Raw genomic sequence first — 67,715 nt, forward strand, 5'->3', positions numbered from 1 at the left:
TTCTGTCTCCATCTCCAACCTTTTTACACAAACAAAAAGGAAATAATCTCAGACTATTTAAACGTTATTTAACAGTTCTCCACAACCATTACGCAAAGAACACACGAACGAAATAATACTCTCCATCTCCATCCCCACCACCTTACAAAAATACTATAGTGTACTACTTACAATTGCTTCGCTAGTCAAAGCTGATCCCACACTTGTTGCCAAAAAAATAAATGTTACAATCGCGGCAGCACAATGCTCTTACCTGAGCTACATGCAGGCGGGGTGCCCTGGTTACAGGTGTCCAAATGTCGAGGTGCGCTGTATTATATAAAGATGGATGTATTCTGCATGGAACGAGCGGGAAACCTCGTTACTCGGCGACCAAACCTGCCTGCCTGACGTTGACAACGTAACTTCCGAACCTGTGTTGATTAGGCCTCAAAATATGAAATTAAAATCCAAAATATATACGTAATATCCTATGTGTGTCAAAATCATTTTCTAAAATATTCATAAGGAATTTATAAATTGTGCAAAATATTTTAATAGGCCTACATTTTTTTATCTCCCTCTCGTCACTAGGGGGTGCTGCAGCACCCCCAGCACCCCCACTTCCCGCGGCCATGAAGGGAAGTGTTACACACATGGCATTTTGAATACACAGCATCACACACTCACCCCCCCCCCCCCCCCCACACACACACACACTGATGCCTTGATGCTGCACACAACCATATATTCCTCATAACAATCAGCAACTACACATTCACATACACACAAATATATTTATACATATAGTCAGATTCACCACCAACAAACAAACCTTTTTTTCCCCCACAGTTTTATTTTATTGTTATTTTCAAAATCTTAAACATAGTTCAACTATAGTGCACAGGCTGGATACAATATAGTGGACATGAAAATAAATCTAATAAAAATGTGAGTCGATACACATCTTGAGTTTTAGACTCAGTTCTATATTGGAGAAGAGCAAATATCAAGTGGATAAAAAAAATTATGATGTGAAAAAGTCCAGATCTGAAGGGTTTAAAGTTGTGAAGAAAACAATAGGAATGCGTAACTCATGAATATTAATCAGGTCGCGTTGGTATTAGTTGGAATCCTTCCAATTCTCTTCACCGGTTGGCTCGTGCTGGTTAGGCCCCGCCCATCGGCGCTGCAGTAACAGTGCAGTGCGCCTGCCACACACACCTGAGAGACACACACCTGAGTGACACACACCTGAGATCAGAATGAGAACGACGGAGAGTTTGCAGCGATGGAGCCAGTTTTAGTGATCGCACTCTGTTTGCTCTGGACAAGAACATCAGGTCAGTAGAAAAATCTTTCTTTTCTCTCTCAACAGGAGTCGGTGATTTAGTTTTTTTTTTTTTATAATTTAACTCTCCTGTTCGCTATGTCTAACCTCTAAGTCTTTCCCCAGCCATGATATTTATATGACATTGATATGATATATGACATTAAATTTCTTATTTAAATTATAATTTCATGTGTGATTGCTTAATAAGGATATACATTAGAACCATTAGAAATCAGTTTATCTGTCATTTTCAAGACTATCTGGAGCTATTTCAAGAAAGCTGTTCATTTCCTGTTTGATGACAGTCAAAGCTTATCTTTCCCACAAAGCCTCTTTTATGGATGTATTACAGAGCATAATAAAACCGCATCCACAAACATGTGTTTTCACATTGAAGCGTGTGCTCTTATAATGACAGCAGCACTTTTAAGAAAGCATCCTGCTATTTGATTTATTATTATTATTGCTATTGGTGCTATTATTGCTATTGTGGTTTTATGAAATCTGATTTATTTTAACAAGGCCTGAAGCTTCACTGCCATGAAGCTCTGAAAACTGGTAGAGTTCAATCAGATGAGACGAACTTCAAACGCTTAGCACGGTTTTGACGAGCAGCTGTTGTTGTGTTGTGTTGCAGCGTCATCGGTCGAGCGACCGCCTGAGCCTCGTCATGTCCACTTCTACTCAGAGAACCTGAGGAACACTGTGAGGTGGACGCCAGGAGCAGGACATCCCCGGGACACCGTCTACACTGTGGAGTACGCCATGTGAGTGACCACAGAGAACCACACACTCTCAGCCTGAAACATTAGAACATATATCTTATAATACGCTCTTGTTTACATCATATATGTGTGTACTGTGGATATTCATTATGTATATATAAATACACACATACAACATATGTTTAGAAAATATTTACATGTATTTATATTCATATAGTTGATATCATACATAAATATTTAATATATAAACAAGATATTTTCTTATATATATATATATTTATATAAAATATACACAGTACACACATAGGCTATATTATGTAAAAAATAAAAACGTATTATTTTGGATGCGATTTATCATTATTAATCATTTGACAGCACTAATTTCAGATAATGTATATTATATTTTAAGCAACAAAATGTTGTTTTTTTATGTTTTTAGTATTAGTTAGCTATAACAACCCTGCTTAAATAGATGCATCTCATTATGAACGCTGCATCCTCTGTAGGTGACATGTCCCAGATTAAAAAATATAGTAATTTATATTAAATACTATAGTGTTTTAGAACCATACTACAGTAAAGAACTTGAATTACTGTGTTGTGGTTCTTCTATAGTGGCTGTGGTAAAATAACAACTATAGTAATATATGCAAATTACTTTACTCAAAACTGTACTAAGTTTTATACAATTAAAGGGAATATTTTATGACAGTCCACTACAGTTATTACAGTATTTATTACAGTTTATCATTAGTTAATACTGCAGTATGATGTAGCATTCAGTAACAAAGTGTTGTGAATACTATAATACACTGATATATATATATAGCAGATAGGCCTATGTCATCCGCTGATTCAAAGACACTTAAAACATGATGAAGAACAGAGACGTTAGTGGAGAAGGAAGATATCTCACACAATGTTGTCGAGGAGCTGTTGATGTGACGTGAGGTCTGGTGTTGTCCTGCAGATACGGTGATGAGGAGGAGAGCGGCTCTGAGCGGGTGAGGTGGAGGCGTGTGGAGCACTGCTCCTCCGTCACACACAACGAGTGTGACGTGTCTCAGGAGACCTTTAACCTGGAGGAGGAATACTATGCCAGAGTCAGGGCTGTCAGTGCAGACACACAGTCTGTGTGGACCGAGAGCACGAGCCGCTTCAGCCCTGCGCTCCACAGTGAGTGTCCTGTCTTCTGATGAGCACAAACACCTTCACTGAACCTTCATACAGCTACAGCAGCTCCTCACACACACCCCACTGTACCTTCTTACGCCTGACTGGTGCATAGTCATACATGACCAAACCAGTCATAAGAGTCAAGAGAATAAATCATCTCTCCAGTGATGTGTGGTTTGTTCGGAGGACAATATCTGTCTGAGACACAACTATTATAAATCTGGAATCTGAGGGAGCAAACACATCTAAATATTGAGAAAATCATCTTTAAAGTTGTTCAGATGAAGTTCTTAGCAATGCATATTACTAATCAAACATTACGTTTTTATATATTTATGGAAGGAAATTTACTAAATATCTTCATGGAACATGATCTTTACTTAATATCCTAATGATTTTTGGCATAAAAGAGAAATCTATAATTTTGTATTGACACATACACTGTATTGTTGTCTATAGCTACAAATATACATCTGTGATAGTGATGACTGCTTCTGTGCTGCAGGGACACATGTGTACTCTTATGGCACTATTATACACTCTCTAAGGGTCAAAAGGTAAGGGTGTCTCTATTAGGGCTCTGTCCCAGGGACAAGCTGTTGTAGCCCTAAAGGTACAGTTGGTGCTCATTTTTTCTGAGATTGTGGATGGATGTTTTTGTAGTTTGTTCACCATTGTTTATTTAAGCCTAGATAAATAGAGAATAGCAGTATGAAGATGAATAATGATCAGCTTGACACTGTATGTATGTGAATGTTCAGACTATTTCAGTCCATCTCATAGTAAAGATAGTTCCTGCCAAAATAGCATAGTTAATGCCATCATTGTTAGTTAAATTTCTATAAAACATGCCCCTTCAGACTGTGTAAAAGCCTCACTAATGTAAGAAGTAACAAGAGTAAGAAGAGCTCTAGTGATTATGGTGGATATAATTACTGTACATACAGGTTCTGCTTCCTCAGATTTGGAAAGGACTCGTTTGTATTCCTAATTGATGCCAGTAATAACACTGTGAAACATGAAACAATAATGACACAACGAACAGGTGCCGTATTCAGATATTTCTGACTATTGTCCACTGTTCATGGCAAATCATTAAACTCCGCCCCTAGAGCCACGCCCACATCTCAGCATCCAATCAACAGCTGATGCACAGAACGAAGTCCCTGCCTTTTCCGAAAATCACTGCAACACATTTTATCAAGAATTGACGTCCACATATTTATTAATTTGCTAAGTAACAGTGTTATTAGCAGATAATACACCGTCAGCCGGTCATTACTGCGAAATAATCCGGTCGATCAGTTCAGCTTTGCCTTTCCTCTGGTGTCATAAAAGTGTAATACAGTTGAACTGAAATCAATCTTTTCATGTAATAATAATTGAGATAATGGACAACCATAGGTTATTGTCTGTGAGTAAACCTTGAGTTCAGATCACCCCGTCAGTTTATTTTGTGATTATGACCAGCTGACTGCACGTTGTGCCGGATGTCAAATATGTGTTGCTAAGACGTTTCAGTCACAACAGTCAACAGAGAGAAATCTGAGCTCCCAGAACATCTTCCAACAAAGACCTGAGCTTGTTTTACAAGCCGTACACTCGTCCCGCCTCCTGCAGCAATGGGGTGTTTATTAGGAAAGTAAATGTGTTAAAACCACATACATGACATTCATTCAGAGTGAGCTGTATAGAGATAACACCCCTTCACCTGTCAGCATGGTTTTCTGAAGTGTTGTGACTCATGATTTATCAGATACTTCAGCTGTGTCATGAACTCATCGTGTCAGGTGTTCATATCGAGCTGATTCTCACAGACGTCTCTGTTATAAACAGAGCTCCTCTTGATCAGGCATCGCTGAACTCTGACCCTCATAAAAGCCAATGATTAGCTTCTAATGGACCTGTCTCGCAGCGATCCTCGGCGCGCCGCTGCTGGAGCTGAGCGTGCTGCAGAACTACATAAACGTCACCATCAAGGGGCCCTTCAGATGGAGAACCAGGAGGACCAGGAAAGAGAAGTCACTGTGGAAGATCTTCCCACACATGATCTATAACGTCTCTGTGTTCAACGGCAGGAGCGGTGACACAGTGAGTCCAGTCACCTTCATCTATACAGTGCTTTTAACAATACAGATTGTGTCAGTATCTAATAGGAAAATACTGTATTGCCAAAAGAGTGTGCAGAAGAACACTAACATGCTCTTTTGTGGCTCTGCCAGGCCTACATGGTTCTTAAAACTGGGAAGGTGACGCTGGGCCCTCTGGACTCCTCCAGCCAGATCTGTGTGAGGGTGCAGGCGCAGTCGGAGTCTCTGCCCCTGGCCTTCAAACCCAGCGAGCGGCAGTGCGTCGAGACGCCCAGAGGTAACCCAGCTGGACCTCCCCATGCGTGAGTCTGCAGACGCTGTGAGTGCGTAACCCGCTGGTGTTTCTCTCCCGCTGTAGACCCGTTCAGAGACCAGCTGCTGTCTTCTCTGCTGGGCGGCGTGCTGCCGTCTGCTCTCTGTCTGTGTGTCCTCGCTGTGCTCGGGGGACTCGTCCACTGCTACATCACTGACCACAGACAGACACTGCCCAAGAGCACGGTATTACAACAGACACAATCTCACAGAGAACTGAGGATGGGCTTGTTTGACTAGATAACATAGATTCAGACGGGCTGGGACAGAATGATGTTGTGAATGCTTCTACTGTCACTTCTCAATAACCTAATGCATCCCTACTGAACAAAAGAATAATGTGCAGCTAATGCAACTGATGTCTGGTAGACAATACTATTCAAAGGTTTGGGGTCAGTACAACCTTTTATTCATCATGGATGCATTAAATTGATCAAAAGTGTTATACGAAATATTTCTGTCTCAAACAAAAGTTGTTCTCTTAAACCTTTAATTCATCTGTGAATCCTGAAAAATAAACTGTATCTCTGCTTCCCCAAAAATATTGACAGCACAACTGTGTTCAACACTCATAATAATCAGAAATGTGTCTTGAGCAGTAAATCATCATATTATTCTGATTTCTGAAGATCATGTGACACTGAAGACTGGAGGAATGATGCTGAAAATACAGAAATACATTACACTTTAACACAGATTCACAGAAAACAGCTGTTTTACATTAGAATAATATTCAACAATTTTACTGTATTTTTACTTAAATAAATGCAGCCTTGGTGAGCATAGAACACTTTTTGTTACAAACCCCATACTTTCGAATAGATGCCTATGATTACAGTATTATCACAGAAGGGCTTCAGAATAGATCTTTATGTGAGGATGGGAGTCATATCATCAGTAGTTTTGATCACACATTGTACTCCTGTCGTTTCAGCAGGTGGTTGATATGAGCCAAAGGCTTCACACTCTCCAGCCAGAAAAGCCTCCAACCATCATTGTTAACATAGTCAAAATGGGAGAGGGGTGGGCTGTGCCTCAGCTGGTGTGTGGTGAGGACTGGTCAGCGGCGGATGCTCCAGGGCCGGTGGGTTACGCTCAGCAGCTCGCTCTGTTACCGGACGAGGAGGAGTCTGTGAGCGTGGACCCTGAGCCGCAGGAGCAGCACAGCGAGGCCATAGAGTACGGCATCGTCCAAGCCCACAGCAGCCCATACCGGACACAACAGCACACAGTGAACCCCTGTGAGGACCAAGACCAAGCACAGATATTCCTGGACTGGAGCCCAGAGACCCGAGAGCTGAAGATCCCTCTGAAGGGTCTGTTAGGACTGGAGGACGAAGCTCAGATCCAGACTGAAGCAGTCACGCTGCTGCCTAACCTCATCCTGAGACAGAGCTCGGGGGAACACAGCGAGCCGGAGCCGGAGCCGGAGCCGGAGCCGGACGGCTTCATCAAGATGGAGCGAGACTGGGGTCTGGTCATCCACTCCGGCCCAGACTGACAGAGCAATGATACTGCTGCTTCAGACTCCACACAAGATGAAGATCGCTTCACCAGGTTTAAGGTTTACACACCAGACAATATTAGGGCAGCAAAACGATTAATCGATTCAAAACCAAAGTTTATGTTTACATAATACTGTATATGTGTGTGTGTAGTGTGTATATTTATTATGTATACACAAATACACACATATGTATATATGAAGAGTTAATTTGCAAAAACAGATTACAGATAATCATGTTTTGATTAACTGCAGTTGTGTTGTTTCAATTAAATAATAATAAACACAATAATGAAACACAACAAAAACATGATTCAAGAAAATAAAAAAATGAAGTTCTGTTTTTGCAAATAATTTTTCTATATATTTTAAAATGATCTGTATGTAAATACTTTATATTATATACTGTATTAATATAGATATTTAACATATAAACCAAACATATTTTTCCTCAAAATATACTGTACATGTATGTGCATTAATAAATAAACACAGTACACACACATATAGAATATAAACATAAACATTTATTTTTAATCGATTAATCATGACTAATCGTTATGCAGCCCTAGAGGACACAATAAAGGATTTCCAGATTCACGGAGAACATTACATTTAATCATGGCCAACACTTTTCCCCAAAAGCCCCAGAGGTGCACAGACAGGAAACTGCTCAGGGGAAATAAACTCAGTGCTGGAGGCCATGTTTGAGCCACGCATCAGAAAACATCCCGTACTCAGCTATTCAACAGTCTCTTTCACAGCAAAGCCCCTGTAACACATCTACTGTAATACAGTCAAATACCTGCAGACATTTCTTCTTGTGCATTAGCCAGATTTCATTTGAAGGGAATGGACACAAGGCAAGAGTTTGAACGTCAATGACTTTCTGATAATGCATTGGTTTGTGAACTTTAGAAACTGATCAACAATGATGAAGGAAAAGGGAATTATATTGAAGGAATTCACATTTTATATAATACTGTAAATATCTATTTAAATTGTACATAAACCAAATTATAATTTTTTATTGAAATATTAATAATTGTAGTTAGAAAAACATTTATTTATTGTAAAATGTGATGAACATCCAGATGAATAAAAGGACTATAAATAATGCAGATTATAAACGTTTCTTTTATTTATGCAAATGAGAGAGCTGCACTGAAAGGGAGCTTCATCTTGTTATATAATCATTAATTCAGCACCATTAATTATTAAAAGATCAGATTTCGGTTCAGGCCCTCTTCTTTTGGGTTGATTTGATTATATAAAATACATATGAACCTGAGAAATGTGTTCAGTTGAAGCTTTTCTTCCCATCATCACTAATAAAAACAGCTTTATGATGCGATTTATTAATGTTCAGTTACACAGTGATTTATAACCAGTGACTTTAACAGTTAAAGTTTAAGAGCAATGTAAATGTCAGCGGTGTGTCACTATATGAACATGCGCTCAGCCTCAGACAGTAAAAGTATCTCTTCCGTGGAGTTCGTTACAGTGTTACAGTCCGTCTCCATGACAGCCACAACACAACACAACAGTCCGCCGCGACGGGCTCGAGACAAAGCTGTGCACCGGTACCGTTACCGTTAACTGTCGTGGTGTAAAGATGTCGAGCTCTCAGGCTGCAGGCGTTATCAGAAACATCATCCGAGAGATCGCGCAGACGTGTTTGAGCAGAGGACACACTCTGTCCGAGACGCTCATCGCCTTCATGGTGAGGGACTGGGACTCGGGGAACGGTACTTTAATCAACACATCAGCTGCTGAATGTTTACATGTGTGTCCAGGTCAAAGCTGTTGTTCTGGACCCCAGGAATCATTTTAACGTGGACAGGACTCTGACGAAGCAAGATGTGCAGAAACTCATAGAGGTAACTGCTCTGTTCGGTTTTCAGTAGTTCAGTTAGGACATTCAAGTAATTTATATGAACTTGCCTTAGAAACAAACATCACTGTGTCCATCTTGAGACAAAACAAAGGCACTGATATATTTTAAGATCAATCAGTGCAAGTTTTTATTCCATTGAAAGCTCAGACTTACATTTTAGTCTGGGAACAGGTTTAACCCTTGTGCGTTGTTTGGGACGTTTTCGTCCACTAGGGGGTAAAGTGGAGTCTTAATTTGGCCACAACAGCAAATGGAATGATTTTTGGTGACAAATCTTATTTTGACACAGATTTGGGGAAAAATGCTTTGAAAATAAAGTAAAAAAGTAAATAAAAAAATAACTAAATAAAAAACCTCCTGTAAAAACTTTTTTTTTTCATAAATCTATTAATCAAAATCAATCCTGAACAAATGTTGAAAAAAATCCAACATTTTAACTTTAATTACCAAGTTCATACATTATGTCACTGATTTTGAGAAAAAAATACTTATTTTCAATATAAAAACAGGGTTCCTACAGGTTTCTTCAAGTTAAATTCAAGTCTTTTTAAGACCTTTTTAAGTCCATTTATATAAAAAATTAATACCTATTACACGTCCCTACCAGCAAAGAAAAACAAAATCCTTGAACTTGTTTTCATTTATTTTTCAAATGTGGAATGGGTAAAAGATAAGCCAAGCAGGTGTGAAAAATAAAAACATTTCAGTAGGCCACAAGACAGTTTGCCGAACAATGTTAAGTTGTTTTTTAATATTAGCTAGCTACTTATTCCATGCTGGGAATATGGGGAACTGAGAGACCCCTGAACAATAAACATCGAAAATTAGAACTCAACAATACATTAAATTAAGAAACACAGTCAACTCCTTAGCTCTTCACTCAGGGCAGCAATCTCTTTATCAAGGACAGCCAGTTCCGTCAACTTCTCCTTTATCGTGACCGCAAGTAAACATTTTAGCTATTTCGGAGTCAGGGAACATGCATTTGAAAAGCTCTGAGATACCCTCATTTCCATTGTAGGACTGATGTTTAGCGATTGTGTTAAGAGTCCACAACACCTTGGCTTTCATTGTTGGTGTGGCCCCAAAAGCTGTGTGCAGATCCACTCTAGTTGCGGTCATAGCGGAAGGGTCTGCAGTGCTAGCAGCAAGCTGGCTATAAGGGGCCGTTCACATATCGCGTCTTTTGCGCGCAGTATGCGCGTTCATAATCGAAGCGACGCGGTCGCGACGCCCACGCACCGCATCGAGTTAAAAAATCTCAACTTTTCAGAGAGCCGCAAGCGCACCGCAGGTCATGTGACAAGAACTAACCAATCAGCTTCATTCTTTCCCGTAACAATGTTGAAAGCTCAGCCAAGATAAAGGAACAGCTGATCATAGCTGTATATGGATTGCCATTTTAAAAATAAATTTAGTAGCAGAGCTACTGCGTGCGATTTTTAGTGCTGCAAATCCATTTATCCTTTGCTGAAATTTCTGCGTCTTCATGGAGAGTGCGCGTCATTGTTGCCTCAGGTTCGCTTCTGCCCGAGCCCTTTGGAAAGAAGGAGAAAGCGGTGCGCCTAGTGTTTTCCACGCGTTTTTAGGCGTGATATGTGAACGGCCCCTATTATTAGATCCTGCTGCCGCTTCAGGAACATTAGCAGCTAGCTGGCACTTGTTGGTTGAAACCATACAGTATATGGTTGAAACACGTAGGTGATGGAATTTGTTTTTATAAATTGAGAGCATTCATGTGCTTGGATTAGGGCTGGGATAAACGATTATTTTTTTAACGATTAATCTAGTGATAATTTTTTTGATGCATCGATTAATCTAACTATTAATTTTTTCCAGATCAATTCAATTTCAAATATCTCCCCATTAATTGACAACTAACAATTTATACATGTTGATTTACATATCTTAATGAAAAAAACATGAATTCCTTAACATTGCAATATATATTTATTGCTCTTAAAATTACAAAATAAAAGACTGACTAAGAATGCATTACTTTGCACTTTATATATAAGAGATAGCATTCAATAAAACCTTGAAGCCTTGAAAACACATAGCTTACTGAAACAAGCTTACTGAACACATAGGGCCTAGCTTACTGAAAAAAAGTTCTTCTTTCAGCTGAAAATAACAACTTGATGTCTAGCGTTCCGCCCTTTTTCTAATTTCTATCGTGTCTATGGATTTTGGTTAATATGCATGAGGGAGAGAGAGAGAGAGCAAGACAGCGCTCGTGTAGTTTGAAGACTGTGAGTGCGCGAGCGCGCATGAAACTTTGGTGTTTCGCCCTTTTTCTATCGTGTTTAATTATTTTGATTAATATGCACGAGGGAGAGAGAGAGCAAGAAGCGCTCGTGTTGTTTGAAGACTGTGAGTGTGCGCGCACAGCCGGGGCTCTCTCTCGTACGCGCCCTGTCAGCAGTCATTCTATTCTACATCACTCACTGATCAAATAAGACTTTGACAGCCGCCAAAAAAAGATCAATGCAGAAAACCCCCTGGATTGGTTATATAACGTAGAATGTTGATCCGGCCATCGCGTATATTCAGCGCACATAAGGTAAACGTTTTGCAAACGTTTTTTAGAGAAATAAAAACAGGTCGACGAATCGATGCGTTGCGTTCTCAATTACTGGTTCCGCCACTCTTTATTTATACTACGTCATTTAATCAAAATAATCGTGGTTGACAAATGAAACTTTTGAGGAAAATTACAATACATAGAAGTTACATACGGCACAATTTTTAAGACCCAGACATCAAAATTCAAGACTTTTTAAAGTCTTTTTAAGGTATTATTTCCAAATTAATAAATTCAATGCTTTTAAGGCTTTTTAAGACCCCGCGGGAACCCTGTAAAAAGTGATTGTGGACTGGATATTTTTTTTACCTTTTATCACAGTTTTGGGCATGTCAAAGATTAGTAGCAACATTGGCTTTGATGCATTGTTAGTTTTTGTGCAGCATTAGATTACAAAAATGTCTCCCTCATTTACTGTTCGTGGCTGTTTTTGCCCCATTGACTTCTATTGTAAAGAATCTTTTTGATTGCAAAGCCATGACACCATATAATCATGCATTCTTGATTTTTGGTGGTTTTCCCTGTTGGGAAGAGGTAAATGTTGTTATATGGGACCATGAACCCTTTATATAGGCCTGTGCAAAAAAAAAGCCATTTAAACATGTTTTAACAATGTATTCATGACTAACGTAGGCTATAGGCTACATGGAAGTCAGAGCAAAGAAATAAGTCCTCTGTAATATCGTAACAGCTCAGCACTCTAAATAGGCCTAGGCTCATTTAGCCTATAAATAGACCAATGCACCAATAAAAATTATTATTTCTATACAAATTAAATTAAGATAAATACTAAATTAAGATGGGTATTTGGAAATAATGAAATTAAGATAGAGGCTCTGCCGGATTTGCTTTGCCACTAGCAGCTGAAATTTAATAAAATAAATAAATAGGCTACTCTGTCTACATTATGCATTTAAGACTCAATTAATATTTAGTTATTGATATTAGTTATTAATATTAGTTATTTAATTCTTGGTCATCGCCATGGAGTGTTGGGAAGAACACGGAGACAGGAATTCCAGTTTGGTTACTTGAATATCCATCAAGTTTGCTGGTTACATTGGTATGTTGGCATTGGTCTATACAAACTTGTGCATGGTCATATGGATATAGGCATGAGTGTGTGTTTGTGGTCTAAACAAAGGAAAGGAGAAATAAAATTACATAAATTAAGTTATTTAGAACAAACAGGATAACATTATCAAATGTAAATAATCAGTTTAGCATATAAACTTATAGAATGTAAACCTTAGAAACTAAGCAGCATATGTAAACATAGGTAGATATACATTAAATGTAAATTTGAAACATTAACCACACTTCTGAACTAATTAGCATTTGAATTAGGTGGAAATATTGCACAATCACAATAATAAGTTGAATATGATGATTCTACGTATACATATTTGGTCTACAGTGCTTATGTTTACATAAACAATCGATTGTGCAGGGCCACGGGTCTTCCGCGCAGTCGTCTAATCTTATACATAAACATCTCAACAATTGATCTTAATCAGCGTTAACAACACTATCCAAGATAAACAAACACTTACTTTTGGTCATTAACGCACACAACTTTGACAGGAATCAGGAGAAAACAACACGAACCATCTCTTTCTGACCAAGCAAAACAAAGCTTAAAGGTTCTATTTTAACAGTCATCTGACAACACAGTGATTAGATTGGCTGTCCTGTCCATAGACAGTAAAAGAAATGGACACAGCGACCCCATTGGAACTAAATTGAGACAAGTGAAGCCCATTTTTAGCGTTTTTTAGCGACTCAAACTAAGCTTGATGATGTCAGCAACCTGTCTGCCAGATGTAAATCTTCTAGTAGCTGTGCGTGCAAACTGCCATCGTTAATCTTGCAGAGACGGCGAGCTTGAGCGGGGAGTTCTTTGGCGTGAGTGAGCAGGAGTAAGTATTCGGATTAATTATTTTGTATAGTATTTTAAAATGTAACGCCAGTACGCCATATTAAGTTAATTGCCTGTGAGCTTCTCCTCCTGTCTGTACGGTAATGCGACAGAGAGACGAATGATTTTGACGCAATCGTTAGCCTATTTTTTACAAAAACTGTTTGTACGGGGCCATAATGTAACATAGAAGGTAATGGAGCCCTTTATACATTGTCGTGTATCTTTAGAAATAAATAATGGACAAACAGAGTCTTTAAACACCTCAGATGTAAAGTTATTCGCTGTCAAAGTGACGCAAAAATGAATGGGAGTCAATGGGAATGCTAACGCAAGTGAAGTTCTGCTACAAGATGGCGGCACGCGGCCGACTTCAACTTCCGGTCGACTTCCTTGCCGCCTGGTCCCGTCGCGTGATCAGTGCATGATAACTACGGTGGACTGGATGCTTGTTAACCTGGATACCCAAGAGTGTCCAGCAGATGGTGCAGTTGACTTTCCTTTTCTACAGTTATAATTTGAAAAACCTTTACCCACAGAGATTAGGCTAGGCCTGCATGTTTTTGTGGAGGAAAAAGATTGAATCCACTGTAGATGGCTTCAGCGCGTTCCTGCGCTCACTGATGTTGCATTCAGCGATATAACCCACTGGCTCATTATACTCATTATAAACATGGTCAAAGCTTTTCCACACCTCAGACTTTGCTTTAGTTGGTAGTGCAACCAAAACGTAATTGCCACTTTTCACCTACTCAGCATCCATTTTTGCATCTTTCTCGCGCTAATCGAAACACATCACATGACCGCTCATTTACCTTGCAGACCGGAGAACAAGCCAGAGCCCGTGTAAAATTATATAAATTAAACCCGAACCCGACTGAACTCATCGGGTCCTATCGTATCCCCTCGGGTTCGGGCAAAGATCTTCAGCTCTAGTGTGTTTGTGTGTGTGTGTGTGTGTGTGAGAGAGAGAGAGAGAGAGAGAGAGTGAGAGAGACCTTTGTGCACTTACATTGATGTGTCTGAGAAAATCAAAATATGCACCTCAGCTCTCAGAACTACATGGAGTAAACAAAAACAAAATAAGTGTGTTTATGCACCTGGTGCCTTTTGATGGTGAGAAGTATAGACTAAACAAGAACAACTGGATTTAAACACTTGCATGCCATCCTGCTGGTCATTTGATGACCATCATGAGAAAGGGCTTGAAATGTTTGAGCAGCTTGAATCCTCCAGCGAGCTGCAGGATGTATTGTCTTTTCCCTCTGACACCACAGACTCAGGAGTCAGATCCTGTTTTTGTTTTGGCACCCTCATCATCCTCCCCAGCTTCCACTGAAGGTGAGGAGGATTCAGAAGATCCTGTATCAGGGTGGATTGGGAGAAACGTTAAAGTGTTGTTTTCCACCAACGTGGAGACAACTCACTTCCTTCAGCCTGCCAGATGTGTGACTCCAGGGACGACATGTTATGCCATCGCAAGGGTCCAGAAGTGTGTGTGTGTGTGTGTATGTATATATATATATATATATATATATATATATATATATATATGTATGTATGTATGTGTGTGTGAGAGTGAAAGAGAGACCTTTGTGCACTTACCTTGATGCGTCTGAGAAAATCAAAATATGCACCTCAGCTCTCAGAACTACATGGAATAAACAAAAACAAAGTAAGTGTACTTATGCACCTGCTGCCTTTTGATGGTGAAAAGTACAGATGGCAATTGTGTAAAATGCTTGTCTTTTCTTGATGGTAAAGCCAGTTTAAAACTTTCAGATTTTTTCTGTATAAAAATCTCCTTTGCATCAGATTAATGAACATTATTTATTTTGAACCAAAATGCAACAACAACTTCAAATAAACTGCAGCTCGCTGGAGGGGTCAGGCTTTCACAGTGTCTGGTTCGTGTATCCCTGGGTGTCCACTAGAGGTCTCACTTCCCCATATCGTCAACCCACTTCAGGAACTGCATTTCGCACAAGCCTTTGTCTGGACTTTGTCACTGTTCATTTTACACAGCGGTTCTCACTTACATTGTTTGCATCTGCCTATCAATACCCTGGTTGTTTCTGTCTTTGTTATGGAGTCTTTGTTTAATATCACCCTGTTATTGTGTGTTCCCTGGCTTATGTTCGTGTTTCTTGTTTTGGACTGCTTACCTGGATTTTGACCTTTGCCTTGCTGGATTTATGATTCTGGATTACCCTATTAAACACTGCGTTTGGATCTACCTGTTTGTGTGCGTTCCGTGACAGAAGGACTCCATCATGCCTAGATCCAGCGGTGTGGGATTTAGAATCCGTTCCCCAGCCACCAAGGAGGAGCGGAGGGGGAAACACCTGAATTTAACGACCCTTCGTCAAAGGTAGTGTGAGGTGGGTTGTCTGGTTCAATGGTTTTTGACCATGGCAGTAGGGCTGGAGTATAACGATGCAGCATTGAAGGACTTGTTTAACCACCGCCTTGATGACCCTTTGCCTCAATGGAAGATGACGGGGCTTGAAATCCTGGACTTTTGGGGCTTCACCAGATACCTACACCATCGTAGTCAACAAAATACACCAGCCACACCTGTGTCTCCAGACAAGATGGCCACCAGCCCAGCGCCACTGTAAAAGAGATTGCCGTCAGCCCAGCTCCACTGCACAATATGGCTGCCAGCCTAGCTCCACTGCACAAGATGGCCACCAGCCCAGCTCCACTGCACAAGATGGCCGCCAGCCCAGCGCCATTGCACAAGATGGCCACCAACCCAGAGCCACTGTACAAGATGGCAGCCACAGTTGATCTTCCAGAGTCAAGTCAGGTCCTCGTTGATCTTCCAGAGTCAAGTCAGGTCCCCATCGATCATTCAGAGTCAAGTCAGGTCCCTGTTGACTTTCCAGAGTCAAGTCAGGTCCCTGTTGATCTCCATGTAAAAAGGCAAGTCACAGTTGATCTTTATGAGCCCAGTCAAATCACTACCATTCTTCCAGAACTTCATCATGTCTCAGTAGATTTTCCAGAGCTTTGTCATACCACAACAGATCATCCAGAGCCTTGTCACGTCTCAGCTAAACTTCCAGAGCCTCGTCGCATCCTGTCTGTTACACCCAGCAATGTTCTTCTCTCTTGTATTGCTGTCAAGGAGACTGTTACTGCTGTGGAACCTCCAGAGGTGGTGGCAACTGCTGCAGTACCTTCGGAGGTGTCAGTAGTATCCATCCATGAACTTTCATTGTGTCCTGTCACTGCTATGGATGTCCACTAGAGGTCTCACTTCCCCATATCGTCACCCCACTTCAGGAGCTGCATTTCGCACAAGCCTTTGTCTGGACTCATCACTGTTAATTGCACACAGCGGTTCCCACTTACATTGTTTGCACCTGCCTATTTATACTCTGGTTGTTTCTGTCTTTGTTATGGAATCCTTGTTTAATATCACCCTGTTATTGTGTGTTCCCTGGCTTATGTTCATGTTTCTTGCTTTGGACTGCTTACCTGGATTTTGACCTTTTATGATTCTGGATTACCCTATTAAACACTGTGTTTGGATCTACCTGTTTGTGTGCGTTCCGTGACACAGGCTGCATATTCATTTCTAAAGTCATGTTCAATTCAATTCAATTCAAGTTTATTTGTATAGCGCTTTTTACAATACAAATAGTTACAAAGCAACTTTACAGAAAATTATGTTTCTACAATATTTAGTAATAGCTTATAAGTGATGAATGTCAGTTTGTGCACGTTTAACAGGATTTGTAGAAAAATTTATACAAGTTGTAGTCAGCCAGACGATGAACATTATTAATATTATGAATTAATAATTGTTATATGATGCAGTCACACATGTAGCAATATTTGTTAGTTCTGTTGTTGATTCAGGGTTAGCATCATCTGAGGTCCTCTGAGGGTCAGCATCATCTCTTCTCAGGTGTTCTGGATCCAGACTGGAGCTTGTGTAAATCCTAGTTACCACGGGATGAAGATCCAGCAGAAACAGAGAAACACATAGAGACATCATTAGCATAGCTGCTGATCCAACAAAGTAGAATGAATTTAACCCAAGCTAAAGAATAAGAATGCACATTTGATCAGATGAAACTACACTCACAATTTAAGAGATACATTATTCGAATGCTTGGCGAAAGAGATGTGTTTTTAATCTAGATTTAAACAGAGAGAGTGTGTTTGAACCCCGAACATTATCAGGAAGACAATTCCAGAGTTTGGGAGCCAAATGTTAAAAAGCTCTACCTCCTTTAGTGGACTTTGCTATCCTAGCAAACGTTGCTTGCTGCTCTTCTCACCTTCAAATGACCAGCAGGATGGCATGCAAGTGTTACTATCCACATACCTTGTTCTTGTTTAGTCTGTACTTCTCACCATTAAAAGGCACCAGGTGCATAAACACACTTACTTTGTTTTTGTTTACTCCATGTAGTTCTGAGAGCTGAGGTGTATATTTTGATTTTCTCAGATACATCAACGTCTCTCTCACACACACTCTCTCTCTCTCTCTCTCTCTCTCTCACACACACACACACACACACAAACACTATAATTTGCTGTTATACTCCATATAACTCCATATACAAGCCAGAAACTAAGCTTTTTCTTAGCACAGGCCTGTCTAAAGGGTTAATGGTCCCACCTAGTGATCAACCATAAAAATTACAAATTTTACCTCTTCCCAACAAGGAAAACCACCAACCATCAGGAATGCATGATTATATAGTGTCATGTTTTTGCAATCATAAAATGTTGTTATAAAAGAAGTCAATTGGGCAAAAACAGCCACGAACAGTAAATTATAAAAATAATAATAATCTAATGCTACACAAAAACTAACAATGCATCAAAGCCAATGTTGTTACTAATCTTTGACACACACACATATATACACACACATATATATATATATATATATATATATATATATATATATATATATATATATATATATATATATATATATATACTCAAACATAACATTTTGTTAAATTTAGTGACATCTGATAGTATAAAAATATAACAGAAATCAATAGCCACTATATGGCTGTAGTACTCAATGGCTGCAGATACAGTAGACTGAAATATTGTAACCTATTTAACCTCTTAAGTTTTAGATTTCATCACTAGTTCAAATTGTAGAATTTAAAAATATACAAAAAATCCACAAATAAACTAGTAGATGACAGAGTATTTTTCAAATGTCAATAACTCTTAAAAAGGAAAAATGTATTTACAGTAAGCCTAAAAAATGACATGTTTAGTTTGGAAGCAGCAACAAATCGTGCAGCAGGACTTTGATCTGACTTTGAAGAATGTTTGTGTGGACTGTGGCTGACTGGCAAAAAACAAAAAAACAAAAAAAAAAACTCATTCATTGGCTAATTAAATTCTTTGGTTTTGTATGTGTGAGTGACTGTTTTTTTCCCACAAAATTAAAAATAATAAACCAGCTGGGTGTTATAGGCTCATAAAAAAACAAACAAAAAATGATTTTGCCCAAATTTGTCCAGAAGGACACTTGAAGGATTAAAAGTTTCAAAGTCTTGCCAGAGCTCTGTAAAAGATGACTGTGTGTCTTCAGCTGTGTGTGGACAGACTGATGGACCAGACCAGTCCCACTCTGAACACCATTAAGATGCAGGTTTACTTCGACATGAACTACACATCTCGACGTAAGTGTAAGAACAAACAGATGATCTGGATCTCCTCCAGCAATCCTTGAGTGTGTGTGACTGGCTGTCTGTGTGTCAGGTGAGTTTCTGGAGGTTCAGCAGAAGGTCCTGCGTTCCCGTTTGCTGTCGCTGAGCAGAGAGATCACAGACTCTCGAGCAAAGACCAGAGAGGACCTCAAGAACCTGTACGGCAAAATAGTCAGCTATGTTATCCAGCGCTCCAACCTGGGCTCGGCCACAGACATCAGCACCGTGAGAGAAACCACAGGTACTGCACTGATTCACTGACTCTGGAGACTCCTGAATATACACATGCAGTACTGTTCAAACACTGGAGGGCAGATTCAGAAAAGAAATCATTTTTTATTCTGCATGGGTTAATTAAAATGATTAAAAACTGACATTTATAATGTTGAAAAGAAAACTGTGTTCAACACTGATAATAATCAGAAATGTTTCTTGAGCAGTAAATCATCATATTTTCATGATTTCTGAAGATCATGTGACACTGAAGACTGGAGTAATGATGCTGAAAATACAGCTGCACATCACAGCAGTAAGAAGAGTCAGAAGTAGGGCTGTGCGATTTTCCGGAGCCCTGACCTCCCGCAGTATGTTATCTGAACCAATCAGGATGCAGCGCACCTCAGTGGAGCGCGAGAACAGAGCAGACTGGGCATATGCCTAACTCCAGGTTCACACGCTCTGTCTGTGATGCGCAGCCTTTTTTTTCGAGCCATGTTAACGGATCAGAACGTTCACACTGCACGCGGTAAAAAGATGAGAAAAGAAAAGGTTATAAATAGAAAGGTGTGAAAAGATTTAATATCTTGCGCGTGAGCACAGAGAGAGTTGTGAGTGCACAGGACACAGGTTGAATGAGAGGAGACACGTTGTAAGGCAGCGTGTATCTGAGCCTTATACAGTCTATGATCTGAGCACGTGCATCTGGTTTTGTTAACAGAGCAAATGAAATCTGCGTGCATCTGCGTCTCGTTGCTGCTTCTGAACCGCATGGCAAAAAATAAAAAAAATCCCTGAACGTGATAGGTCTTTTTTTGTCCATATCGCACAGCCCTCAGAAGTGATAATTTCTCATGCAGAATAACACATTATTATTCATTCATTATAGTGCTTGGTGCTTGGATTGAACAAGCTCTTTCTCATTAATAAATGCAGAGAAACTGATGATGTACACGCATACTCTCCAGTCATGGGAGCCAATCACCACAAAACATATGTCATATTTCATGATGCTTATTTCAAAAACATATAAAAATCTGCCAACAATTTATTTAAAGCCTTTATGCACCATAAAATGAGAAATTATAATGCATTTAATAACCATTCATAATGATTTTACATAAGGGCTATAAGTGTTACCCTAAATATTTAATGAAAATTTTGACCAGTAGTATATATGTACATACTGTATATCTAAATCTGGTTGCACTTTATTTTACAGTCCTGTTCCTCATGTACATACTATGTACTTATTATAGTAATTACAATAACTAATCAGATTTAATGCATAATACTTGCTCAGCTGACTCATAAATGCATTATCCATTGCCAAGTGAGCAGTGAATACTCAGTAATTGATCTTGTGTGATGAGGCTGTGTTCATGGCACCAGGTGTCAGTACAGGATGACTGCATGTTGTGTGTTGCAGCGGCTCTGCAGAGCGTCTTTCCTCAGGCTCAGCTGGCGAGCTTCATGTCTCTGCTGAAACAAGACAAAGAGCAGCAGCTGAGCGAGCTCACTCTGATCGTCAGTGGCATACGTCTCTTTAATAAGGACAGCAGGAAAGGAGGAGAGGGCATCCAGAACCGTACGTGAGTCTCGCTGATTTCACTTCTCCTGACCTCACACTGTCAGTACTCACTTCTCCATGCGTCTCCTGCAGTGCCAGTCATTCTGAATGAGATGCTGCCAGCCGCGGCCGCAGATATAGAGAGTGAACTGGTGGGATGTGAGCGCTTGGCCTGGCAGTACACGGCCCTGCTGGAGAGGATCTGTGAGCGCCCCGAGTGTCCCGTCCACCCAGACCTGCTCAAACAGGCTCTATACAACACACGCCAGCACGAGGCCTTCCTCAGACTCATACTGGTGGGTTTCACTGTTAGAGACAGTCTCATCAATCTCTGCTAGCTGACAGACAGACAGGGCATTAGCTCTTAACCACACTGTCTGCTGTCTGTCTGAAAGGGCTCATATGATGTCATTTCAAGTGTGTCTTTGGACTGTTAGCAGCTGTTTGTGAATATATAAGATCCATAAAGTTGCAAAGACTAAAGTCTCAAACCCAAAGAGAGATTCTTTATAAAAGTCAAGTCCACATTTGCATAAAATTGCCCAAATGTTAATGCAGAGAAAGAAGATGTAACTTGTGTGTTTCCAAATAAGGTGAGGGTGTTATGTTTCCATCACACGCTTGTGGTATTCAGCCAATCACAATGCACTGGATAGCTGTCCAATCACAGCACACCTCGCTTTTCAGAACGATGAGCTTAAAAAATCTACACGTTTCAGAAAGACAGGGCATAGAGGAAAAACAATACATTATGTTATTTTATATAAACTGCATAAACACTTAAATTAGTCTAATATAAGCTATCATACAATTTGATAATCAGCAGATCTACATCCTGAGGGAAACATCAGTTCTTAGTTCAAACACACATTTGTAAAAGGTGCATATGATGCTTAATGTATCAATTAATAAGACTAAGTTTGATACTGTACATCTCTCCTGTTTAAAAAAGAGTCCTGATGCACTCTGGGACTGAAGTGAGTTGATGAGAAAGAGCAGTTTGAGTCAGATGATCTTGATGAATGAATAGTGAATAGTGAAGGCTGAAGCCTGGTGCAAGGTTAGGGTGGTTTTTAAGACTCTTAGCTCAGCATCTTCTCCTGGGATTCCTGAATCTAGAAGAAGCGCCTGATCTGGTGATCAGTGATGTATGCAGGGGGATGATGTCACACCCTCAGGATCTGAGTCAGCCAATGAGGAACGGTGCCTTTTGGAGGGAAGTTTTACAATCTTTTGTGACTAGTGTGGTGTCTTACGTATGAAATTAGATTGGGGGCTTAAAGAGAAGAAGCTTTAAGATTCTTATAAAACTAATATATACATGTTGTCTTTTTTCAAAAAAGTTACAGCGCATTAGGCTTGTTAGGGAAAGGAGGATAGATTCTAATACTGTAGAATGCAATGCTCTTAAAATCATCAAAATGTGCGTTATACAGAAATATAGTGTAAAATAGTCCATTTGTGATTGAACTGAATGTAAATATAAGTATATTCATATTCAACATTTCTCTCAACTTGGCTGATTGTTACAGAAGTATTTGGGCTGTAGCTACAGTATACGTACCTAAGGAAGTACTGCATGATACGAGGTAACTACATGGGTTAGGTTCGGGGTTAGTATCTAGTTATTACCTTATTGTAATTCATATAATTAGTACATAGTATGCACATGCCGGACAGTACTGTAAAATTCAGTGATTACCAATATTTCAAGAATATATAGCCTTTGATTCAGTATTGCAATGCCTCAGAATGCTGCATTGGCACAGGCACAGCTGTAATATCTGATGGTAGCTGGTTTACATGGTTTGTAGCTGGTGGAAACTTGTGGAAACTAACCCATCAAGTTGGTTAGGGCTGGTTAAAGCAGCCAGATTTCATAAACCTGATTGTGGAAAATGTGATTGTGATTGCGTCATGCTCTAACCCCTCTGACCTGCTTTTCTCCAGTGTTTCCAGCACTTTTTCATGTGGGAGATGGTGAAAATTACGGGAATATGAAGTTGATGTATGATGAATATATGACATATATGATGCTGATGTGATTTGGCGTTCATGTTTCATCAGGCGGACATTATCCAGAGTGCAAAGGAAGTGATGCGGTTACAGTCTGATCTAAAGACTCAAATGACGCTCCTGAAGGACACCGTGCACACCAAGACCACAGTGCCCACATCACAAGTGTTTGTGAGTGATTTCTGTAATGCTGTTGTCCATCTGTTTGTCCTGAGTGTTTATTGATAGATCACCATTTTAATTCATTTTTACTGTGAATTTCAAAGCATCTTTACAAAGAACAAGATAAAGATATTAAAATAAAAGTGAAGACTCATTCATATGAGGGAGAAATAGTGTAGCAATGGGGTTGAATGTTCATTGTATAATTGATCTGTAAACTATGGAAACTTGTTCCTGGCATGGAAAAAAAAAGTTTTTCTTTAAGTTAACTGTGACTTTTTATCTAAAAATTCTGAGTTCTGAGACCATTCTCTTTTTTTTCTCGGAATAGCGAGATATAAATAAACTCTGAATTGGAACGTAAAATCGCATAACGTAGAAAAATTCCAACAGTCTACTAAATCCATAAATCCAACATGAATACACTGGAGATCAAAAGCTTAAACGCAACACAACCTTAAAGAGAGACTCCACCCTAAAGTCATTTTCTTTTTTTTTCATTAATCAATTCCCCCCATGTCGTTCCAAACCCGTAAAAGCTCTGTTCGTCTTCGGAACACAATTTAAGATACAGTATTTTGGATGAAAACCTGGAGGCTTGTGTCTGTCCCATAGACTGCCGAGTAAATAACAGTGTCTAGATCCAGAAAAGGTTTGAAAAGTCATCATCAGAATACTCCATCTGCCATCAGATGTGCAATCTGGGTTATATGAAGCGACGGGAACACTCATTGTAAGCGAAGAAAACCATAATAATGACTTTATTCAATAATTCCTTTGTCAACGGTCTCCTTGTCAGGACAGATAAGGACCCAAGAGCGGATGAGGCTGATAAAGGTAGTTTTATTAACAGAAGGAAAGCGAAGGCCTAAAAAATTTGATTGGCTTCGACCAATCAAATGTCTTGATTCGCATCACAGCCCCGCCCCCGGCTCTGCTCTCTCACATCTGCATATACAAGTGCACAAGTGAGTTTTGCAACTTCCAATTCAAAACAAGGGTGTTTAGATCATTGTCTGGGTGTGTAAGTTTCAACTCACAAAAACAAATATTAATATAACAAATTCTCACATTCAGATTTTCAACCTCTGGAGTTTAGCTCCAGAGGTTGCTTACAAATAATAAATTGTCATAGCAATTAAAGATCTACCAGGAACAGAGAACAGAAGAAACAAAGGTTACAAACTAAAAGTCTTTGAAAATTCCACAGTGAACAGATATTTAGTGTCCTCTAAGCTTTTCCAGTTATTTTACATGGAGCAAATCATTGAATTCTAAAAATATTGTAACTGAAAGTTGGATAAGAAAAATAATTTAAAGTGAATTTGTTTTGTGAAATATGCTTGATAATAGTGCTTGTGCATTTAATGAAAGCCATTCAGAACTTTCTATAAGTGAAGTGAAGTGACATTCAGCCAAGTATAGTGACCCATACTCAGAATTTGTGCTCTGCATTTAACCCATCCGAAATGCACACACACAGAGCAGTGAACACACACACACACACACACACCCGGAGCAGTGGGCAGCCATTTATGCTGCGGCGCCCGGGGAGCAGTTGGGGGTTCGATGCCTTGCTCAAGGGCACCTAAGTCATGGTATTGAAGGTGGAGAGAGAGCTGTTCATGCACTCCCCCCACCCACAATTCCGTCCGGCCCGAGACTAGAACTCACAACCCTTCGATTGGGAGTCCAGCCCTCTAACCATTAGGCCACGACTTCCCCTATACACTATATATTAATATAATATTCCACTGCTGTGTGGTCGGGTGTCTATATATTGGTTCTTTTGCAACCACTTTGAGCACATTAGCATATAATTTGTGCAAATTAGAGTCAGAACAGTCCGTTTGAATGAGCAGTAATCCTGGTCCGTCACAGAAAGTGTCAGTTTTTACAGCAGTGTCACTCTTGTGATCGCATGTAGATTTAAAAGCGTCGCTCTTCTTGTCAGCCTCATTTCACAGCAGTGGCTTCGCTCTGGACGGGACTGGAAGACGAGATGCTGCTACTGAGCATGCTCACTAATGTGGCGTCCGGTCTGAGAGCGTTCCTATCAGCACAGTCTCTTCTGAGCACAGATCAGCTGGAGCTGCTGATGCATGGACTGCAGGTGCAAACAGATGCGGACAGATGCTCTGTGACAGCAGGTGCGACACGAAACCAGACAGAAACACCTGTTCAGCATTCACTACAGATCACACAAGTGCAAACCGCCTACTGGTATTAAAAAGTGTAAAATTAGTGATGAAAAGGCATGGACAAAGCTATTTTTGCATAATTTCTTATTGCATATGCAGTTGTATTTAATAAAGAGTATATGAATGAATCACAAATTCACGAACTGCATTAGTTATTATGGAAATGAGCTGCACCTGTGTTCTTTGATCTGCTCATTTCCAGTCCCATCAGCACATTAATGGGATTTCAGCCTCACGTTAATTTGTGCTGTTCAGTAAATCTTCAGTGTTTCAGTGTCAGATGAAATAATGTGTGTTTGTTTCAGAAGAGCGTGTTGTTGAGTCAGATATGAGTTGGTGTGAATGGTGTTTTCCTGAGAGCACAGCTCACTTTGAGGACGTGGCGCTGCAGTATAAGGGCTTCTGTGGCTTCACCCTTGTGAAGAACAATGGTCTTTTACTGCCAGGTACAAACTGTGAAACTGTGTGCATTGCATTTGATATTTGTTTTCTTGATAAGACATATTAGTGTCTCTTCTCAGGCAATCCAAAGATCGGCGTCCTAAAGCACAAGGAGAAACACTACGCTTTCAGCTCCAGGAGTGCTGCGTACGAGTTTGCCTCTAAAGCAGATGAGTTTATTGCTGCTGTGGTGGAGATGGCGAAGAGACAGCCGGAGCTCATCCAGCTGCTGCAGCTGCATCAGGAGTTCGCCAGCGTGACGCCCTACTCGGAGGTAGAATCGGCCGCAGGGCAATGAAAGAGCCTGTCTCCAACAAAAAACAACCATATAGATCGTTTCTGCAAGCACCTTATTACAACCTATATTTATGTTAAGTTAAACGCCCTCTAGTGGGTGTAAAAATAATGACAGTATCGTGTTGCGTCTGTCGTCATGAAATAACATATAACGCCATTACCAATCAAAATGTGCGTTTATTTAAATGTAATGTGTGGACTGAGATGTGTGCAAAATTGTGATTTATAGATCATATACATTTTATGAGAACACGCGTTCTCTGGCATCAAACCCATTATCACATGATTGCATACCGTCGTATAACGCATTTTCAAAGCATATTCTGTCATGACAACTCTCGGAGTGACTGGCATGGTAATGTACATGACTATGTTAATTAGGGGAGTAACAGTACACAGACACCATATGTCCCTTGGCTTTGACGTCTTGGTTTGGTATGATTTCAGTACAGCAGGAGGAAAAAAATTAACATAAATTGGTTCACTGAACAAATTGCTCTATCTTTAAATAAATTAAATTACAATAAAATGTTCTTAGGGATACAGTCTCCTCTGTGCTTCTCCACTTCACTCAAGCTGCCTACGCTCTTCTGTGTCAGCCGCGCCACAAGGATGTGCTGTTTCTATGTGTATTTATGCTTTGATTTGAAAGAAAACAGTGCATCCTTGTGGCGCGGCTGACACAGAAGAGCACACGCAGCACGGTGATATGGAGTGACACAGAAGAGACTGTTGACAAAGTAAAGTATTCTTGTCACTTCATAATGTTACGGTTGAACCACTGATGGCAGATGGAGTATTCTTACGTCTTTCATACTAAAATTCTTGTTTCACAGTGGCTGACATTATTTGTTTAGAAAAAAGATTTATTTAAGCATACATTAAATAATTAAGACTTCACTAACAAGTTAAGTAGGACATAATGCCTATAGCCTAGTCTAATATTTTACATAATGCTGTTCATTAAACTTAATTTCTCTAGCAAATAATGAGCTGTTAAAACACAGAATGAGCGTTTACATGAGGGGTGAGATGTTCATTCATGTATAATTCACTTTAAAACTACCGTATTTTCCAGACTATAAGTCACACTTTTTTTCATAGTTTGGCTGCTCCTGCGACTTATAGTCAGGTGCAACTTATTTAGCAAAATTAATTTGACATGAACCGAGATAAATTATCCAAGAGTTCACATTACCGTCTCTATGCTGCTCAGTGCTCCTGTAATCTACACTGAACACATAGAGCGCCCTCTCGTGGCTGGAGACGGTAATGTTTTCTCTTGGTTCTAAATAAATGCGACTTATAGTCCAGTGTGACTTAAATTTATTTTTTTCCTCGTCATGACGTATTTTTGGACTGATGCGACTTATAGTCTGAAAAATACGGTAGTAAAGATGAAGGAATGATCGCGCTCTGTGCTGCTGTCAGAACTGAAGAGTTTATACAGCAATCCGTTGCCCCATGTCAAAGAGCGCCAAAACTGCATTTATTGTCTGAATTTCCTGGGGGAATAAAATGTGAAAAATTTGTTTAGTACATGTGCACGTAACGAACTGAAGGACCTGGAATACGTGTACCATTACACCCCTAATGTTAATGTATTTGGTCTTGGAGGAATAGATCTGCTACACTACTGCTGCAGAGCGAGTACTAGCTATGGCTGATACATCCACAACACGCTGCTGTGAGCATGGAGTAAATACTGCTGCTGCACATATGAATAACCCCCATGTCATACATGATCATCCCAGAGCAGATCTTTACAGGTGGAGCTGGGGAAGGTGGAGGGTTTCTGAAGTGCATTGCTACAGCAAGCTTTAGCTAATTTGAATATATTATTTGAATGTTGAGCAGCGAGCTGATTGGCTACCGATACAGGAGAGAACCAATCAGCTGTGCCATGTAATGATGTCATTATATCAGATTGAGTTAGACCTATCAGAGTGCGTGATCTAGAGTTTCATGCCAGAACTTTGTATTTGAGTTCCAGTTCCCAGAAATGCCTTTAACCAGAATCTAGAGAATTCTCCAACCCTCGACCAGAGTTTAGTGTTGGTCTCAGCCTCGGAGCAAGGTCTAATGTCAACTCATTGAGAGTGTCAACTCTTTCTTCACGACCAGGAAAGCCATACTCTGTTCCACTTTGAGAGCGCAGAACAGTCCGTCTTGACTGCACTTATTTCGCTCCTCCCCTCCCTGCAGGTGCCTACTCTCACCTACATTTCAGGCGAGGCGCATCTCAAATAAGCCTGAGGTTATGTTTAAATAGACTGCAGCAATTAATATTTTCGTTTAGTTTAAAATTGTGGGGGAGTCGTGATCTCAATTTGAGACAAAATAATAATAGTACAATAATAGTACAAGAAATGCAACTGTGTTTGATTTAAAGGTGCAATCTAGAAGCACAAGCAGCTGATGTAGAAACTCACGCAGTACTGCTTATGTCTCAGATGCAGTCAGGAGAGAAGCTGCTGGTGAAAACCATCTCTAAAAGTGATGCCAGCATGCAGACAGAGATACACCCTCTGGAGACCAACATTGTGAAGTCCTATGAGTGGAACGAGTGGGAGCTCAGAAGAAAAGCCATTAAACTGGTGAGAGGCGTTCACACACATGGTCTCAGTCAAGACAAGCTTTACAGAATTTAACCCTGTCAGGAACTCTCTTCCTCAGGCCAATCTGCGAAATAAAGTCACCCGATCAATGCAGACGCACTCGAGTCACATGAGACGAGACAACAGCACACAGACCTTCCTCCCTAAAGACGCCGTCAGCCAGACCAAGCGGGACGGAGAGAGTAACGTTCCCAAACCACAGGTGTACCTGTCAGGCCTGAGAGGAGGAACAAACATGATAAAGCTGGATCTGACCAGAGCTGTTGATGAGTGACCTGCACACTGTGAATGTGTCAATCTGCTTCAGGACACGCCTCCGTAATAACAGCTGCGTCTCAGGCTCTTCAGACGTCTTTGGTGAACACAGGACGAGATCTTTATATCTCAAATATTTCTCACTATAGCTTCTGTGTTGATAGAAGGCTCTTTTTTCCATTTAACAATTAATCCCTGTTAACCTCTTCCTACACCCATAATCCTGGTGTCTGTTCAGATGTAGCCTCTTCACTGTGTGAAATGTGTTATGAAACATTCTTCTAATCAAACAGTAAAGAGAATATGAGTGTAATGCAATGAGAAAGACTCGTTCATCATTTTGACTGCCTGCACTGGCAATGAAAAGATTACTGGTTTGATTCAAAATGTTTGTATTCATTTTTAATACATTTAAAAAATTACTACATTAATACATTATTAGTTATTAGCAGCATTCAGAAATATAAAAATAGCTAATTTGATGTCACTAATAAAACATCTGAAAATCATCTGACTCGATTTTGGTGAAAATCATACCAATGATTGATGAGGAGTTTTCAACATAAATCAAAATGGCGGACAGGAAGTACAGCTTACTCTGGTATATTTGGCATCTATGTTGTTGTCATACACCACTGAATATTGTGAGACCAGTTTCATTGCAGTAGGCTAATGCAATAAAAAGTTATTAGCATTTTATAAATGTAATTATTAATAGTTAATGAACGGTTTATTACTCTCGACCAATAGGTGGCACTATTACCAAATTGATGCGGCATGGTCAGTGTGAGGTGACAATGACATACAAAGTTTAGTGTAAATATGACAAAGCTTTTTAGAGATACTGTCTCAGAATCCTTTTGGCACTGTGCCTAAAATTTGTAACGGTGCTGTATGAAAACGGTTTTGTCAATTGACACAACATGCATAACTTTTTGTCAGCACTGTCTGAAGTTGATCTGACTCGATTTTGGTGAAAATCGGACCAACAGTTGAGGAGTAGTTAGAAATAGTACGTTTTTAATTTAAATATTTAAATCAAAATCGAGGACAGGCAGTTCAGATTTCCTAAACAAATTGGTATGTCTGTTGTCGGCACGACCCAAGGAATATTTTGAGACCAGTTTCATAGCCTAATGCAGTGGTTTTCAACCTGTGGTCCGCGGCGTGGTATTGCAGGTGGGCCGCCAATTATTTTCTGTTCATTTCCAGTCCATTCTAGGGCTGTGCGATTAAAAGAAAATGTCCTAAAATCACGATTTGAGCGTGCGCGATTTCTAAATCGCTTTATACCACAATTTTCCGCGGCCCTGACCTCCCCTATCCGATCCCATCAGAATGCATTGCGCCTAGCGCGAGAACAGAGGCTGGGCATATGCCTAACTCCAGGTTCACACACTGTCTGTGATGCGCCTTTTTTCTGAGCCAATGTTGACGGATCAGAGCGTTCTCACAGCGGTAAAAGGCTAGAAATAAAAACGTGCGATAATTCATGTCTAACACATGAGCATAGAGTGAATTTGTTAGTGAACAGGATGCAGTTTAAGTGAGAGGAGACACGTTTTAAGTGTGCACACTCTCTCCTTGCAAAGCAGTGTGTATCTGAGCAAGCACGACCGGTTTTGTGACAGAGCAAAGAAAATCTGCTGCGAACAGAGAGATTCGCACTCGTGCATTATTTTAATGTGCTTTCGCGTTATATTTATGCGCTCTCACTGCTGACCGCATACACTGCAAACACCTGAGGCACCGCTACAATTAATGAGCTCTATGAACAATGCATGGCAAAAAAGAAAAAAAAAGTCCCTGAATACAGGATTTTTTTTTTTTTTTTTGCCACAAGTCTATACATTTTTTTACATCTTCACTATAGTGATAATTTTGACTTATGTCTGTTCTAGAGATGACTTTTTGATAAAGCTCTGATTGGTTTTCTTTTGGAAATATGTTTCAAATGAATCCTGAATGCATTTATGACTGTAAAAGCATATCGATGTGTGTCACAATTGCAAAATTTATAAAAAAAAATCGCGATAGTTTTTTTTTTTTTTTTGTCCATATCGCACAGCCCTAGTTTATTCAATAAATACAGTTTAAAATCTAGCTTCGGAGTACTAAGTTATTAACCCAACAATAGCGGGGTCAGGACGCGCAAACATATGTGTTTGGTTGTGTGGGCCGTGAGTTGAAAAAGGTTGGGAACCACTGGTGTAGTGGAAATTTTAACTCAACTTAGAATGAAAAACCAAAAAGAGTTTTGTCTTTTGCTTTAATTCTCTGCAAAGAATGATCAAGTTTACACACAGATTGAGACTACACTGAAGCTACCACCCTGGGAAATCTAAGCTACTTTTAAAATTACATTTTTATGTTGAACACGTTTCATTACAAGTCAATGCCATCTCAGTGCTTAAAACTGTCAGTCAAACAGATAGGCAGGTGTAATTGTTTAGTTTAATCGTTTTTTTTGTGTTCCTTATCAATTTGGCAACAAAAACAATCAAAATACATGTAATTAACAATGTGCGCACAAGTAAGTGTATGTGTCACAGGTCGGGGGGGCCAAGCTGGACTGCACCCACCCCTGAAACCCAGGATCCTCTCTGGGAGCGTACCAGAAGAACCAGACGGACGAGAGTATAAAAAAAATGAACAAGGTTTTATTTGGTTAAAAGCAATTTAAAAGTTCAGTGTTCCTTCCGTGTCTCCCGACCAGAACGGAGCCAGACCTCGGACGCCGGGAAGGCGTGGAGTCGTCAGCAATTCGTGCCTGTACGGGGCCAGCAAGAGCCAGGATAGTCTGTCACCCGTCCCGGAGTGAGGGGGGTATCCGGGTAAATAGAGCTCGTGGATGTTTCGGTCGAGACCGGGAAAAGGAATAATTCTCGTGTCCACCTCCTTTTACAGGGACATCACATGCAGCATTCGGCCCAGAGAATCCTGTGATCTGCACAGCGGGGTAAGTAACCAACAGTAAGTATGTGTCCTTGAGTAAGTAATGGGGCTTACGGCTGGGAGATGCTTCGGTTAAGACCGGGAAAGGAATAATTCGTGTGTCCACCTCTTTCTACAGGGACATCACATGCAGCATTCGGCCCAGAGGATCCTGCGATCTGCACAGCAGAGTAAGTAATCAACAGCAAGTATGTGTTCTTGAATAAGTAGTGGGGCTTACGGCTGGGAGAGGCTTCAGTTGAGTGCCTGGGTGTGGATTACGGTGACGGTGGTGGGCTCTCGGGGTGGTGAGCGTCCGGCATTAACTCTATATATCTTCCCCACACTCTGTAACTTCACTTCAAACGATTTATTGTGCAAACACACCACTTCAGACACGGCACACCCACTCTTAGTGCAAATAGAGCCAGCACTCACCCAACGATGACTCCGTCCACTTCACAACGTTATCAGTCCCAGTCCAGATGTATACAATTGATCGAAATCCCAGATCAGGTCTCTTAACTTCCCTCCGATAGCGATGGCGCGGCCTGGTCTTCACTTGCTTTCCAGAACTCACACTCTTTCTGTCCTGAATATCTCCACTCGATCGCTGATATATCTGTTGCACAGCCAGATAACCGAAACCCCACAATAGTCTTCAAATACCTCCACACGCCAGCCCAAACGTCCCAGGAATTCACCTCTCCTAGGGGAACACGTCCAAAGAGAAGAACCACACACGGGGGCAAGCCAACCAGGAAGAATCGCCGGGAGAACGAACGACCAAATAGAATCCACGACCCTCCTCATGGTCTCTGCACTTCTCTTTTTATGTGGTTACTCCGCCTCCATAATCCTCTCACAGATCGCCACATCAAACTCCCCACACCAGATGTCAATCTGTCATTAGCGTTGTTATTGCGACATCGGGCGCAACCCGGAAGTGGACCGGTGTTACCGCGACACCGTCCCGAGGGGAACACAAAATTCCGGCGGGACTTAGTTCCGCTTCCCTTTCGTCACCCCGTGACATATGCACCTGTTGCATGGGCATGATTAATATACTGCAGGCCTCCAAACAGTACAAAAACAAATGGCCAGGCTGGCCCTTATGAAACAAAAATATATTGCAGTATATTGGAAAATATAATGTAATATATTAGGCACATATTCTTATATATATATATTTATTTTTTCCAATATATTGCAATATATTCAAAGTGGCAATCATTTGTATATTTTGCAATATATTATATAATATGGGGAAGTCGTGGCCTAATGGTTAGAGGGTTGGACTCCCAATCGAGGGGTTGTGGGTTCTAGTCTCGGGCCGGCAGGAATTGTAGGTGGGGGGTGTAACATCAACCATCCATTCATCCAGCCGCCAGAGGGCGCCATCTCCTCATTACTGACTGTGCTCTTCTTCTTCCTCCACTTCCTGTAGCTTCCTGTTTAAATCCAGCTCAGTTGTACAACAGATTGCGAAGTATTGCCAGCTAACCCCTGTCTCTACCAAGCGTTTTCTCATTGCCACATTGATTGCCTCGTGTATGTTCTTTGCCTGTTCTTGACCTTGTTTGTTGGATTACGATTTGGATTTGTTTGCTGTACGGACTGCTTGCTGTGATATTGACCTTGCTTGTTATTTGACCACGATTATCTGCCTTATCCTTGTGTGTGGTTTTCTCCACAATAAACATCTCCGCAAATGGATTCAAATACTCGACCGAGTCAGTCATCCTTACAGAATACTTCGCCTGACCAGAATCCAGCGGAGATTTCACAACTTCAGGCCGCCTTTGCTTATCAAAATGAGAGGATTACGGAGTTCCAAGCTCAACTTTCATCTCTGCGAGCCGCTAATGAACATCTCACCCGCTACATAAAATCTCTCCCAGCGACTCGACCTGAGGCGGTAAGATTTTCTTTACCAGATAAATTTGATGGCACAGCGGAAAGGTGCAAGGGGTTTCTTCGTCAATGTTCCATTTATTTTGAGAACCAGCCTGAGGCCTTTCTACGTGATACCACTAAATGTTCATTTATGATGTCACTGTTTACTGGCAAAGCTCTCGAATGGGCATCTGCTGTGTGGGATCAAGATGATATGATACGGACCTCATTCGATTATTTTTCAAAGCAGATTACTGAGGTTTTTCAGTACCCAGCTGGAGGGAGAGATGTATCTATGCAGTTGTTGGACTTTGGAAATCGTACTGCTGCAGAATACGCAGTAGATTTTCGCACCATAGCAGCGCAAAGTGGCTGGAATGAGGCCGCGCTTAAACCAATCTTTAAGCGAGGTCTTCACCCCAAATTACAATCAGAGATTGCTTGTAAGGACATGGATATGGACTTACAGCAACTTATAACCACCACGATCCGTATTGATAATCTGATACGTAACCATCCCACCTGTCCCCTAACAACTTCAATGTCTGCCACAACTGCTAGTGGCCTGGAACCTGTTGAACCCATGCAAATCGGCCTTACCAAAATCTCAATGGAGGAACGTGAACGACGGCGTGTACAGAGACTATGTTTTACTGTGGGCAACCAGGTCATCAATGCCGTCACTGCCCCAACAAGCCCACACCATCTAAAGTGAGTATACATTCAGGTAATCTATTCACCAAGTGCTTGACTCTCGTTATGACCATCACTTACGCAAGTTACGTACAATGTGTTTCAGCATTAATTGACTCAGGATCGGCACTGAACCTAATTCACCATGAATTGGTGGCTAAACTCAACATCCCTGTGATCCCTTGCATACCACCGATTCACATCACAGCCATCAACACTCAACCCATTGGCAAAGGCATCACTCATCAAACCATCCCTATTACAGTCAAGATTGGTGTGTTCCACTCTGAAACCCTCTCATTTTATGTTACAACTACACCCCGGCATCCAATAATACTAGGAAATCCCTGGCTAACCATTCACGACCCGCAGATTTCTTGGGGTTCCAGAGAACTTACCAAATGGTCACCGTATTGCCACAGTCATTGTCTACAAGGTCATATACCACTTCCATGTCTAACCACAAGTGATGAAAGTCCAATAACTAACGAAGCAGTTAAGATTCCCCCAGAGTACATTGAATTCCAGGAAGTCTTCAGCAAAGCCAAAGCTGCTACGTTACCTCCACACCGCCATTGGGACTGTGCCATAGACCTATTACCTAACACAGCACCTCCTAAAAGCAAGGTATATCCATTAACTATACCAGAAACGCAGGCCATGGAACAATACATTGAAGAAGCTCTGGAGTCAGGCTTTATCCGCCCATCCACATCACCAGCAGCATCTGGATTTTTTTTTGTGGAAAAAAAGGATGGTGGCCTACGCCCCTGTATCGATTATCGTGGTCTAAACTCCATCACTATCAAGAACAGGTACCCACTCCCATTAGTTCCCTCAGCCTTAGAACAATTACGTGAAGCCAAGATTTTTACTAAGCTTGATCTACGAAGTGCCTATAATTTAATCAGGATCAGAGAAGGTGATGAATGGAAGACAGCATTTATCACCACCACCACTATGAATACTTGGTAATGCCGTACGGCCTATCCAATTCACCATCTGTGTTTCAATCATTTATCAATGAGATCTTTCGGGACATTCTAAATGACCACATTATCGCCTACATTGATGACATTCTAATATATTCGAAGACACGTGAGCAACATATCCAACATGTGAAAGATGTTCTGTCTCAATTACTGGCAAACCACTTATATGTTAAGACTGAGAAATGTGAATTTCATGTCTCACATACCACTTTTTTAGGCTACAAGATCAGTCATCATGGAGTGGAGATGGACGCAAGGAAGGTTGAGGCAGTTACAGAGTGGCCACGTCCCACTACGGTAAAGGAAATACAGAGATTCTTAGGATTTGCTAACTTTTACAGGAGATTCATCAGAGACTACTGTACCATTGCAGCACCACTCACTGCTTTGCTTAAGGGGAAACCAAGGAAACTATCATGGACAACGCTTGCCCAGACCGCATTTGATACCCTGAAGACAAGCTTTACCACTGCTCCAATTCTGAAACACCCAAACCCTGACCTACCATTCATAGTGGAAGTAGATGCTTCTGACGTCGGCATCGGAGCAGTTCTATCCCAGAGACAAGGAAACCCTGGTAAAGTTTTTCCATGTGCTTTCTTTTCCAGAAAACTAACCACAGCAGAGAAAAACTATGATGTAGGAAACAAGGAACTACTTTCTATCAAGGAAGCACTGTCTGAGTGGAGACACTGGTTGGAGGGAGCACGTCATCCATTTCAGGTGATTACAGATCACAAAAATTTGGAGTATATCAAGAGTGCTAAACGTCTGAACCCGAGGCAGGCTCGGTGGTCATTATTCTTCACAAGATTTCATTTCACAGTAACATATCGCCCAGGAAGCAAGAATGGTAAAGCCGACGCGTTGTCACGAATATATGAGTCAGAGGGTATGGTTATCGACTCGAGATCTACGGTTACGGCTACCCTGCAAAAAGCTCAGTCCACGGTATGTAGGCCCATTTCGGATAATAAAGCAAATTAATCCAGTAACATACAGGTTAGAGCTCCCAGCTCATTATCGCATTTCTCCTTCATTTCATGTATCTCTGTTAAAACCCGCTCATCCTGCTTCCGGTCCTGCCTCCGAGGAGAGGGAGCCCCCCCCACCACTGGATGTTGATGGAGCTCCGGCTTACCTGGTCAAGGATATCATAGATTCCAGACGTCGGGGGGGGCAGGCTACAATACCTAGTGGACTGGGAGGGCTACGGCCCAGAAGAAAGATCTTGGGTGGCTGCCAAGGACATATTAGACCCATCATTGACCTGGGATTTCCATCATGCACATCCGGATCGTCCAGCACCTCGACCAAGGGGACGTCCACAAAGAACACCTGGAGGTTTTCCTAGGGGGGAGGAATCTGTAACATCAACCATCCATTCATCCAGCCGCCAGAGGGCGCCATCTCCTCATTACTGACTGTGCTCTTCTTCTTCCTCCACTTCCTGTAGCTTCCTGTTTAAATCCAGCTCAGTTGTACAACAGATTGCGAAGTATTGCCAGCTAACCCCTGTCTCTACCAAGCGTTTTCTCATTGCCACATTGATTGCCTCGTGTATGTTCTTTGCCTGTTCTTGACCTTGTTTGTTGGATTACGATTTGGATTTGTTTGCTGTACGGACTGCTTGCTGTGATATTGACCTTGCTTGTTATTTGACCACGATTATCTGCCTTATCCTTGTGTGTGGTTTTCTCCACAATAAACATCTCCGCAAATGGATTCAAATACTCGACCGAGTCAGTCATCCTTACAGGGGGAGTGCACGAACAGCTCTCTCTCCACCTTCAATACCACGACTTAGGTGCCCTTGAGCAAGGCATCGAACCCCCAACTGCTCCCCGGGCGCTGCAGCATAAATGGCTGCCCACTGCTCTGGGTGTGTGCTCACAGTGTGTGTGTGTGTGTGTGTTCACTGCTCTGTGCGTGTGCACTTTGGATGGGTTAAATGCAGAGCACAAATTCTGAGTATGGGTCACCATACTTGGCTGAATGTCACTTCACTTCACTTTATATGTGTCATCAATATATTATTAAATGTATTCAAATATATAAAATATTAGAAATAAAAAAGGAAAATAATATATTACAATATATCACAATATATTTTAAGAAATATATTGGTAAATATATTTTCCTTTCGTAAGGGGGACCCTGATAATTTTTACAAGCAGCATCTGAAAACATATTTTCTCTCTGTTATCTCGGTCAGTGTCATGTACTTGTCGAGGTACGGCCACGGCGACTCACTCCTCCAGATTAACTGTTCTCCGACCTCATCCTATGCCATCATTTCATCAAATAATTTTTTGCGTGACTGGCCAAGGAGTGGTACCATCTGGAGCAGAAGGTGGCGGTAATGCATCATAAAGATGGTTGCTTGCTATCCACCGTAAACACGAACAAGATGAAGTAGCGCCGTCACGTCACTACTGATCCAGGATCAGCGATCTTAGCAGTTGTATTTCCCAATTTGAGTTTTAGCTTCAGAAATGCTTGGGAAAATGTAGCTTGTGTGGAAGCTACCACACTACTTGGTAAAAAAAAAAAGAGCTTCGCTACTGAAAAGCTATTTGATTCAGAAAGCAGCGAAGCTACGACCAAGCTACTGAGAAATGTAGTTAAACTAGTAGCTTCGCTGCTTAGCGACGCTACTGCCCAACACTGATAGAAGATGCCATCGTCCATCCCAGATGTTTTACTGTAGACATCGTCTGATGCCAGTTTTGTAGACATCACCCAACCCTATCAGAAGCTATAGCTTACATGAAAAAATAATAAATCACAAACATGACACTTAAATTAAATAACTTTATACAGCTGATCTCAATGTCAGTCTTCATGCCCCCCTGCTCTGCACATTTTGTATGTTTCTCTTATCAGTTCAGAAAAATATTAGAACGTAGGTGCCCTGCGAAGTGGACATCACAGGATATTCCACCATGATTCCAGTTCAAAGCAAATATATGTGTTCCATTCAAAGTGCATTGAAGTGAGTGAGACGTGAAGTTAAATTGTATTTATTTACAGAGGTATGTGATGTCACACTTGTCCATGTGAAGACATTGTACAGCGTAAATCTGTGAATGACTGTTCCGAAGTGAAGTAAACTTTGACATATTTCCCAGCTTAGGGAGTTGGCAGCAGTAAACACTGTGTAGGGACCATGTCAATCTGAACACAGTTCATGCATGGAGCTTTTAACGAGCGGATTATCTGAATCAAGTGTGTTAACAAAGAGAAACATGCAATATGTGCAGAGCTTGGGGGTGCGAGGACTGGAATTGAGAAGCGCTGGTTTTATATATACTGACTTATTCATTAATGCGTAATATGTTGTATTTTTTAAACAATTTATGAGCTCTAAATGATTTTCAGATTTTTTTTTTTTTTTTTGGTTCAGACCATTTACAAATGTTAAGGTTGCCACTGCATATTTCAGGTAAGTTCCTGTTAAAAACTAACCAGAATTAAAAATAATTTGCTTATAATTTCTGCACAGCAGAGACTTGGTGTTTTTCCAAACAAAAGGAAATATATTGGTATCGGCTATCGGCCAAAATGAGTTTAAAAATATTGCCATATCGGATATCTGGAAAAATCCTATAACGTGCATAACTAATATGTATATAAATGAGATTGTCATAGACTTATGTTCGAAAGGCTATATTGTGACCAAACTGTCTGAGAACATCAATGATTGGCATCTTATACACGGACCTAAAATGACTCGGTCTGTGTTAAAAACAGAAAATGTACTGTTAAATCATTTACAGATAAAAACTGTTATTAAAGGGGTTATCATATGCCCATTTTCCACAAGTTGATATGATTCTTTAGGATCTTAATGAAAAGTTTATAACATACTTTGGTTAAAATTTCTCAATGATTTTGTAAAACAACACCCATTTTACCCTGTCAAAAACAGCTTTGTTCACAGCAACCCATTGTGGTGCATGTCCACCGGCGGCGCCAGGGGGGGGGGGTCTTGGGGGGTCTTCAAGACCCTGCCAAAAAATGCCTTGACCCCCCATTTGACCCCCCAGCCTCTTCCTGATTAAAAAATATATATATTCGGGATAAAGATCCAAAAATGTTTCTCTTCAAACTACGCAGAACAATAATAAATAATAATTATTTCGACATTTATTCATACACTGAACCGAGAACCGTTTCTGTCGGACGCGTCCGATTCGAGAACCGATGAGCTGATGATAACTGCGCATGCGTGATTCAGCGCGAAGCAGACTGACACAGAGCGCATCTGAACCGAACTGATTCTTTTGGTGATTGATTCTGAACTGATTCTTTGCTAATGTTATAAGCGCGGGTAAACCAAAGGCTTGAATGAAGGGCAATCATCGCCAATGACGGCATTACATCGAGCGCAAAAGAACCGGTGAACCATTTTTTTTTCAGCTGGTTTATTTGATCGAATTGTCCGAAAGAACCGGTTCACTTGAGCACCTGCTCCTTTTTTTTTTTTTTTTTTTTTTTTTGAGCACCTGCTCCTTTGCCCCTTAAGTGCCCTTTTGTCAAAGCAAAATTTTTGACGTGTTCCTGAAGATCTTAACGGATTCATCTAACGTTGCTAAAAAGAACATTATGTTGTGTATTTGGTGTAATGTGTTTATGTGGTTTAAAGTTAAAAAGCACATTATTTTCCACATACTGTACATTATTGTTTTTCCACTATGTCCCACCTTCTGAAACACGTTGATTTTTACGAAGCTCATCATTCTGAAAAGCGAGGTGTGCTCTGATTGGACAGCTATCCAGTGCGTTGTGATTGGCTGAATACCTCAAGTGTGTGATGGAAACATTACGCCCCTAACCATACTGACCAAACCAATAAAACCCATTACAAATGAGGCATTTATAGCATCAAGTAGAGACATAATTACTGATTATTATGACGGTGTTTTTATGCATTGCGTATTGCGCTGTGTAAACATAAAACCATGTCTGCATTTATCAGCAACAAGCGCTACTCTACACTGCTTAAAGCTCGAGTTTGAATCATCAGTGGCGAACTATTTAAATATGTAAGCATACTTACAAGCTGTGAGTCAGAAGCCCAGACTGTTCTTGCAATGTTTGAACTGCCCCACTTTATAGAAACATTATATTCACAATAGAAAATATTCACAATGAAACACACAGTGACTCCACGACATGGCGCCAGCGGCAACAGAAAGAATACAAGTTACGCCTTCTCTCTTTGTGTGAACATTTGGGTGGTGTTATGTAAATCTTCCCACACTGTGATGTAGAGATGTGAGGTGAGTTAGAACGAGTCGTTTTAGGAGGAATGGATGAGTCAACTTTGATAAAGAATATCTCTTTGGATCTGAGACTTTAGTCTCTACAACTTTACAGATCGTCTTTATGCACCAAGAGCTTGTGACACTCCAAAGAGAAAGAAAAAAATCTTTAACTAGCTGGTTTAGGTTTGATTAGGGTTGGAACTGCTGTTCAACAAGTTCAGCTTGAGACTAACAATTGTGAGTACTGAATTCAACATGAAATCATAACTGACTGCTTTTATGCTGTCCTGTCATATTGTGCATGTTATTTAAAAAATGTCAGTCAAAACTACTCCACCTGGATGTTCATGTTGAGCTGACACAGTTCAGCATCATTATAAAACATATTTGACCACAGAATGCATATTTTAACCAATCACAATTATCAATATATTGATTATTGCACAATTTCCCATTATATTTACATACAAATTAATGTCACCATGTTTTTTTACATTCCATTTGCACCTGTGTCTTTTGCAGCTTATTTTATATAATGTGGTGTAGTCATGAGGAGCTAGTTCAAATTTAAAAAAATGCTTCTACAAAAAAATGTTTCATGTGTATTTTTCTTTTTTTGTACTTAATTTTTGTTAGAAAATGTTTATTTATAAATGTGTAGGCCTTCTTGCATTATTATGGTGTAACTTTGTGATTATATATTTAGTGGCATAAAAAATGGTCTTTAAAATGACAATAATATTGCTTGCTTATTGCAGTTATTTCTGGGGTCATATATCGCACAACAAAAAGTTGTTATCATGACAGGCCTTATCACAATCAGGTATTTCAGTGAGGTGTGTAATAAAACAGCATTTCCTTGTCAGGCTGGTCTTAATCCAAACTAACTGGAATAATGTGTTTAATCTGCATAATGTCAAGAAGTCAGATAGATCAAAATGCAGGAGGAAATGTCATAGCATGACAAAGATGAACATAAATTCAGTATTGTTTACTGGACTTTGAGCAGAGCACTTCAGGAGGGTTGTTTGTATGGTAGCTGTATTGTACATCACCTGATAAACAACTGCATTCTTGATAAAGAGTCCAGTCCTGTGTTGATTTGAACAGCTGATACTGATGAGAGAGAGCTTATGTAAGTCAGGCAGTATATTCTACCCAAGACACGGACTGTCACTTAATATATTTGTAGCAGAAGCTGAGACACACAAAAACACACTCCATAGGTTTATGTCCATTCCCTTCCCACAAATCACCGTGACGTGATAAATGTCTCTCCTCCATGTCACACACCAGAGAAAGCTTTTATTGCTGTCTATTTTTGTTATCAAGCAAGATGCTGCACAGCATAACTGTATGTTAATGAAAAAATACCTTGAATATTCCTTAAAAAGAATATTATTATTAGTAGTATTATCATTATAAGAATCATATTTTTGTGTACCGTAGTAATATATTTCTGTTATAATTTCTTCAAGTTAAACCAGACTTTTATTTTGACAGATTGCCGTGAAGATCTTTTAGGTTCATTGTGTGTTTAATAGTAGTTTTTCTCAATGTAAACAGTGAAAAGCTGCTGAAGTGACTTTGGAGATGATGTTCATGTCCTCATACTGTATATTATAGACGAGTGTTATGTGTGTTGATGATATGATGATATGAAACTATGCCATTCATTCACAGAGATGTGCAGAACATGCAGAGTTAAAGGGACATGCACTGACTGATGCTGTAGACTTTGTTTCTGCTGTGTGGCAGACTGTTGGATTAATCCATGTCTAGTAAAAATGTCCAGAGTTTATCATCGTTATCAACATAATGTTATTGTGATCTCAGTATGATATTGTTTATCACCCAGCTCTAATCTTGAGCATAATCCGTGATAACTTCTGCAGTTCAGGTAAGATTACAGAGGTCTTTTCTCAGGAAAATCATTCTAGCTTTCCATTTAATTTGATGGCTGTTGGTCAGAGACAAACGGAATGATTGTTCCTTTCCTCCAGGATCATGTTAAACTGTAAATGCAGCTCTTCACACTGTGTCCTTCATGTGGATGTGTGTGGGTACATCACACTCATTGTCTCTCTCAGCACTCCTCTTTCTCACACCTCTTCTCGCTCTCATTTCTGTGTGAAGACAGCATTTCTCTTTGACATCTGGTCAGATTTACAACTCTACAAGACTTCTGTCATGGAACAGGCATGCTTGGACCTGCTCACATGAAGCTCCTGTTGTCACCACTTAACAAATGTTCACGTGAGCTGTTTTTTGTCTAGACCTGAATTAATGGAGACAGCAGAGTTGTTTGCAGCCTTCCATTAGTAAATCTCCATCCGAAGGCCAAAATAAAGCCCAAATATGCCCTGCAGAAGAAAGCTAATGCACATTATTCCAGGAAACAAGATTGAACTGCTTTCATTGATTCAACATGACTATTAAACACAGGACTATGTCAATATATGGTTTATCTGAGTTCTTCTTAATATACTTTACATTATAATAAATTATATTTTAATTCCAATGCTTATTTATTAAATGTGGGACAAGAGGTTCATAAATCTTTTTCATATTTGGAAAGGTGTTTGCCACATGTTGTTTTATCAAATGCATGTTATAAATGACTCAAACACGCCGGGTAAAGGCTTGATGGTGAACAGAAGTGGGTTCAGATACTTACTAGAGCCATCGTTCATTAACCAGCTATGCAAACTGCTTTCATAATTGCAGAACGATTTAATCGGTTTCATAATTGTGCAATTAAATCATTCTGCGATTATGAAAGTGGTTTGCGTAGCTTGTCTGGTTGCTTACCACAACCCTGAAACGATGTGCATTACCTTTGATTTGTAAGCATATTGGATTTTCAGCACAAGAGTGAGCTCTGTCCTTCGTATGGAGATTTACTACTGCTCACAGAACCCTTCTTGAGTCTTGAGTCTTGGCATTTCTGCAACGGGTTGTGAGATAATAGTGTTCCCTTATTATTGTTCTATTTCGATCTCGAGGGCCTATACTAATCTTGTTGGGTTTTATTAATGTCATTGTACAGTTTACCAGTTCTGTGGGCTCAGTCTCTTTCAGACATTTCAGGTCTCTTTCGAGGTCTTTCAGGGCCACTGGAACTTTCCTGGGAGGATGAATCACTGGCTTCCTCCAAATGTGATGTTACACAACCAAGTTCACTCAGAATATCTGTCGAGTTATATCCTTTCATTTCATACATCCTTTTAACTACACCCAATGTGTTGCATTCTTCTTCTTTTTTTTTTTTGATATTTTTTTTATTGTTTTTAGATCAACAAAACTACTTCCATTCAAACACAAACAAACAGGGAAGGGGGAGCAACAGACATATTATCAACAATTTACAATCTGAAGGAGGAAAAAAGATAAAATATATATATATATAGTCAAAAATTATATATTCCTTTATATATTCCAAAATGTCAGAAGAAAACATTGGCATGCGTCAGTGGTACTAGGTTTAGCCTTGTTAAAGGCTATGAATGAAAAATGTTTTTGCACACATGCAGAGTACACCAGTTTTGTATTAGTGTCTTCTTTGCAGTTGTTAAACCAGCAAACAACATTGTCTTCTTTAATGAACTCATGCAGTTAGAATCGCCAGTGAGAAGACATAAACCTGGATTAGACATGTAATGTCCACAGGTTGAAAAAGATTTGGACATTCTCAAAATATGTGGAGAAAAGTACCTGATGATACAGTTTTACAGATATGACAGTTATAAATCGATTACAGTTTCATTTTGTGTTGCATGATTCTCTGCCCAGAATTGCATAAGCTTTTTGCTCATCTACAGCTTGTCTTTGTTTTGGCATTGAAGTCTTTTCTTACCCAAGGTTGACATCTTGTGGCCTGAATATGTCACTAGATTACATCGTGACTTTCTCATGTCATTTATGTCCATTATCAATGCTTCCAGATCATGCAATGATATGAGACTGTTTGCACCGGTGTGTAACATTACAATCAGTTTCTGGTTGGTTACCTGGAGGATTTGTAGTTCTCTCTTTTTTCCTTCATCCTTCTCATTGATTTGGCACAGTTCAATTTCTTTCATCTCATTGGATCCAAGGAACTTTTCATTATCTTGATTGATTTCATGTAATCTATGTTGTTGTTGTTTTTTGTTTGTTTGTTTGTTTTTTTTGGGGGGGGGGTGCTTATATCCACATCTTGTTCATTCTGCTGCTGACTTTCTTAGGTTGAATGCATCCTTTTTCCTTTTTCCTATTCTTGCTTGTGAATTTAATGCACAGGAACTTCAGTGTCATTCTGCAGTGATTTTAATTGGGTTTCACTCACTTCACTGGCAGGGCAACAGAAACTGCTCTTTGGAGAGTTTAATTGGGTTAGTGTATTAACCTTCCTCTTATTTGGTCATTTGTGATAAGCACAAACAATACAGTTCCTTTATCAGTGACTTCATAAGCTATCCAAATTAACTATCCTTCTCTTTGTTTTTTAAAGGTCCCATAAAGTGCCTTACTTATTATTATTGTACTACTACTACTAATACTAATAGTAAAAATTGTACTTATTGTTATTTTAAGTGGTTATGCAATTTCAACTGAAATAGGAGTGGGCGTGACATATAGAGTAGCCCCGCCCCCTTTTAAAATAACCAATAGTGTTTGTTTATATCTGCTCAGACTAGAGCTGTTGAGCTCGGTAAAGCCACATTTGACAGCCACAGTCTAATAGATCACCCCCTAGATTTAATATGAAACTTTTAGTAAAACAAAACAGTGATCAGAATTATGCTGAGGCTGTGTAGTTTTAAAAGTGTTTAATATGATCCACTCTGTCAGCGTGAAACCAGACCTCATTTGCCCCAGTCGAAAGCATATTTACACCGTCTGAATCACTTCCTATTCACTTCGAGCCATTCACTGTACAGGAAATACTACACAGTGAACAAGTGACTGATCTCAGCCCCAGCTTCAGTATCTATTTATAGTGCAGGGGGCGGGTGCTTCAGATTCAAGAGAGCATTTGATTGGTCAGAAGATTTGATGAGAAAATGAAGTATGAGGTGAAGTAAAAAAAAGACTGTTGATCCATTTTGGTGGCAGTGATGAACTGCAAGCTTTGAATGCTTCTTCTAAATGTGAATTACTGTTTTGGGGCACACTGGCTTATAGGTAACTTTAAGACTAACATATTGAAAAAAAAAAAACATTTCATGGGGATTTCAAATCCGTCACAAACCATCCGGCGGCACACTTTATTTTTTCTAACTTCTCCAAGGTTTCCATCAAAGCTGAGCGCTCCCAGGGGCTTCAGTTGATCCACTGTTTGCCATATTGATAACATCTGATATACACCATGTAATGTATTGATGGAGGATGCATTCAACAATATATATAATGAAGAACTGGGAAAATATAAGTTTCCGCTGGCTTGAACTATTAGCTTAATCACATTTCCAGCAGCGGCGCATGATGCATCTTCTTCTTGCTTAATGGTGGATCGCAGACTTATAAGCACATTAATGGACCATTGACACTCTATCTACAATCTCAATCAGGAGTGTCAAAGGTCCATTTGAGAGATAGGTGATGATAATGCGCCTGCTGCTGAGGACGTGCTCAGGCCGGTTTGAACGGTTCGGACATTGCATGAATCAGAGTTAAAAAACTCTATAAGACTGATTGTTTTGTGTCTTTACACATCAATGTATCATCACAAGCCTCAGAGTTTCATTTGGTTTTGTTTGTATATGTTTTTCTCTCAAAGCCGTATCGGTTCACTCTCAAAGCCGTGATTCCCATCAACTTACAGAATATGACTGAAAGACTGCAACAATTTGTGTTAATGACCTCAGTTTGTGTTCTACTGAAGAACCAAAGTCACCTACATCTTGGATGCCCTAGAGGTAAGCAGATAAACATCACATTTTCATTTTTGGATAAACTATCCCTTTAATAGTATGAAAAAAAAAAAAATCGAACTTGTCCAAAACAGTTAATTCAACTCTCACCAAAATTGACACAAATCTTCTTCAGACCATCTTGGCAAAAAGTTCTCAAAGCACCCCTCCGTTCTTGAAATTGACAAAACTAATTAGACTAATCGAATTCAATGAAAAGCTTGCCAAATTGGACATGAAGCTGTACTTCTCCAACACTTTGTCATATTTAGACCAAACTTGGTGTGTGTTATGATAGCCATGACCTGAGGTTACTTGCACAGTCTTGCTGCAGCGCCACCTAGTGCCCAGGAAATATGAAAACTGCCTAGTTTGGCCAAAAATCATAAGACTGGTGTCTTTAGATTCAGAGCAGCATGCAAATGTTGAATGATACCCAATTTTAAGAATGATTTGACATATCAGTAAATTTGGTAGTTCATTTTTTTAGTGCTTTATTTTCTTTATTGTTATGCTAGGTGTATGAAAAACAGTAGATGTTTGCAGGTGGTGCTGGGGGAGCTGGGGGGTTTCAGGGATACTCTGATAGTGTGCCACAGAGAACCAACTCATAGCGAACCCTGAATCAGAATAGTTAAATGTTGAGCAATCTTGTGTCTGCAGAATCAGCAGAAGCCAGTCCGTGCCATGTAAATGATGGGATTGCTAACAGATTACATGTAAAGAATCAATCAGCCTGCACCATCTGGAGTTCCATGATTTTAATATTCATCCAGTTTTGAGAATATTGGTAAACTTTGGTAGCTAGTTTTTATTTTCTTTGGATATTTGTCCATGGTACCTGTTGCTCCAATTACTGATACATAGTATGGCATCAAATGTGAAATTTTGTTTTGCAGTTATTCTTAATGTTAGTTAACCGTGTATACAGAAGTAAATTGTGCTTACTGGACATCTTGATTGAAACTCAAACCATCGGGTCACTCTGTCAGTGCACTCCTATCCTCAGGTGTAACAGATAGACAGTGGGGTAAAGTGAGACACTGATCACCTGTCATTGGCTGTGGTTCTAATGTGGCTGTGGCTACATCAGTGTCATCTGTGCTGGATTAATAAAAACGTCATGTTAAGTTTAGTCAGAAGAATATCATGACAGATGACAGAGCACAAGTGTCCTGCTTTATCTGCACTGACTCTAATTCTGTCCTTGATTTAGACAAAGCCAAAAAGTTTCCAAATTCCACTAATACACTTAAACAACAGCAGATGTCTTGTGAGAGCAGCGAACCCTCTGCGATGATAATCGTGTTATGATTTGCATCAGGGTGAGAGTGATCATGATTCAGCTGGCAGAGTGTGCTGGCATGGAAGCGCGTTTTAGACGACCCTTTCCTCCTAAAACTCACTAATCACCCACACACGCAGTATTTACTGTATCTGTGGCACAGCAACAGCCGAGGCAGGCTTCATTTATCTGCTCATGTTGCTAGGTTACATGCTGAGATGTGGGCTAGTGCGATGTGTTCTGGACAGCAAGTGGACAGTAAGATCATGTGAGATTACCTTCTGAAACACACATCCAGATCATTATGCTGCTTTAACAACGCCAGCGTGCTTTCTGACTTAACTCCTGGTGGAGCTTTCTAGCTTCATCCCCAGATATGCCACAGACCTTCAGTCTGGTCTGACATATAGTAAGGCCCTTTCACACTAAGAATGATATTTATAAGATAACAGTCCACAACAGTTCACAATAACATTCAGTTTATTCTAAGCGCACTCATCTTCCGCTTTAAATGCTCTAGCTCTTTAAAGCACAATGGATTCTGATTGTCAAAATCATTTATCAGCTGTAAAGAAAAAAAATTCTGAAGGTGATTCCAGTTATGTAGTTCTTCTGTCATTACTGTTACAGCTGTGGTGTACAGAATTAAAGTCAAATTAAAGTAAATTCCACCTTTTTACTTCTCATTTTCTATGTAAATGTGAACTGACTCATGTCCTTTGCAGCATATCACTTTTAAAAATGTGCCTTGAGATCTTTTTCTCCACTGCCTCTGTCTCATGTTCTGTGTGAATATAGCCTCTCGCAGTTAGCAGTGCTCTTGATGGTTTTCCATTAGCAACTAACAAACAAATGTAAATCAACCACTCAGAACAACTGTGCAACCATATATTGTGAAGTAGATACCACACTAGGAGCAACTAATAAAACATTAAAAGTTTAAGTGTGTCTTCAAACGGCATACAGTCCACATCAGCGTCAAACCTACAGAACGTCCAGATGTGATGTTATTTGTTTGCTTTGATGAACCCTCAGTTAGTTTGCCCCTAGAAAGTGATAAAGCATGACATCATGCGTGATATAATATAGGTGTCTTCTCATTTGAAAACCAACGCACTCCTGTGAATAGACTTAATTCACAAAACACTGCCTGTTTCTGATTCATAGATGTGTGTAGTCTGATACATGTGATGCATCGGAGAAACATCTGTGTTCTGACAGCTGAAGTGCAGAGGGATCTGAGGAACTTCTTTGATTATGATCTTAAGTGATATACATGTGGTGATAGATGACATCACCATTGAAAGATGCCATCTCTGTGGGTTAAACTGGAGACAAACGCAAGTATATTAGAATTGAGAGTACGCCGCTAACAAGACACCCTTACAAGTGAGTCAATGCCATTAAAGCCAAGGTCATTTAGCAAGCTGTCAATAGCTGAAAGAAATGACCTTGTATCCGACACACTGAATTACAGACGCTGAAAGAACAGAACAGATAGAAAGAGAGAGAAACCGGATTAACAGTTCTCTTTATTTGTCTCTCTCCTCTTCTGAGTCATGCAGCGCTCCGAGTGAAGTACAGTGACAGGGAGAAGCTTTTCAGTTTATTCGTTCTGCCCACTTCCTTTCATATAGAACATAAAAATAACAAAGCTGAGATACAGACAGATCCCGAGGGCACAACCGCAGGGCTCTAGTGGAGCGCTCGCTATACTTTACACTCTGAAACACGCGAGCAACTTGGGATAAAGTAAGTTTTAAAGCTTAAACATCTGCTATAACTTCATTATTCTACAGAGGTGATGTATGAAGATCATCCAAGTCAACAATGTGACTATAAGCAGAATTCTTAGGAAAATATGAAATCATTTAGACTGAATGAAGCAGGATCCAGTTGTGCTGTAGATGCAGTAGTCCCATGAAGTCTTCAATCACAGGCTAAGCAAGGCACGGATGGACATTGAGAGGACATTTGGTCGTCTGAAGGGGAGATGACAGTGTTTGATGAAAAGGTAACATCAAAAACATAAAAACTACCATTGTTGCCTGTTGTGAGCTATACACTTTATTTGAAACTCTCAACAAGGACTATGATGAAGATAATGAGTCCAATAGATCAAATGACTTTATGATGTTTTCAAACAACCCGGCCAGCTCAATTATTGTTCTTATTTTTCAAGTCTTTAATTGGGTTACATTTTTTGATGACGTGCTAGTAATAAAACCAAACAATTCCCTCACAATTATACACAAACCAGCAGGATTGGGTGAATTCAAGAAAATAAACTTTCCTTTAACTGTTTTACAGTTCACAGGTTAAAATTGTTTGACTGCATTTATTATTCTATTAATTTCTATGCCATTCATTGGATTAATTCCCTTTTCTATTCCATTCTTTTCTAATGCAAGTAGTGCAGTTATGCCAGAAAGTACTGTTAATTATTGTCTTTAATTGTAATCTAAATAAACAGTTAGCAAGAAAAGATATGGTAACCATAAACTTGACCAAGACATTTTCCCGGTTGCATTATAAGGAATGTCAGTGCTACTATATACAGTCACCTTCATATACAGATGAATCAATAGTTACAATTAAAAAACAAACAAACTCAATAAGCTGCTTGTTTATATAACATGTTTTGAGCTACTAACAAAATGAAGAATAATATTATGCATTCATGATCAATATCCATTTTAACAATTGTATATTGTGCTAATAATGGTAACAATAATAAAAACCATAGGTTTAAGCAGAGTATACTCACTGGTCATTTGTAGTTTTGGAAGATGGCTCTGAAACTGACACATGTTCGTGTTGTTCGTCGAGCGTTGCATGGACTGATGATGGTGTAATTGAGTGTGATTCGATAATGTTTTGAGGGTCACCTGTGGGCCTTCCTGTCTTTCTGAGGGAGTCACGTAACTTCAGATATTGCTGTCAGAGTTTTTTTACCTTCACATTGATCCGCTGTTCTTGTGGATCCCCTCATTTTCAGGTGCAAATTTTAAGTCAGCATTTTTATGTGTACTATGCAACTGTGTTTTTTATGTTTTCATCAGCCCATATGTCTAACAAGGTTTCAGTTTCTTTGGATGAGCATAGTAATCCCTTTCCACTCATCTTGACATTGACGCATGTGCAACTGACAACTGTCCTGTCGACCTCGTTTTATGTCATCAATATCGGTTCACTTCAACACTTTGGTACAATTGTGTCAGCAGCAAACACATGAACACTCTTTTTAAGTGGACAGTCGAGTTCAATACACCCGAAAAACCAAATTCTGACTCTACCATCTGAATGTCTCAACAGAAATCCAGACTCATCAGACCAGGCAACATTTTTCCAGTCTTCAACTGTCCAATTTTGGTGAGCTTGTTCAAACTGTAGCCTCTTTTTCCTATTTGTAGTGGAGATGAGTGGTACCCGGTGGGATCTTCTGCTGTTGTAGCCCATCCGCCTCGATGTTGTGCGTGTTGTGGCTTCACAAATGCTTTGCTGCATACCTCGGTTGTAACGAGTGGTTATTTCAGTCAAAGTTGCTCTTCTATCAGCTTGAATCAGTCGGCCCATTCTCCTCTGACCTCTAGCATCAACAGAGCATTTTCGCCCACAGGACTGCTGCATACTGGATGTTTTTCCCTTTTCACACCATTCTTTGTAAACCCTAGAAAAGGTTTTGCGTGAAAATCCCAGTAACTGAGCAGATTGTGAAATACTCAGACCGGCCGTCTGGCACCAACAACCATGCCACGCTCAAAATGGCTTAAATCACCTTTCTTTCCCATTCTGACATTCAGTTTGGAGTTCAGGAGATTGTCTTGACCAGGACCACACCCCTGCACCACACTTCCTTAAAATGTTGTCAAATTAAATTAAAAAATATTATTTTTTGCACTGGAAAGAACATTCTAGAAGTCTAATTCTATTGAATACGTTTGCTCAACCCTTACGAAAGGAAAATATATTTACCAATATATTTCTTAAAATATATTGTGATATATTGTAATATATTATTTTCCCTTTTTATTTCTAATATTTTATATATTTGAATACATTTAATAATATATAGATGACACATATATTATATAATATATTGCAAAATATACAAATGATTGCCGCTTTCAATATATTGCAATATATTGGAAAAAATTAATATATATAAGAATATATGCCTAATATATTACATTATATTTTCCAATATACTGCAATATATTTTTGTTTCATAAGGGAAGGCTACAGAAAATTGTTGTGTTTATTTTTCTTCAAATTCAGTCTAAGCCAATGAGTTTTGAATGTTATATGTTGTATTTGTTTAAGTTAAAAATAAAACGTTTTATAAACTAAACAAATCCATGGTTCATTGTTGGCAAAATGATCATGATAGCCTTTATATTTCACATCTATGTGGTTCAGTATATATTGATTACGCCTACTTTGCTATTCTATAAATATATAGGCCTAATAAGTTGTATTATAATATGCTATAATGTATGAAATATATGTATTAGTTTCCACAATATTCACCAGAAGTCATAATTTCATGGGTTATTTTTCTAAATTTTCTTCCATGGAGGCAAGTCACCAGGAGAGGATTCATTTAGTAAATGCTCGTTTTGAGACCATGGTGAACTTGAGATGGTTTTGCACAGGGCACGTGACAGAAGCTGCTAATAAAGCTGCTGTCGCCATTTGTGTCAATGTTAATCAAACATCAGAAAGAAAGTAAGTTACTGCCCTTGACTGAATCACTTTTGTAAAATAAATAGGAATGAATGTTGAATGTATAGTGAAAACTATTTATTGTATATTTAATTACTTTATACAGTTTAATATTATTCAGTGCTTTAAGTTTTTCAAGTAGCTATTTTCTTAATTTTATATTTTAATGGAATTGGCAACTGTTATTCTGAATGATTCTAGATTATATTTATGTAAAACAACTTCAGCAGTGTTTTAGAAAAATGTGGGGAGTTTTCTCTCTCTACAGTTGGTGACCTAAAGTGGTGGGGGAGGCCCTGCAGCAACACATAGCCCCGGGGCCCAGTGAGCTCTTAATGTGGCCCTGCATGGAGGTGATCAGTTTGTGGCTCTGCTGAGGTGGTCTGGAAGCCCAGGTTTCTTTAACAGTGGCCTTCAGCTCATCTGCATTGTTTGGTCTCTTGTTTCTCATCTTCCTCTTGACAATACTCCGTAGATTCTCTCTGGGGTTCAGGTCTGGTGAGTTTGCTGACCAGTCAAGAAAACCAAACCATGGTCATTTAACCAACTTTTGGTGCTCTTGGCAGCGTGTGCAGGTGCCAAATCCTGCTGGAAAATGAAATCAGCATCTTCAAAAAGCGGCACTGCATCACATACAGGAATGATACTGTAATGGAAATCACAACATGGGCTCAGGAATACTTCCAGAAAACATTGTCGATGAACACAATCCACGGTGCCATCCGCCGTTGCAGGCTAAAATTACAGGTCAGAAAAGAAGCCATATCTAAACATGATCCAGGAGCGCAGGTGTTTTCTCTGGGACAAGGCTCATTTAAAATGGACTGTGACAAAGTGGAAAACTGTTCTGTAGTCAGACAAATCAAAATTTTAAGTTCTTTTTGGAAAACTGGGATGCCATGTCATCCGGACTAAAGAGGACAAGGACAACCCAAGTTGTTATCAACACAGTTCAGAAGCCTGCATCTCTGATGGTATGGGGCTGCATGATTGCATGTGGCATGGGCAGCTTACACATCTGGAAAATGAGCACCATTTATGCTGAAAGGGAATTCCAAGTTCTAGAACAACATATGCTCCCATCCAGATGTCATCTTAAACCAAGATTGCGCCACCGAGTCTGGTCGCCGTCCAGGTCGCTCCGCTTAGATTATGTTTTTATTTACTTTTTTACCTACTTTTGCTTTCTCTTTTTACACACATTACCTCTGCACTGATCATATACGAAAAGGAAACACTTTTGGACATTGGACACCGCTTCACTGACCTGTTTCAGGACACTTTATCCTCCAACCCATCGTGGCCATCTGAGATTCTCCGGAACGCCGAGATGAACAATGGCCACCTGAATAACCACCCGAGGCGACGGATCAAGAAACACCGCGGGAAACGTGCTGGGATTCGCAATAGACTGAGGAAAAGAGCACACAGCCCTCCTTTACTGAGCATTCTGCTCGCCAATGTCCAGTCTCTGGAGAATAAGATGGACGATCTTAGAGCCAGGATAAGTTTCCAACGGGACATTAGGGACTGTAACATCCTTTGTTTGTCTGAAACGTGGTTCACGCCCCTGGTCCTGGAAGCTGCTGTAATGCCGTCTGAAAACTTCTCTGTTTTACGGATGGACAGGACAACCGAGGCCGGCAAATCCAAAGGCGGAGGAGTGTGTTTCATGATTAACAAGAAATGGTGTGACCCCAGGAATATCTCCACTCTGTCGCTCTCCTGCTCGCCTCATCAGGAGCATTTATCCATTATTTGCCACCCATTCTATCTGCCTCGGGAGTTTTCATTGATCATCATAACTGCTGTTTACATCCCTCCACAAGCAGACACTGGCTTGGTTTTGTCTGAACTTCACGATGCTCTGCGGCAATATCAACAAACATCCTGACGCTGCTATTATCATTGCCGGGGACTTTAACAAAGCCAAACTGAGGCAAGTTATGCCTAATTTTTATCAACATGTATCCTGTCCAACCAGAGGACCGAATACACTGGATCATTGCTACACTCAGTTTAAGAATGCCTACAAAGCTCGCTCACTACCGGCTTTTGGCAAATCGGACCATGCCGCCATTTTCCTCACACCGGAATATAAACAACAGCTCGTTCAAGATCCCCCGGTGCAGAGGGTGGTGACGCGATGGTCCGACCAATCAGAAGCAACGTTACAGGGTCTCTTGATGACGTAGACTGGGACATGTTTCACGCAAGTTCATCTGACATCAGCGAGTTCACGGATGTAGTGTTAAGCTTTTTAAACACGCTAGCCGATCAACCTACGGATACAATAACTATAAGGACATTCTCAAACCAGAAACCGTGGGTGGACAGATCAATCCGTGCAGCAGTAAACAAACGCACTGCTGCTTACAACGCCGGTCTTCTCACGGGAAACATGAGCGAGTACAAAGCATCGTGCTATGCTCTCTGACGCGCAGTAAGAGCGTATACAGGGAATGTGTGCATAGTGTCACATTTCCAGCTAAATGATTCCCGACGCATGTGGCAAGGACTAAAGACCATCTGTGACTTTGGAAATAAATCCTCTGCAGAGGTGAGAGCAGATCCGTCGCTGGCTGATGATCTAAACACTTTCTACGGCTGCTTTGAAAGCAATCTAAGCAGTGTGAGTCTGCCGATCAGTGTGTCAGGAAGCAGCAGTCAGAGCAGCGATCATCATGCGATCACCATGTCGGAGGACGAGGTTCGGAGGGCACTAAATCGAGTGAATGTAAGGAAAGCAGCCGGACCTGATGGTATTTCTGGCCGTGTTCTGCGGTCCTGCGCTGATCAGCTCGCTGGTTTGTTTACATCCATTTTTAATGAGTCTCTTGCTACATCGGTGGTTCCCACCTCATTCAAAAAAACAGTCATCATCCCTGTGCCTAAAAACAATAAACCCTCTTGTCTGAATGACTATCGTCCAGTTGCCCTCACATCAATAATCATGAAGGTCTTTGAGGGACTGATTAAAAATGTCATCTGCTCCTCCATCCCGGATACTTTGGACCCTCTTCAGTTTCGCCCAAACAGATCCACAGATGATGGCATCTCTCACATCCTGCACTCTTCTCTCACACACATTGACAGCAATAACAGGAACTATGTAAGGCTGCTATTTATTGACTATAGCTCAGCTTTTAATACTATAGCTTCTAAACTCATAGACCTTGGACTGAATTCTTCACTCTGCGACTGGATTCTTGATTTCCTCACCGGCAGACCTCAAGTGGTGAAACTAGGCCAGTACACCTCCAGCTCCATCACCCTGAACATAGGAGCACCTACCTACCAAGTACCTTGGTGTAAACATCTCAGAGGACCTGACTTGGACTACTCACATTCAAACACAGGTAAATAAAGCCAGGCAAAGACTGTACCATTTGCAACAGTTGAGGAAATTCAGGGTCTCACCAGCAATCCTGAAAACTTTCTTTTCTGGGGCTATAGAAAGTGTATTGACTCATTGCATCTCAGTGTAGTATGGGAACAGCTCCAGTCAAGACTGCAAAGCCCTGCAGAGAGTTGTGCGCTTAGCTGAGCGCATTTCAGGGTCTGCTCTCCCCTCTCTGCAGGACATCTACCTCAAACGCTGCAGAAGTAGAGCTGCTAAAATCATCAAAGTCTCCACCCACCCCAGTAACCATATTTTCACTTTGCTGCCATCTGGTAAGCGCTTCCGTAGCCTGATGGCAAAAACCGAGAGACTCAGGAGGAGTTTCTTCCCCTAGGCCATCAGGCTCTTAAACTCTAAACCATACATATAATTTTGTATGTGACAAATAAAAATATTGAATCTTGAATCTTGAATCTCTTTCAGGGAAGACCTTGCATTTTTGATCATGACAATGCCAGACCACATACTGCATCAATTACAACATCATGGCTGAGTAGAAGAAGGATTCGGGTACTGAAATGGCCAGACTGCAGTCCAGATCTTTCACCCATAGAAAACATTTGGTGCATCATAAAGAGGAAGATGTGACAAAGAAGACCTAAGACAGTTGAGCAACTAGAAGCCTGTATTAGACAAGAATGGGACAACATTCTTATTCCTAAACTTGAGCAACTTGTCTACTCAGTCCCCAGATGTTTGCAGACTGTGATAAGAATAGGAGATGCCACACAGTGGTAAATATGGCCATGTCCCAACTTTTTTTGAGATGTGTTGATGCCATGAAATTTCAACTTATTTTTCCCTTAAAATTATGCATTTTCTCAGTTTAAACATTTGATATGTCATTTATGTTGTATTCTGAATAAAGTGAACTCTTTATTTATGAACAACAAATACACGGGACATGAATTAATATGTGAGTGAAACAGGCTTTATTTTGGAAACATGGAACACTGTCCTCCTGTACACTGGAGGGAGTTTGAGGCGGACTGCCACCGGGTTAATGATCTTGCTGACAGTGAACGGGCCGATAAATTTGGGAGTAAGCTTATTAGAGAAGGAACAGAGAGGAATGTTCTTGGTAGAAAGCCACACTTTTTATTGACCAATGACGTATACGGGAGGCCTAGACCGGTGGCCATCGGCTTTAGCCTTGATGCCTGCTCCCGCTTGGAGTAGAGTCTCATGGGCTCTAGTCCCAGTGCGATGACACCTCTGGACGAAGACGTGAGCGGAGGGAACCGCGACTTCAGATTCCAGACTAGGAAAAATTGGTGGCTGGTAACCTACACTACACTCAAACGGAGATAGGCCCATGGATGATACTGGTAACGAATTGTGGGCGTACTCCACCATTGACAGTTGTTGACTCCAAGAGGAAGGATTCTTGGAAACCAGACATCGCAACGTTCTCTCTAAATCCTGGTTGGCTCTCTCAGTTTGTCCATTGCTCTGGGGATGAAACCCTGAGGACAGACTAACAGTGGCGCCCAGTAATCTACAAAACTCTTGTAAAAATTTTTACACAAAGTGGGGTCCTCTGTCGGAAACCACATCCGTCGGGAGGCCATGTAACCGAAAGACGTGGTTGACGACTATTAACGCTGTCTCCTTGGCTGAGGGTAATTTGGGCAAGGGAATGAAATGGACCGCCTTTGAGAACTGGTCCACCATCAAAACTACCGTGTTACCCTGAGAGGGTGGCAGGGGGGTGACAAAATCTAGTGCAATATGGGACCAGGGTCTCGAAGGGATCAGCAGCGGTTGAAGGAGCCCATCTGGGGGTCGATTGGAAGTCTTACCAGTGGCGCAAACTGAGCAAGCATCTGACCACCTGAACGTCGTTCTGGGGAAGGTCAAGGCGGTCAGAGGCAAGGCTAGTTGGCTGAAATTGCGAATAAACCGCCGGTAGAAATTGGCAAACCCCAGAAACCTCTGTAGGGCCTTATGGGAATCTGGACTTGGCCAATCCACCACAGCCTTAACCTTCTCAGGATCCATACGCATTCCCTCAGACGACACGATGTACCCTAAGAAAGGGACAGACTGTGCATGAAAAGCGCATTTCTCCGCCTTGACAAAAAGCCCATTCTCTAACAGCCTCTGAAGTACTCATCGAACGTGCTGCACATGTTCCTGGAGAGAAGAAAAAATCAATATATCATCCAGGTAGACATATATGAACTGATCGACCATATCTCACAGCACGTCATTGACGAGTGCCTGGAAGACTGCTGGGGAGTTGGACAAGCCGAAGGGCATGACCAAGTATTCAAAGTGCCCCCTGGGGGTGTTAAAAGCAGTCTTCCATTCATCTCCCTTCCTGATGCGGACCAAATGATAAGCATTACGTAAGTCCAATTTAGTGAAGATCGACGCTCTCTGCAACCTCTTGAAGGCTGAAGACATCAGTGGCAAAGGATAAGTATTCTTTACCGTGATGCTGTTCAACCCCCGGTAGTCAATACAAGGTCGCAGAGATCCGTCTTTCTTCCCCACAAAAAAGAACCCCGCCCCCCGCCGGAGAAGAGGCAGTGCGAATGAACCCCGCTGCTAGAGAATCAGAAATATATTTCTCCATAGCCTCTCTTTCTGGAGCAGTATATAATATAGTGAATATAACTTGCCCTTAGGCGGAGACATACCTGGCAGTAACTCTATGGCACAGTCATAGGGACGATGCAGAGGAAGAGAAGCAGCTCGAGACTTACTGAACACTTCCCTCAGGTCCTGATACTCCGTGGGCAATTTTGACAAATCCACTGCTTTCTCCTGAAACACAGAAACAGAAACAGAACAACAGGCAGACACAAGACAGGACTCATGACATTTACTACTCCACTCCAACACTGATCTCTGCTGCCAGTCAATTTTAGGGTTGTGTCTGATGAGCCAAGGGTGTCCTAAAATGATGGGTGCGAGGGGAGAATCCAGAATGTAGAAGGAGGTGGTCTCAGTGTGGTTGCCAGATACGATGAGTGAAACGGGTCCAGTGGTGAATGAAATGTCAGGTAGGGCTTGGCCGTTAAGGGCGTGAACAGAAATGGTGCGGGTGAGAGGTAACAGGGGATTCTGAATTTTGAGTGCAAATGTGTAGTCCATGAAGTTACCTTCTGCCCGGAGTCCAAGAGTGCTTGACAGCTGTGAGTGTTGGCTGACCATCTTAGTCTTACCAGGAGGAGCGTAGATGTTGATGAGGTCTTCTCAGCGGAGATCCCACCCAACAGTAGCCTCAGGTTTACTGCCGGGCTTGCCCTTTTACCGGACAGTTGTAAGCGAAATGTCCTGCCGTGCCGCAGTAAAGGCAAAGGCTCTGGGATCTCCGCCTCTCCTTTTCCTCCCGGGAAAGACGAGCTCGCCCGACCTGCATGGGCTCGTGATCGTAGATGGGGCTGACCGCATCCCCGCCGCTGGATCGCATGCTCTCAGCTGCTCCAGAGAATCTAGTGGGTTGTCCAAGCCATTCGACTCGAGAGAGTCGGGAGTCCACACGAAGTGCCAGTTCAATCAACCCATTGAATGTGGTAGGTAAGTCCAGAGTGTAGATTTCTCTCAGGACGTGGTCAGCCAACCAATGCAGGAACATGTCCCACTGCGCCTCCTCGTTCCACTGACACTCAGCCGCCAGAGTCCGGAACTCAATAGTGTAATCCGATACTGATCTTCCACCCTGTTTGAGGTCTGCAAGGATCTGTGCCGCTTCTCTTCCCGCGACCGCGCGGTCAAACACCCTTTTCATTTCGGCGGCGAGTGTCTGGAATGAGGCACAGCATGGATCTTGGTTCTCCCACACTGCCGTCCCCCATAGCGCTGCCCTCCCAGTCAGTAGTGTAAGCACGAATGCCACTTTGTTTCGTTCAGTGGCAAAGGTCCTGGGCTGCAAAGAGAAATGCATCGAACAGCGTGTTAGGAATGTTCTGCAATAGTTAGGCTCACCGTTGTATAACTCGGGGACCGGTAGGCGGGGCTCTGACTCGGAAGTGCTCTGTGATGGTCCGGGAGGAGCGGCCGGTGTGGGTGGCGCAGTGGAAGCTCGTAGATGTTGCAATTGGTGAGTGAGCTCCGACTCTGTCGGGTCATGTTCCTCTCCTGGGCATCCATCCGTGAAATGCTGGCTCTGATAAATTCCTCCAGAGGAGAAGAGGATCCGCTTGCTGCTTCCATCGTTTGGTCAGATCGTTCTGTCATGATACAAGAGGCGGAAGCAAAATTGCAAGTGAACTCTTTATTTATTAGTAAAACAAGTCAATGAGAAATACTGGAGTTCGGGTGGGCTGGTGGTGCAGGGACTAGATGGTCAGCGTGCTGGTGAAGACAGGTGACAGTGAACATCCAGACGAGACAACGAGAATCACAGGAACAGCGAACAGGAACTAGGAACCGGAACAGGACTGGTACAGCACACGACGAACACTGTGGACACCAAAACAACGATCTTACAAAGAGAGGATAGTACGATGAGTTTCTGTAGGTGAGTGAATTGACAGCAGCTGGTGCGGTGAATGAGATCTGCTGGAGTGCTGATTAGTAGTAACGAGCGGTCACACCCACTCACACACAGAACAACAAATACACGGGACACGAAGAAGCCAGTGAATTCATGAACCGTGACAAGAAATTCTTAGCAATGCATGTTACTAATTAAAAATTAAGTTTAAATATAGTTACAGTACGAAATGTACTAAATATCTTAATGGAACATGATACTTACTTTATATCCTGATGAGTTTTGGCATAATAGACAAATGGATAATTTTGACCCATACAATGTATTTTTGGCTATTGCTACAAATGTCACATATTATATATTTTTTTACCATGGTACTGAGCTGCTGTAAGTGCACACCTTGTAATTACTGTACTTCAGAGATCACAATTAATATCAGTGTCACCATTGTTAATTTTTATTGAGGAAAAAATTGCCTTGACTTTGATGAAGGACAGGGGTTTCACTCCTAGTCCTCATGATGTGACTTCATGTTGAGAATATTTCATTTGAATTTCATTTAATTCCCAATTAGATTACAGTGTCAGGTGCTAATTTAATGTTCTATACATTGGACAGATGGGTTGAATATTGGTGGGCTTTCTAATGCTGGGGGTCTGGACTCCAGCTGACTGAAGACACAATGACTTTCCAAAAAGACACAAAATCTCCAGGCTCAAAATTTGACCCCGGAAAGAGATTTGATTTAGGGAGTCACCATATGTTAATAAACACTGCACATCTCTTATTAGGAAACAATCTGATGAGGAAAATATGGTATGATATTGACTCATTACTGCATTTATGTATGTAGACATTACCAGACCAAAGGTTTTGAAGTTCATGGTATTGTGTTTTGCAAGAACAACTGCAAGTAGTCAGACTGTAATATTTTGTGAAATATGTTGTGCTGATTACATCTGTCTGGAGCACAAGTCTCACCTGACAGTCAACAAATCATATGGTTTCCTCTAGCTTCAGTCTGCAAAGCAGATAGTCCAAGGCACTTTAAATGTACATTCATAAAAGGACTCAAGGCATCATTAAGGTTTTTTAACACTAGTTACTTCTATTTGTGTTGTATTCCAAGTCTTCTGAAGTCATATGATGAAGAGGCTGAAATTAAAGTCATCATTCATTGATAATCTTTTCTTCAAATCAAATGTGTAGGATTTCAGTATTTGGTATCCAGTGGCATTTAATGATACTGGCATCCACTTGCCACTGGTTCCATGTTTGGGTCGAGAGCTAAATACTCCAGAGACCCATTTGGCTCAGGCTCTCTGTCTGTGGAGGGTGTCTGAAGTCTTTCTGTCAATCATAACCAGCGAGAGAGAAGAGGTCAGAGCTCAAACGGCCGTCAGACTGTCTACTGTGATCTGATCTGACATATCTCAGTAAGGTCTGATCATATCCAGCATCCTCTCTCAATACATTCAGCCTTTCTAATTAAATCGGCTACAGCAGGTGCCATGCTGTCATAACCAAATCCTGAGGTGGTGTATATTCTGGGAGATCTGAAAGAGATCAAAATAAGAGGCTGATCTTGGTGCAGCAAAGCAGGACGGGTCTTTTAGAGGTTTTTGACTCTCTTACTTACTTTATGTAGTGGTCTTACTCTGAATGATTCATCAGTGCAAGTTTTGTCTAAAGAAATAAGAGATGATTTCGGTTGATGATGACAAGTTATCAAAATGCACGCTTAATCAGACAAAAAATCTCATGAGATGTTTGCACAATCCTGATAGACAGTGTGATTTATTCTGTTGAAATGGGTTTCAGTCCACAAGAAGAGCTTTTTACTGCCAATCAGTCATTTAAAAAAGACAAATAACAATGGCATTCAGTCATTCATTCGATGACCATTCATGTAATTCTGCAAGAAAAGATAAGTTGCATGACTTCAAACAAAGCAATTTAGAGCCTCTTTGAGACATATTCTTTTCATTTCTAGCCAGTGTTGAGGGAAATGAAGGTTTGTTTGAGCAGACTCCAGCACCAGTGTTCTGAAGTGTCTGACAGAATTAGGAGGCTGACTCCTTGAGTTTGTGAGGTCTGCAACATGTGATAGTTACACAACATCTGATGGTTTGCTGTAATTGACCGTTCACAGGAAGCTTGATTGACAGGCGATCTCACCAATCAGAATGTGGATATTATGTGCAGCCGCTGCTATCCACCATCTAGCAGCTGCTAACCACAAATCAGAAGATTAACCTTGGTGGACTTTAACTTGAAAAATGGTGCATTCCACTGTTGAAATAAAACACTTTTTTAAATGTATGTTCATTTCATGCTTTAAGTAATATGAAAAGACGATAGGTTCAGGTATTTGAACTGAGGCAATACAGCGATCTGTCATGACACATTAAAAAGCCACAAAAGAGTATTTTTCGTTTGAATTTCTTTAAAAATGACACAATTTAAAAGCAGAGAGTCCTGAGACCTTGTTTCATATCAGAAGTAACCTGCTCTGTCTCGCCTGTCGGAGTGTTGTGAGTTTCCTCTTTGTTCTGCGATGAATTATTCACTGCATGAGAACATTGGTGTAGTGTGAGACTGGCATTGTTTGTTGGGGATAGCAACAGTAACTAAGCTTCTCTGGCCCCTCTGACACCCTGCTTCATTAGAGTGGGACCCGAGGGTCAAACACGAGTGCCCCTCGCCGCTCAGAGCCCTATAGAGGTGCGGGTCAGTGGGTCTGTTTCCATCAGGAGTGTTTAGTGTCGTTGCTGCAACACTCTGGATGCAGTCAGCTCTCATATTTAACCCTTCAGTGCAGTGATTCCTGGACAAGAGTTCATGCAGGGAATATATACTCTGTCAAGCTGCTGTATCATACTGTATGTGTTACGCACATTTCTTAGGTCCCTAAACAATAAAAATATGTTGCTCCAATCTTCTACATCTTCTGTTGTCCGATTGATAGTTCATACAGTATAAGTGTACAAACGTCCACCTTTAGCTTGTGCTTCACGTGTCATTTTGCTGTCAAATGTTTTCAGATTTGTATCAATTAATCATAATAATAATTTTATTTCAAGATAAAAACTTAATGCTTACTGGACTGAAGCAGCTCAGCTTTGCTTGATTGCCTATGAATCATTTTTTAGAAAATCTTAAATCTGATCGTCATATGAGGAATGTTTGTTTGCTCGTCTCTTAATCATCATTGGATTGCATTGCATTATATGTTTGGATCATTTAAATCTCATCTTACTAAGACATATTACTTGAGATATAAGGCAAGGAAAGATATTTACATAGCACATTTAATACACAATTCAAAGTACTTTACATAAAATTAATTAAAATAATAATAATAAACACACAACTATAAAAACAAGGAATTAAAAAACTTTTAAAATGATTATAGAGTGATGACTGATATTTAGATCATTTTATGTCAGTATCTGCTGTACTGTTATAAATCACAAGCAGCAGAATTTCATATAAATATCAGCATCTGCAGCAAATCGCATATTTTTGCCCATATTCAACCTTTGTATGGTGGCTGAGAGAGCTCAATGCACTGCAAATGAAAAAAACACATGCACAAAAAACGATTTAATTAAGAAAGCATCTTCATCAGTCTGACAGCAGATGTGCTGCGAATACTCACAACACAACCAAAAACAGAAATGCGCTGCAAATACGCACAGAAAAGTTTAAGAGAACTGCAACAAGTGACAGACCTGGGACAACACTTATGATTATCTGCTCGGAAAGGTGAGATTTTTGTCTATTTTAACATCCTGATCATATGATTCCTAAGCTTTTTATTATTATTATTATTATTAGTCTAAATAAGCTTACCAAATACCTGTGAAAAGATGGCTATTTTTACAACTTGCCTTACAAAAATTAACTATGGTTTTCCTTCATATTCTCTCTATATCATACTATATGAGCCATGAAAGCCAGATATATCTGATATTATACTCATCAAAAACAGTGTGTCTCACGGAAGAGCATCCCTAGTCGGTGCAGAATGACCTGAATTCACAAAGGCAGAAAGCTGTGGTTCCACTGAAACAATTACAGAGCCTCCGTGGAAATACAGCGTCCTCAGCAGCGATTGCACAGCTCGGGTAACTACATACAATACTGCTTCAGTACTAGTGTCAGACTCAATCCTGAGATGGGCACCACCACACACATCTGGTCACACAGATCTGTTGGTGCACTTGACAGACTTTGCGTTCTACAAGTAGGGGGCCTTTAGAACTAGTTTCAATGCTATGTCAGTGTGTCAATGTGCATGCAGTTGTCAGAAAAGACATCCAAAACAATCTGGGGCATTGCATGCAACGGGCACACAGTCCCGAGACTGCCCTGACTGCATTGGCACCTCAGGTTTCGGCTGTTGATCCTGGACAAGCCTCTGTTAATGATTTCTTCATTTTTAACCTTTATTTAACCAGGCAAACTAAGAACAAGTTATTATTTTCAATTACAGCCTGACATGTGCAGCTTGTCTGTGAAACACAGTTCTGTTATCAGTAGTAAATCTCCATCTAAAGGCCAGAGGGCACTATCCAAATATGCTTCACAGAAGAAAGGAAATCCCTATTGCTACAGCTGAATAAACAGAAGATTGAACTTCATTCAATGCAAGAAAATATCCACAGAAACTGGCATGGTGTTAAACACAAACAAAGAAACAATAATTCAGCAACCATGACAATATATGGTTAATCAATTTATGACAGTCAGACACAGAGTTCTTCAAGCCTTCTCATGTATTTTCGTTATAATAAAGTATATTTATAAAGTACACTCGACTGACGTTATGAAGTGAGAGTTTAGCATAAAACCATTGCATTTAATGTTGTCTTTTGGACAAGAGGTTCATAAATGCTTCTCCTGTTTGGAAAGATGTTTGAAGTGTGTTGCTTTTTCAAAAGCACATTATAAGCAGCTCAATCATTTGCTACTCAAGAATTTGCTACTAATCACTGACAAGTTGTGCATAACAGCTTTTGTGATTTCATAATCGCACAAAACCGAAAGTTTTAATCTTGATTTCATTTAGATTTGGATTAACTGTACAGCTTTATCATCCACCATTTCCTTCTTTGTAGTCGGCAGCGACTGAAGTAGTGTTGCTGACTGACAGCTGAAAGTCTGGAATCCAGGGCAGCTTTCATTGGCCAAGGTCTGCCTATGAGGCCACGTGACTGACATGTCACAGTTTGTTTTGCTCAGCATCACGATTCGGGGTGTGGAAATGTCGCCACAATAACAGACCAGTGTGTAAAACAGTTGGATGTATTTGAAAGATTCTATGCCGCAAACATTAAATATTTCACATACTTTTGAAACTTCAGTGTTTAATTGATCCTGATAAGTTCTTGTCGCCACAGTTGTCAAATACTACGGCTTTTTCTTTTATGAGGGGTTTGGCATCACGATATCTTTGTTTGCAGACAAAACATTAAAGAATGCGACACACACGTCTCCAGGAAATACTGTAGAGTTCAACCAATCTGATGATGACTTCACACTCCTGAAGTGTTTCCACTTATGTGTCCGTATGCATCAGACGTTTAACCATGGGCGAGATGTCTGAGGCTGAGACTACGACTGAAGTCACTGTGTGCCACTAACATCCTGGGTCACCTGAATAATGCATTCAGTTGGCTCTTGTGATTGGAGATGCCTCTGCAGAGAGTGGAGAATCTGTCCCCAGGAGTGGATTTGGTGAAGCACAGGTGGACCTGTCCATGGTTCTGAAAGCCCTGTAGCTGCTCCAGCTAATCTCGGTACCTTCTTATATGGTAGTGCACACTTTGCACATTTATTTGGACTGGACAAAGCATTTCAGATGCACAGGAGTATCTATTTGTCTGTTTGCTTGGGAAAAACGATATACTATAATGTAAACATCCCAGGCAGAGATAGAGAAGTGGCTTGTGGAAGATAAAGGGCCAGATGTGATTAAGTCTAATATGACTGATCATGCAATAAATTACACTTTATCAGTGAGAGTGGCTGGTCTGAAAAGGCAGATAAATCTCCAACTCTCAATGGTGGCATCAATTGTCAGAATTTTCTTTATAAGGTGTGGATTCTGCAAAGGCATCTGACTGAGCTGCACATTACATTACAAACCCAATTGTGTGTATAATGTTTCTTCTCACAATTGGGATATGTTGGATTTTCACTGCAGTCATTTATATGATCAGAAAAAATGCCATTGACAGAGATTTGGGACAGAGTTTTGGCAGACAACATTTGGAAGTAATTGGAACATTTGGAAATATTCACAGTCGAGTCCAGTCACTTTTATTGATAAACAGACTGAGCAACACATGTCATAAACTGAAAACCACGCCCTCCTGTGGGAAAAAAATCCAACTCTCTCCATTGACTTTGTATTGTGGGAAGCTGCCTCTTTCCCATTTCTTACTTATGACAAAAAAAAAACTAAATAATGCCTAAAAGCTGCTGAGTGGCAAGGTGTACAGTAAACAAGCGGAAAAAAACTTTACTACGCTTTTATAAGCTGACGACCCAAAAAACTAGCATTTAGATGCTCAAAAGTAGAGCACAAAGTGTCAAATTACTCTGAGAACAGCGCCCACTGGAGGGAAATGTAATCAAAGACAAGAAACATTATTTTTTACCATGTCAAAGGATTATTTCACCACCCAATGTGAACCTTAGAGGAGGAAATATATTGAGAAACTCAATTTTATTGGTCTATGTCAGTGACCCTTTTCCTTGCATTCTTTTTGTTTGAGAAAGGATCCAACTGAAATGCCCAACGTGAAATACATGTGTATTTGTGTGTTTCTTTTTTTTTGTTTGTTTTTTTTTTTTTTTTTTTTTTTTTGCTGTACACCTTGTCACATAGCAGCTTTTAGGAATTGTTCTGTATTTAGTTATAAGTCAGAAATGACAAGGAGGCAGCTTCCCGCAATACAAAGTCAATGCAGAGCGTTGGATTCAGTTCAGTTCAATACCAGTGTGGTAGTTGCTAGATCTGATTCAGCTGTAAAACAGATCTACAGAAGAGGATGGTGCATCATGCAGCTTAATTCAGTTCAAGTTTTGTTATCTGATGGTGCCAGTCAATGTCAGAATTTTATCTTTCAGACCACAACTAACAGATCCAGTGTTGAGTGTTGGTTTATTTTAG

At 40.5% G+C, this 67,715-nt stretch overlaps 2 protein-coding genes and 1 long non-coding RNA gene across 6 annotated transcripts; 2 read left to right on the forward strand and 1 right to left on the reverse strand.

Annotated features, from left to right (window-relative positions):
• Window positions 1–1,164: 1,164 nt before the first annotated feature.
• Window positions 1,165–8,239, forward strand: LOC113037700 (interleukin-20 receptor subunit alpha-like). 3 transcript variants are annotated; one of them, XM_026195035.1, is made up of 7 exons: window positions 1,165–1,322; window positions 1,950–2,079; window positions 3,008–3,213; window positions 5,129–5,304; window positions 5,436–5,580; window positions 5,662–5,801; window positions 6,553–8,239. In XM_026195035.1, exons 1-7 carry the CDS (start codon window positions 1,271–1,273, stop codon window positions 7,114–7,116), a joined length of 1,413 nt encoding a protein of 470 aa, XP_026050820.1. In that variant the 5' UTR covers window positions 1,165–1,270; the 3' UTR covers window positions 7,117–8,239. The 3 variants fall into 3 exon arrangements, with proteins under 3 accessions (XP_026050820.1, XP_026050819.1, XP_026050821.1); XM_026195034.1 differs by having other exon boundaries at window positions 1,166–1,322; window positions 6,550–8,239; XM_026195036.1 differs by having other exon boundaries at window positions 1,167–1,322; window positions 5,674–5,801; window positions 6,550–8,239.
• A 348-nt stretch (window positions 8,240–8,587) lies between these two features.
• cfap206 (cilia and flagella associated protein 206) lies at window positions 8,588–29,309 on the forward strand. 2 transcript variants are annotated; one of them, XM_026195033.1, is made up of 12 exons: window positions 8,588–8,842; window positions 8,916–8,999; window positions 19,100–19,190; window positions 19,270–19,458; window positions 20,863–21,021; window positions 21,097–21,299; window positions 23,071–23,190; window positions 25,136–25,331; window positions 25,691–25,828; window positions 25,904–26,097; window positions 28,574–28,717; window positions 28,797–29,309. In XM_026195033.1, the coding sequence occupies exons 1-12, from the start codon at window positions 8,735–8,737 to the stop codon at window positions 29,010–29,012; spliced, it is 1,842 nt and encodes a 613-aa protein (XP_026050818.1). In that variant the 5' UTR covers window positions 8,588–8,734; the 3' UTR covers window positions 29,013–29,309. The 2 variants fall into 2 exon arrangements, with proteins under 2 accessions (XP_026050818.1, XP_026050817.1); XM_026195032.1 differs by having other exon boundaries at window positions 8,590–8,842; window positions 25,688–25,828.
• A 2,326-nt stretch (window positions 29,310–31,635) lies between these two features.
• LOC113037701 (uncharacterized) lies at window positions 31,636–32,062 on the reverse strand. The gene is made up of 2 exons (XR_003274662.1): window positions 32,003–32,062; window positions 31,636–31,940 (listed from the first exon to the last, which is right to left on the reverse strand). It is a non-coding gene; the product is annotated as an uncharacterized LOC113037701 (long non-coding RNA).
• Window positions 32,063–67,715: the final 35,653 nt, after the last annotated feature.

Source organism: Carassius auratus, chromosome 20 (genome assembly GCF_003368295.1).
Source record: "Carassius auratus strain Wakin chromosome 20, ASM336829v1, whole genome shotgun sequence".
In the NCBI taxonomy this organism is placed as follows: Eukaryota; Metazoa; Chordata; class Actinopteri; order Cypriniformes; family Cyprinidae; genus Carassius; species Carassius auratus.

What these genes read in the sequence shown, in the direction of transcription:
- LOC113037700 (XM_026195034.1), top strand. Translation starts at nt 1,271, where the DNA reads ATGGAGCCAGTTTTAGTGATCGCACTCTGTTTGCTCTGGACAAGAACA. An exon ending in TACACTGTGGAGTACGCCAT is followed by an intron (nt 2,080 to 3,007) that starts GTGAGTGACCAC and finishes GTTGTCCTGCAG; the next exon opens with ATACGGTGATGAGGAGGAGA. An exon ending in GTGCGTCGAGACGCCCAGAG is followed by an intron (nt 5,581 to 5,661) that starts GTAACCCAGCTG and finishes CTCCCGCTGTAG; the next exon opens with ACCCGTTCAGAGACCAGCTG.
- cfap206 (XM_026195032.1), top strand. Translation starts at nt 8,735, where the DNA reads ATGTCGAGCTCTCAGGCTGCAGGCGTTATCAGAAACATCATCCGAGAG. An exon ending in AGGAGAGGGCATCCAGAACC is followed by an intron (nt 21,022 to 21,096) that starts GTACGTGAGTCT and finishes CGTCTCCTGCAG; the next exon opens with TGCCAGTCATTCTGAATGAG. An exon ending in TGCCCACATCACAAGTGTTT is followed by an intron (nt 23,191 to 25,135) that starts GTGAGTGATTTC and finishes TCTTCTTGTCAG; the next exon opens with CCTCATTTCACAGCAGTGGC.